The sequence below is a fragment of the Hordeum vulgare genome, chromosome 2H, assembly GCF_904849725.1.
Source record: "Hordeum vulgare subsp. vulgare chromosome 2H, MorexV3_pseudomolecules_assembly, whole genome shotgun sequence".
NCBI lineage: Eukaryota > Viridiplantae > Streptophyta > Magnoliopsida > Poales > Poaceae > Hordeum > Hordeum vulgare.
Window position 1 is genome coordinate 535,035,608 of NC_058519.1, and position 71,934 is coordinate 535,107,541.

The window sequence follows — 71,934 nt, forward strand, 5'->3', positions numbered from 1 at the left end:
GTCGTTAGGGTTTGTGGAGGCGGCGATGGGCGTCTTCAGGCCGGTAAGCGCAGCCTGAAGATTCTCAGCGGTGGCAATAGCAGGCTCACCAGTGTCTGCTGACGCCTTCCATGAGCCGTGTTGATGGCAGCACCGATGACCATCACCTCCATGACGTTGGAGACGGTGGCGACATGGTACGGGGGAAGAACCCCACAAACGGCGGAGGACCGTCGAAGACGAGTACATTGCTGGGGTACACGTCGTGTGTAGGCGTCTTAGTGATAGAGAGCCTACTGAAGCTCGCGCACAATGCCTCGACATTGAAGTCCTCGCTGAAGTAGCGAGGACCATGGTTGAGGCGTAGGTCCCTAAAGAGAATGTTGAGGTTCTCCATAGCAGCGATGACGATGCTCGGAGGCGCTTCGTCATCAGACTCCCCGCCAGAATCCGCATGGCGGACAGGGACGTCGATCATTATCGGTGTTGCCTCATCGAAGGCAGGCTCCACGGGCATGCAGATTGGTCCGGATGCGATGCATCCGGTGTCGTAGGTGCGGGGCCCCGTCCAGCGCGTAAAGCCAGCCGATGTCGTGATCGGCCCCATGGTGGGCGCCAAATGTCGGTGAATACTCACAACATAAGCCATGGGTAGGCTAAAGATGGTAGGAACCGAAGTGGCACCGGAGGGTGCTGGGGGCGAGGTTGGTACAAGCATGGAACGCACGATGTACCCAGGTTAAGGGCTCTCCGTAGAGATAATACCCCTAGTCCTGTCAGAGTGTATGATGTATGAATCGGACTACAAAGTGCTCCTGGAGCTGTATTGCGGACGAGGAAGAAGGAGCAGCCGACTCGTCTCTGCCTCTCCTATGTGGTTGGTGTGTGTGCTAAGTTGACCGACCCTCTGCATGGAGGGGGGGCGGGGGGTTTTATAGACGAACCCACCGGCCTACAATATGGATAAAGGGTACAAGAGTGGGACCCAGCTGGCAGCCTCGCCGGCTGGACAAGGGGCCCATGGGGGTCTTGTCTTGTCGCTTGAGGGGCCCGCCGGCTGCGAGGTCCCGTCTGGCTGTGGGACCCGCCGGCTAGCCAATGAGGCTCTCGTGTAAGGTTGACGCAGGACACGTATGGTACGTTCGGCGTCGTCCAGCGTGATTCGTCATGGGCAGACAGTACGGCCGCATCCACTGTTCCCACGCCGAGTGCAGTAATGGAGTGGGAGTTTGATGGGCTGACACTGTGCAGGGTGATGGATCAGAGACGGGGGAGGTCAGCGGCGTGGCTGCCGACGCTGGTACCCGCCGTGCATACTGATCCAGTACCTTTGCTGTCGTGTAGCCACCTTTAATCTTAGGGTCTCGTCATGACCTACGATCTGATGTGACTTGAGATCCCCAACTGGCTAGCTTGCTCGACTAGCCGGACTGGGCACGGCCGCCTCGTCCCTAGCCGGTTGGCTTGGCCTAGGCGGCCAGGGAGAGGTAGCCATCTCGCCTCTAGCCGGCAGGTGCTTCCTGGCCGGCCGGAGAGTTGGTCGCCTCCCCCCCCAGGGGGTAGGTGTTTCTTAGCCGGCCAGGGGACTTGGGCCTTGTAGAATTGTTTTGATCATTCCTTCTGGGTTGAAGGTAAAGGAGCAGGCTCATTGAGCCTACCCCGGGGTTATCCCCCCAACACGTGTCAATCACCTCTGCTGCATTGGACTGAAGAAGTCTGAATTTATTTCAGACCTACCTTCAGACAGGCGCTACCCTCTCCCCCAGCGCCAATCTCACTAGTGACGACGCCCTCCTCATCGATCATGTGCTCCTTCTTATCCTCTCCATCGCCCGCGAGCTTGGCCCCTTCCTCCTCGTTGGTGGCAAGCCGTCAGAGCCTGCCCAGGCGCCGGCAGCGGCTCTGCTTCGGCAGCATAGTGCTTCTGCTGCACTGCCGCACCGCACGGCACCGCCCATCGCTCTGGCAGCCTCCTCGCGACCACCTGCTCTGGTTCAACCCCGCAAAGCTCGTCGCCACTCCCCTGCAACCCCAGAGCACCATTCCTATCGCCGCAGAGCTCCGTGTTGACCGCATCGTCGCCACGTTCTTCTCGTGCATGACCAAGCCTCCTCGGGTCAAAAATGAGTTCCTCTCGGTGATTAGGTTCGTCCAGTACCACCTGATCGCCTTCCCAAGCGCGTGCATCACCGGAATTCCTTGCCGGAGTAATGGCCGAAGCCCCTCCCATGGCACCTATTTATAGAGCCCTTCCCCAGCGCTTCTGAGCTCACCCTCCTCTCTCCCGCACTCCATCTTCCCCTGCAGGAAGCAGCCGATCCAGGAAGGAGCCCTCGAGGGACCTTCTTCCCCAGCTCTGGCCGCCCAGATACACTTCGGGATCCGACCGCTCCCGTGTTGTGTAAGTCGAGGTAGGATCCCCTGAGACCTTCGGTCGCATCTAGGAGCTCCTCCCCTGCTTACCCCGTGCTCGATTTCATCGCAGAGGCCCTCGGTTGTCGATTCCGTCGTGTCACCGGAGTTGTTGCCGCTGGATATGTGTTGACGCCGTCGTGAGCCATCCACCGCCATCCAATCCACATCCATCCGTCAGGTGAGTCGACGGTGAGTGCACCCGCACCCCTAGCTCGCTCTCTCCTCCCTCCTATCATCGTCGACGATCACCGCAAGCCTCTCGCGCCGGTGAGGAGTTCAAACCCGACATATGGGCCTCCCCTGTCAGTCTCTCTCCACCTCTCCGGAACATTTTCGTCGAAGGCGTATTCAGCCGAAGTCGTTTTCCTTTCTGGGAAACGTACCCCCCCCCCTCGGGCGCTTTGGAATCTTTCCAGTCTAGCCCCTGTTTCCTTTGAAACTAATTACATAACAGTCCCTAGTTTTGTTTTGGCTATAACTTTTATTCTATAACTCCTTTTGCAGTGATTCTTTTTGCAAAATGATCCTGATAAGGTCTAGTTTATTTTAAGATTTTCTAAAAATATTTCTATACCAGTATCTAGGCAGTGTAGCTTATGTCGTTGTTTGTGTTATACCGTAGATTCCGACACCGAGATACCCGACGTCAACTGCACCGAGCTCGATCCCGACTACATGGAACGAGGGAAGCATGTTTGTTACTTTTGGTGTGTTGTTTGCTATCATGCTCATATTTATTTTTCCAACACCTTGCATATTTCATACTTGTTATACATACTCAACCGTGATATATGATGAAGGCAAGTGATGGTTATGAAAGGTTGAGGAATAGCCTAGTCACGCATAATGTGATAGGTTATGGCCTTGTCATGGATTGAGCACATTGGTGCTGGTATAAATTTGGTAAACTCCAGTATCGACCTAGATCGAGTCTTGTCCGTGTCATACTTCTTACCGTGCTACCACAGTTCCCTGGATAATGGGTTCAGTATAGTCAGTTGTAGACCTATTATCAATCACACACCATTAGAGTGACCGGTATGAAGGTATCCATGGCCCTGGAATAAATCCAGTCATCTGATCAGGGGACATGGGTGTTTCTGGTCTGGGACCGGAAGGGAGGGCATTCCCGTGAGCGCGCGATATAAATATTGTGATTCCATGCTAGTCGAGGTCGGAGCCTCCCCGTCTTATGGTTTTACCTTGGCAGCGTAGTCCGGGTGAGACCGGGCTTCGTGGAGGTAAAGTGGGTGTGTGTTGATTCTGAGTGTCCACTTCTAAAACACCGTACGCGGGATTAGTCATGTTGACTATTGAAAACCGTGGACTATGGGTAAAGAGTACACCCTTTGCAGAGTCAAAACTATTCGAGTAGTCGTGTCCCCGATCAAGGACGTTGTTTGATGAGTCAAGTGTCGGTCCTAGAGTCGGTCTTTGGAGTACAAGTGATATTAATAACAATGGTGTGGTGAATCATATGATGACGTGGTGGATGATCATATATGATTATTACTCTGGACTAACCCCTATGATTTTATTGTTGGATATCCTTGGGATGGTTCTACCTCCTGGATATTAAATATTTATTATTTATTATAAGCTCTTTATGTGGTGTCGCTGAGACGCCCGACTGTGGCATTGCTTTGTTATTTATTATAAGCCCTTTTATGTGGTGTCGATGAGACGTCCGACTGTGGCATTACTTTGTTATTTATTATAAGCCCTTTATGTGGTGTCGCTGAGACGCCCCATTGTGGCATTGTTTTCTTATTTATTATAAGGCCTTTATATGGTGTCGCTGAGACGCCCGACTGCGGCATGTTAATTTATTTATTTCTGCCCTGTATGTGGTGTTGCTCGGACGCCCGACAGTGGTATTTATTTTCTGTACGGATATCTCGGGAGGACTATCGCCTGATTTATCCACTACCATATTTACTTTCAGTACGTATATTTTTGCATATAACTTGACTATAACCATGCATAATAAAATGAACTGCATGCATCTCATCTTTTGTGCAAACTATTTGCGAGTATTTCCCAGAGTACTCACTGGCTTGTTGTTGTGGCCAGATTTGGATGAAGGAAATCTCATGGATGAAGATTACGATAGTGAGTCCGACATATAGAGGAGTCCCAGTCAGTCTTGCGATCGTGGAGTCCGCCGTTGTATTATTCCACTGCTTCCGCCAGCCCAAATAAATAGTTGAGCTTCACTCTAAGGCTTAGCGCGTAGTAGTACTTGTCATATCACATTACTCTGATGTGACGTGCCCCTTTTATTATTGCGAGCAGTAGAGTCACCCCCAGACCACTGTAACATTTCCATCTTCCCTGAGACATGGTTATGTTGTAATAATTCTGTGGAGCAACCCTTGCTCTACCTGTATAATATTAAGTACTACTGGTTTTTCTGCATCAAGTTGAGTCTTTCAGTGGGAAGTATTTTCTTCACTAAGGACGCCCATGACTGATTTCCAATTAATTTATTCATTTGGAAACTGGTCGTGACAAGGACCCTCTTCATCGAATCCGATCTCTCTAAAGTGGGAGAGACACACACCCGCTAGCCACCTTATGCAACAAGTGCATGTCGGTCGGTGGAACCTGTCTCATGTAAGACTACGTGTAAATTCGGTCCGGGACGCTTCATCCCACGATTCCGCCGAATCAAGATAAGACTAGTAATGGCAAGCAGTTGACAAAATCATCGCCCACAACTTTTGTGTTCTACTCGTGCATAGAATCTACGCATAGAACCTCGCTCGGATGCCACTATTGGGGAACGTAGTAATTTCCAAAAAAAATCGTGCGTCACACAAAGATCTATCTATGGACAAACCAGCAATGAGCAAAGGGGTAGAGCATCTTCATACCTTTGAAGATCGCTAAGCGGAAGCGTTGCTAGAACGCGGTTGATGGACTCATACTCGCAGCGATTCAGATCGTGGTGGATTGTGATCTATGCACCGAACAACGGTGCCTCCGCGTTCAACACACGTGCAGCCCGGTGACGTCTCCAACGCCTTGATCCAGCAAGGAGGGAGGAGAGGTTGAGGGAGAGTTCCGGCAGCACGACGGCGTGGTGATGGTGGAGTTGTGTGGTACTCCGACAGGGCTTCGCCAAGCACTACGGAGGGCGAGGAGGAGGATTGTGTCTCAAAACAGCCCCAAACCCTCCACTATATATAGGAGGAGAGGGAGGAGGGTGCCCACCCTTAGGGTTTCCCACCCTAAGGGGTGCGGCAGCCCTAGATGGGCAAAGGGGTGGCGGCCAAGGGTGGAGGGAGTGGCGCCATAGGGTGGGCAAGCCCACAACGCCTAGGGTTAGCCCACCTCCCCTCTTCTTACGCGTTGGGCTGCTCGTGGTGGCGCACCAGCCCACATATGGGCTGGTTCCCATCCACCTTTTGGCCCATATACCCCTTCGGGGCTGGTGGCCCTTCCCGATGGACCCCCGGAACCCTTCCGGTGGTCCCGGTACATTACCGGTGACGCCTGAAACACTTCCGGCGATCATATCCTCACTTCCTATATATGAATATTTACCTCCGGAACTCCTCGTGACGTCTGGGATATCATCTGGGACTCCGAACAACCTTCGGTAACCACGTACACTATTCCCATATAACCCTAGCGTTATCGAACCTTAAGTGTGTAGACTCTACGGGTTCAGGAAGCATGCAGACATGACCGAGACACCTCTCCGGTCAAGAACCAACAGTGGGGTCTGGATATCCATGTTGGCACCCACATGTTCCACCATGATCTCATCAGATGAACCACGATGTCGGGGATTCAATCAATCTCATATGCAATTCCCTTTGTCTACCGGTATGATACTTGCCTGAGATTCGATCGTCGGTATCCCTATACCTTGTTCAATCTCATTACCAGCAAGTCTCTTTACTCATTCTGTAACACATCATCCCGTGGCTAACTTCTTAGTCACACTGAGCTCAATATTATGATGGATTACTGAGTGGGCCCAGAGATACCTCTCCGTCACACGGAGTGATAAATCCCAGTCTCAATTCGCACAACCCAACAGTCACTTTCGAAGATACCTGTAGTGCACCTTTATAATCACCCAGTTGCGGTGTGACGCTTGGTACACCCAAAGCACTCCTATGGTATCTAGTAGTTACACAATCTCATGGTCTAAGTAAATGATACTTGACATTAGAAAAGCTTTAGCAGACGAACAATATGATCTAGTGTTATGCTTAGGATTGGGTCTTGTCCATCACATCATTCCCCAATGATGTGATCCCATTAACAATGACATCATATGTCCATGATCAGGAAACCATGATATCTATTTATCAACGAGCTAGCTAACTAGAGGCTCACTAGGGACACATTGTGATCTATATAGTCACACATGTATTACGGTTTCCGGTTAATACCATTATAGCATGAATAATAGACAGTTATCATGAACTAGGAAATATAATAATAACCACTTTATTATTGCCTCTAGGGCATATTTCCAACACCGGGTTGGCCCCGCCCAGTGCTCTGTTTTGGACCAGCACCATCAGCACTGGCCCTCCCTGTATTATGTTGAATTACTCCTCGGGTTCATGACGCCCTATGTTTTTCAGTATAAACAGGATTATTATGTTGGGCAGATATAGTACCAATGTTGGGCCTTGCCAGATGAGCTTTATCCCAAAACGAGAATCTAGGGGGTCCCCATAACAACCCCAAGCATGTTAGGAGCGCTCATTTATGGAACATAACACCGGTAGCCGAAACTGAGGCGGCAAAGCTGGAACAAAACACCAAGATAGAAAGGCCAAGCATTCCACCTTTTACCAAGTATATAGGTGCATTAAATTAAATAACATTTACATGGTGATATAACAAGGAACCCATGTTTTCACATGGAAGCAACTGCACCTGCAACTAGCAATGCTATCAAATGGTTAAGCAAGTGGTAACATAGCCAATCAGTGGTTTGCTAGGTTGTAGAAAGGTTGAAGGTTTTCATGGCAATGTTGGGAGGCTGATATTTAACAGGTGGTAGGCAGCGAGACATAATGATAGAAACGAATCAACTAGCATGGCAATGATAGTAATGGTATATAGGGAAATGGTCATCTTGCATGAGATCCCGCTTGGAGGAAGAACGACTCCGTGAAGCAGGCGAACCGACGTAGCCGAACGGATCCTCACACTCCGAAGCGGTTCGGAACTCTATCGAGACGAAGCAAACAGGAAACAAGAATCAACACACGATATTCACCACGTCACATGCACGACATAATGATCAACACATATGATGCATGATCAGTCTAATGCAAATCATGACATGACAATTCACTCGAATCAAACACTACACATTAAGTGAAGCTCAATATGCAACGAGTTGCATATTGATGAAACTCCACATATGAATTATTTAGTTCACTCTTGTTTAGGTACATGGCAATATTAAATATGGTTAAACATGGCAAGAGGTGAAGCGTAATTAAACTACTATCTATGCATTTTAAATGAGGTCGGAAACGACTTATAGCATCTCTGAAATGACCCCACACGCTAACTTTGTGATCTGTCCAGATTTGTCCTAACCGCATTTTATGTTTGTTAAACGGCAATGCAAAGTGACTCACGTGATTCTACTCGTCGTTCTAGTTCATTTACATATATGGCTTATCTCCAACGGATCTACGGATCACTAGGTACGAATTAAACCGTTTATATTCACGTCCACACGCAAACCGATTGAAACAGCACGTCTAACAGTTTTAAATATGCATGGGAGTTGGAAAATATTAATCTACGCGAAATTCTACACGATATACATATATAACTTGTCGCGATCTGACGCACGGCTTAAAATCTACGCGCGTTTGAAAATCATGCATTTTCTGAAATCCCTGGTAATATGTAAAAATCGCCTAACTAAAAAAATACTGATCTATGCCGAAACTGGATCTGGCCCGAAAATAGATGGGCGCAACTTAACTACTAGCGCCCGTGGGCGAGGGATAGGTGGGGGGAGCTCACCTCGGGCCTTGGCCCGGTCGGTGGGGAGGCCGGCTGGCCTAGCTGGAGCGGGCTGGGGCGAGGGAGCTGCTGGTGGGCCGCGGCTGGCTGAGGCTGGCGCGGGATGGGCCGGTTGGAGCGGTGGCCCACAGCGGCGGTCAATAGGGCTGCCTCCCGATCTGGATCTGACCAGATCGGATCGGGCAAGGTGACGGCGGGGCAGCGGCCAGTGGCCGGCGCGGCGGCGGCTGCTGAGGTTCCGGCGAACCGCATCGTTGTCGGAGCACCGGTGGCCGGCGGGAGGTGGCGGCGTGGCGGTGGAATGCTCGGAAGCTGCGGCTTGGGCAACTACTCGGGAAGGAGCGGGGCTAGCTCGCGGGCGGCGGCCGACCGATCCGGGCCCGGGAGGGCCTACCTCGGGCCTCGGCGGGCCTGGCGGCTGGAGTGGGGAGAGGACATGGATGAGGTGGCGGCTACGGTTTCGGGGTGGCACAGATTTCGAGGAGGGGCTGGGATTAGCTGATATAGGGCTCTATTTACAGAAAAATGGGGCTAGGTTAGGGGGTTTTGCACCGTTTTCGGGTCGTCGGATCTCGACCGGACGGTCCAAAACAGAGGGGTAGGCTAGTTGGTTTTGGAGAGGTGGTTGGGCCAAGAAGAGAGGGAAGGTTTGCGGCCCGGCAACAAAATTTTAAACACCGAAAAACGTCCCATGATAACCCGATGATGGTGCCGCTACGGTCGACCGTTCGGGTATCAAACGAACTCCGATTGCGACGAAATTCGGCAGGCGGTCTCCCTACATTAAAATAAGACCGCACGCCAAGTTTCAACACAATCCGAAAATATTTTCCTGACACTTTTAAAAACAATATTTTAACAATGCCGCGGGCGCGTGCATGTGTGGTCGGGCTCAAAACGGTCAATCGACGAAAACGGAGAGAACCGACAACTACTAACGGATGCAAGTTTTTGAAAATTGGCGGTGACGAAGTGTCGATGCAATGCGGATGATGTGCATGATGCAATGATGAATGCTACAACCAATAATTAACGTGGCGACAACGGAATAAAAGGGGAATCTTCTGGAGCGTCGGTCTCGGGCTGTCACACCGGTTCATAGTCGTGGGGAACATACCCAACACCCAATCCAACCTACATGGAAATGCTACATTTGTTGGTCTGTCGCAAGAGGGTTCCCTCAACTTACTTGGTCCAGACATAGCCCATATTATCTCACGGTCCCACATGGAATCTACTCAAATTTGAACTCGTACAATCTCTTTGATCCTAGGACGTCACCCACAAAACACGAGGCCGAAGCACCGCCGAGATGATTCATTAATTAAGTTATAGTTAAGTAGTTAACCATGGGGTTGTATGATGGAATGATAGTTGACGTTATAGCAGTTAAGAGACTACTCGTGGGTTACAAGGTGAGGGTAAGTTTGCACCTAAGTTGTCGACTACTGGGTTGTAAGGCATAAAATAATCCTATAGGAGATTCCTAGTTGAAAAATAATTACAACGCAAGAAAAGATAGGTTATGATCAAAGGTTCCACTTGCCTGATACTGATACTGATGCTTCTTCAATCTCACAATCTTGATCAAGTTACTCTTCAGTCTTCGTACAATCTATCGTAAGTAAAGAGCATTCATAAACAACCATGCAATACAATCAACAACAACAAGTGGTGTGCATGGTGTCAATGTCATTGTGCTGTGAGGTCATGTGTCGGGGTTAACTCGTAAGAGTTTGAAAAACCACATAGTGGTTGTTACTTACAACACATGTGACATAGGGGTTCACATGCAAGTTTGGAAATAGAGGTTCATCACACAAGAAGTATGTGATGCCAAGTTGTAGTTGTCAGATTCTAGCGAATGAATCTTAACAACACAGTCATCATCTATGAATCTTGGATAGCCAAGTTCATGTTCAAGTTTGAATGACATTTCACACTTGTTGACCTTTCATGATCTTGAATACACTAAGGTTTGAAAATAATAACTTGATTTGGCTTCCAATTCAATTCTGATTTCACTTAGGGTTCATCTTATTTAAATTCAAAATGAATTGGGTCCACATTTGGTTTGGTTTCACTAATTTCAATTTAATTAGGAATTATTTCACAATTTACTTAGTTGGTTCAACCTAACTCATGTACCATCTTGCTGTTCCTAAAGTCAATACAAATCCAATATGACCACTAAAGTTTGTTACTCCCTCCGTTCGAAAATACTTGTCATAGGAATGGATGTATCTAAATGTATTTTAGTTTTAGATACATCCATTTCCATTCATTTGTGTGACAAGTAATTCCGAACGAGGGGAGTATTAAATAATTCTAAACTAAAGTCAATTATAATTTAATATAAGTTCTATAGTTTATTATTTGATTTTAGTTTAACTAAAGTCAAATATAAATACCAAGACATTTACTATGGTTCAAATAGTTTGCAAAACTTATTTGAGTTTGAACTAGATTTAATTCTAGTTCATCTTTCCCTAAAGTCAAATACTAACTCCAAAACATCTACTAGTTTTAATTCATCTTACTAAACCATTATGAATTTGTTTTATTCAAATTAAACCTTGTGTTTCAATGTTATATTCAAACTAGGTTTGAATTAAATTCAAATGATATTTGAATTTCCTGAACTCAAATGATAATCCAAAAGTATGTACTGAAGTTCCATTTATAATTTCTAAACTCATTTATATCATAATGGTTTTATTAAAAAATTATTTCCATGTTAACCTAATTAGGTTTAATTCTATTTGAATTCTCACCTCTTATGTGTTTATTTTAAAATTTATTTAAATTTTAACTAAAGTGTTCTAGACATAAACTATGGGGCTATTTGGTTCTCAGCCTAAGGTTGTCATGCCTAATCTTAGTCATTCCACAACACTTTAGGCATGTGTTTGGTTCATTACCACACTTGTGGTTTGCCACACTTTTATAGGTATATGGTCCATATGTCATAGACTAATTTTTTTGCCAAATCTTGCCACACTTGTGGTGTCCATTTTGTTAGCCACACTTTTTGTGGCAGCCACACTTTGCCTAAGATTAGTTGTGGCAAAGTTAGTCATGAACCAAATAGGCCCTATATATCACTATGTTCAATTTGCAAAAAGAATTAATTAATTTGGATTTATAATTTGCAAGTTATGCTCTATTTGAATCTTAATTCATTAATTTGAATTTGAATTTTAATTCATTCTGTTTGAATTTGAATTTTAAATTATTCAGATTTCAATTTTTATTGGTCTAGGTGAAAGTACAATTCACAAGGATCATTTTGCAAAAAGAATCACTCAAATTGGACCTACATGTAAAAAAGTTGTGAAAAACGTTCTAAATCAACCGGTTGATTTTGTCGTTGTGTAAGCCGTCTCTCCTCGTTGACGCGTGTCGCTTGGGGCCCATCGCCGCTTATCTCTCGTATCGTTATCTTCACGCGCAGCTCTCATCCACACATCTTCTTTCGCTCGAGTCGTTCGTCAAGATTCACCATGAGATTTCGCCATCTCCGGTCATCACGTTGCCCCACCCACACCACTGCTACTATGGAGCGGGGAAAGAAACGACGGCAACCATCACAGTAGCATCTTCGTCCCAGCAGTTGCGTCGCGTTGCCCGTCGTGTGCTTCATCGTTGTCATAGTGCCAGACGGCGTCGTCACGTGCGTGTGGCGGTGTTGTAGTGGAGCGCTTATCGCCAGCTCCCGGTGCTGCGATGCAGCTCTCATGCGGCGGCCCGGAGCTTGGCAGCAAGGGAGCTTCACTGGTAGCTACAATGGAGCTTCATCGACGACGCCCAGAGCACCCCATCATCGTCGCAGCCGCATGTGCGCGGTAGTGTTGCAGTGGAGCTAGCTGTCGTTGGATGCTGCAACGATACGTCACGAGCGGCTGCAATGGAGCTTCACCGGTGGCGGTCAGAGCTGCGATGCAGCGCCCGGAGCTGGAATGAAGCTTCACCGGTGGCTGAACTGGAGCTTCACCGGCGAGCCCGGTGCTGCACAACAACGGGGTGGTGCTGCATTGGAGCTTCACCAATGCCCTTGAGTTGCGATGTAGTCGAGTAAGCACTGCAGTAGCAGCATCGACACCGTCGGTGGAGTGTCTATGCGATGCCGACTGGGTGTGTGCGGCTCCTGGTGCGAGCATGAGGCCCTGCGTCCCTACGGCGATGCCGCCATTGCTTGCATTCACTTTATCCAACGACTCTTGAGGAGTGCAGCGAACGGCTGGCAACCGGCTGATTTCCTCCAGAAAAAATCAGTCGGTTGATCCATAGCAACCACAAGTTATGATGATTTTAGTATCTGGAAAATTTTCTGTAAAAGTGTCATTTAATTCAATTTAACTGGAATTCGACTGGATAAACTTTAAGACAAGGTTGGATACATAATTGTTCCTGATTGGTCCTTACAGTTTCATTTTAAGTCATCTAATGTGGTGCTCTGTGCGTATGATCTGGATCTAACGGCTAGGATTAGATCTAGGGGTTAGACGGGTTATGGGATCACCGGAGTTCTTCGCCGAAGACTCGTCGGAAAATACAGCTTTGGAGGTCGTCGGGGACGGTGTTACAGGGTGATTCCGGCGCGACGGAGGATACGGACGGGCGCGGGGACGGTGGGCTTCCAGAGGGCTCCGGGAGCGCTGGGTCTAGGCTCGTCCTCCCGCTCGCGGAAGCAGGGTGGGGCGAGATGCGTTTTTTTCTTTTTCTTGTTTGTTTTTTTCAACAAATTCGATAAATGCAATCAGGATCCCGTCAGCCGAGTATGCCGACACCTCACTCAAAGAGCCATAAAAGCATCTTTAGCAGACACAGCATTCCGTTTTTTCTTTTTCTTGTTTGTTTTTTTGCAACAAATTCGATAAATGCAATCAGTATCCCGTCAGCCGACACCTCACTCAAAGAGCCATAAAAGCATCTTTAGCAGACACAGCATTCCGTCAACCTGCAAACCCACGGGCGTAAAAAAACGGGTTTGCCGGTCCATTTTTTACTGCAGCAGAAAAGACACCGCATTGCCGAACTGTAAAACAGAATTCTGTTTTGCAATTCGGCAATACGGTGTCTGTTCTGCCGCAGCCAAAAATGAACCTGCAAACCGCAAAAAACAGAATTACACAAATAAAAAGAAATTTCGACAATTAACATGAAAAGTTTGAAAATTCAACATAGTTCTCACATACAAATAGCAAATAATATAGTTTTAAGCATCCCGTTTTGGTCGGTGCCGTGGATGGCATCGAGTGACACAGCCTCCCAAGCCCGGGTCAACACTTCATCCTCCAATTGGGTATAGCCCTTCTTCCTCTTGTTATACCCTGTCGTGGATTGCGATGCCTCCAAGACCTCCCCTCCAATCTCCTGCAGCTCCTCCTCCTCCTCTTCTTCTTCGCCGCCACCGTGTACCCCACCATCCATGTCGTTGTATCCATAGTCCCCAAGCAGTGCATCCTCAATGTTCACTGTGTTTTCCTCGAGGATAGTCGCGTACTCGGACCTAGAAAAGAGACGGCGAATTCTTGAGCGAAAAACCCCAACGGCGGCAAAGAAGAAGACGCAATTTGGTCGGACGTACCTTTCGGGAATTCCGTCGAACACCGGTGGTACGACGGCGATGGCAGTCGTAGAACTCGTCGGGGCCTTGTTGGCCGGAGGCGCCCACTTGTGTTTGAGCACGACCTTCTTCTTTGCTGCCTCCGCCGCCTCGGTTTCGCCAATATTGTCGGCGTCCCTATACCGAGCGGGAGGGCGAGCTTTAGGGTGACCGGCCCCCTTGGTGGCGGCAACGGTGGCGGCGGGAACGGGCGTGCCTCCCTGCACGATGATGTTGTCGAGGCGCTTGCGAGGAACGACGTTGGAGGAGGCTTCCGGCGCGGCCCGGAGATGGCCGGCGGGGAGATCCACCGCGGCTCCGTCCGTCATTGATTTGGCTACCTCTACTTCCAAGGTGACGAGCGCGGGGTCGGGGGTGTCCATGGCCACGCTGGAGGGCCGCCGGGAGCTCGGCCGAAGCGGGGAGGTGAAGATCCTCGACGACGGGGGAAGAGGAAAGGTGAACTGTCGCGGTGAAATGTCCCTCCCGCCAAATCGATCTAGAATAGAGGTCGCCGACGGATGGACCGCGCAAAACACGATTTTGACAATTCCACGGGGTAAAACTGCCGCACCCCTCAAATTTTTTTGCAGCGGGATCTAGTCTGCGTATGTTTTCGGCCCGAAACGGCAAGACGATGGTTATTTTACAGTTTTCGCGAAAATGCGGGATCTGCTAAAGACGCTCTAACGCCCGTGAAACCAGCAATGGCCTTACGCTGACGATCTGAATTGTGCGCCAACATCTCATAGTTTCATCAGGCACTCAATTGTTCCTTTTTTTCTGTACTGTGGTAAGGGCGTAAGCCGCACCAGTGCAAAATCTTACCAAATCTGCGAGTGAGCGCGTGACAACAGAAAGTTTTCTGCAAAGTTAAACAATGCCACACACACATGCTGCGGAATACGAAGTAGTCTGCAATTAACCTCATTTTCATGGCAATCTGTCAACACGACCATCCTACTATGTCTTGATCAGCTTCTTGACTATGCTTTTAAGAGCTGGAGCGCTTGCACTGCACTTCTGATCGGTGAAGCATGACCTCCCCTCCTCCGCCGCCTTGCAGAGCTGCGGATCCATGGGCACCTTCCCGAGGAAAGGGACCCCCGTCTCATGGCACATTTTCTCGGCGCCACCCCTGCTGCTATCAAACACCTCGCTGCATGTAATGAGCGATAGAAGTTCGGGCGCCTTGTCCTTGATGTAGTCCAGTGCCCACTCGGTGGCGTCTGTCTCGCCACTCTCACTTGGCTTCACAAATTTCATATCTGAAAGTGACTGCCTCAGGCCACTCATGTTCTCCACGACACCCAGGACACGAACGCTAACCTTCTTGCAGAAGTTTATCTCCTTCCTCACGTCAATCAGAGAAACTTGCTGAGGAGTGGTGACGATGATGGCACCATCGATTCCTGCAATCTGGAGGTACTGCACGATTGAAATATGTTCGTCTGAGGTTCCTGGAGGAGCATCCACCACAAGGTAGTCAATATCTCCCCAATCAACATCCTTCAGAAACTGCTTGATGAGTCCGTTCTTGCGAGGACCTCTCCATATGACAGCATCATCTGGGTTCGGCAGCATGAAGCCAATTGACATGACACCAAGGTTGGACTCAACATACACTGGTGACCAGCCAACATTGCTTTGATGAATATCCTGGCCTTCAAGGCCTAACATTTTTGGGATGCTAGGTCCGCATATGTCTATGTCAAGAAGGCCGACCTGATAGTCCATCTCAGCAAGGGCAAATGAGAGCTGGGCTGAAAAGGTACTCTTCCCGACACCACCCTTGCCAGACAACACCAGTATCTTATGTTTGACCGTATTCATTCGCTCAATGATGGCAAGCAGGTCTGAAAATGAAATGACTCAAGTTAGCATTGTATCGTCAAGAATAAATATACTAGAGATGAAAGAACAATAAGATATGATGCATGCCCACGTAATAAAAACAGTCACGAGTAATGTGGCTTGTGCGTGCTTGTGGAACCTTAGATTAGAAGTTCTTATAGCTAGGCCAAAAAATAACAGCTGACATCATCAGTAATAGCACCGGCACACATACACAATTAACTGAATTTGTGTGCATGTATGATAATTTAAATGCAGCAGTAGGTTCTTCAAGTACCTTTTCCAGACATAGCACTCCTTCATGTGATCAAAATCAGTTGGATTGACTAACCGGCACAAGATGTAACAAGAACACCCTCATCCGGTATATAAAGGGTACCTGAGAGTCAATCAACCAACTGTAGAATCTTTCAGGCATCTCATATTTTCTAATGCATATCAAACCCCGGCCCTATGTATGTACCATCTTAACTTCTTCGACATCATGGAATACATGGTCACTCCCTCCGTCCCAAAATAACTGTCTCAACTTTATACTAGAGCTAGTATAAAGTTGTACTAAGCTTAAGACACTTATTTTGAGACGGAGGGAGTACTAAAATAACTTATCCGCAGAGAAAGCGTGCAAATTCGCTCACATGGTGAGTTCGTGACAACCAAATTGTAACATCTTCTGCACACGACCTCAACACAATGCAAACGCAATCCCAAAGCAATACTCACACAAGTGCAGGCCATACGCTCTCTGCTAAGCTCATACTACTCAGCTGCAACAAAAAAAACTGACCAACAACAAGCATCGGCGCAACATTCTACTCCCACTGTACCTAAATAATTGTAGTTGGAGAGAACTAACTACAATTATTTAGGTAGAGGAAGTAGCAAACAAGCCACACTGACATCGCGTGGCCAATCGCACAAAGATCAGACTGGGGAAACGGCGGAGAAGTACCTGGGTCGGGGCCCTTGGGCACGGTGGCGCAGATCTGCTGGTTGGGGCATCCGGCGCAGGACTCCGCCTTCCCGGCCGCCTTCGACTGCGTCCCGGGGCAATCTGCGGCGGCGAAACACAGAGGATTCATCAGAAACGAGTCTAAAACCCTCGGACACAGTAAACCCTCGCAAGCGAATGGCTGGCATTACGCTCGTTAGCGTTCGCCGGGACGTCGCCGTCGCCGTCGCCGCCGTTCGCCATTGCTGCCGATCGCTTCCCCGTTCCCACCTTTTCGCGCTACCGCGGCGGCTGCTCGTGCGACTGTTGGATAATCCCACCTGATTCGTAATTTTGGATGGACGCTTTTACCCCTGGACCGATGGTGGAAGGCTGGTTGTGTTCGACCCAGACCGAGACCTTTCGCTCGTCCCGTCCCGTCCCGAACCCAGACGGAACCAGGTCCATCCCCAAGCGGAGACCTAGCCATGGCAGCTTCTCCGCAGGCGGCGGCCGCCGGCCGCCACGCGCTGAGCCACGGAGCCGCGCCGCCACGGCCGAGGCTTCGCTCGGCTCTACCGGCCTCGTCGCTCGCGCTCCCGCAGCGCGCAGGTGAGTGAGCGACCCACCTCCGCCACTGTTCGCCCCGCTGCTCTATGTTTTCTTCCACCTTCAGTGCCAATCTTAACTCTCACGCTCCTCCAGAGCTTCAGAGCATCGTGAACGGCGACATGAATGCTGCTCGCTCCCAAATGCCGAAATTATCTGGGAAATGCTCGCGGAAGTCTCTATGCATGCGGTTTAGTTTCAGGTTGTTTTCGGATTATTGTAGCTCACTGATTATCATTCCTAATTTGATCGCAATCGATTCACTATGTAACCTCTGTACATGCTGGAGTCGGAGTACAGGGCTCATACAGTATCTCCCAACTACTAGATGAAACAATGGAACCAGATTGCAGTCTGTCATTTCATTTTCAGTTACCTAGAGTTTGCTTCGTTGTCGAAGCAACATAAGCTTTGCACCTGTCGAAATGTTTACTTGCCCCAAGCATGTCTGCTTCCTGAAGCCAGGCAAGGAATAAGCCCTTGGTGGTTGCTTGCGAAATTCCTCCATGCTTTATCCAACAAGTGAGGCAATCTCTTCATATAAGAGAAGCACAACACAAACTCTGTCATGTGTTACACGCCAATTCATAGGTTTACCATTCTTGTGGAGCACTTCCTTTGTATGCTTTCTCAACTCTTCCGTACTAGTAGTACTTATCCAAACTGCATCGCAATGTTGTCTAACCATTGAGCAGTTTCTTATTTGTTCAGGTCGCTCCTGCCGATTCCAACGGCCTTTTGCTCTACATCGCGTGTGCGGTTAACTCCATCTGCATCCTTGCCGTCAAGACGAAACTTTGAAGGCTATATTCCTCGTAGCTGCTCGCGTTCATCGTTGCAGATATACACCCGGTCATCACTGCTATCTCTTTCGCCACCTTCAGCCCTCATGGTGTCGGCCCAGCTTCCCCCGGCTGATGTAGCCCAGCGGTCAGAGGAGTGGTTTGCTCTGCGCAAGGATAAGCTCACCACAAGCACCTTCAGCACCGCTTTGGGTTTCTGGGCTGGCAACAGGCGGTCGGAGCTGTGGAGTGAGAAGGTCTTCGGACCAACAAATATCAAGTTGGCGGATGCAGCCATGGCTGCCATGGCCTGGGGAACCAATCATGAAAGCATGGCCGTGGAGCAGTACACGAGGATCACAGGACGGTCAGTGGGTTCCCTTGGCTTCGCAGTGCACACTGAGGCTAAATTGGGGTGGCTAGGAGCTTCACCTGACGGCGTTCTCGGGTGTGACCCTGACGGCGGGATCCTGGAAGTCAAGTGCCCGTACAACAAGGGTAAGCCCGAGCTTGCTCTGCCATGGCGTATCGTGCCATACTACTACATGCCGCAGGTGCAGGGGCTGATGGAGATCATGGGCCGAGACTGGGTGGACCTCTACTGCTGGACACCCAACGGGAGCAGCCTGTTCCGAGTGCCTCGGGACCGTGCATACTGGGAGCTCATTCACGACGTCCTGCGCGAGTTCTGGTGGGGCAACGTGATGCCCTCCCGGGAGCTGGTGCTGCTGGGCAAGGAGGCCGAGGCAAGATCTTTCGAGCCGCAGCCCAAGCACCGGCTGACAAACCTAGTGATAGTTAAGAGCAGGAAACTAGCTTCTGAAGCCAAGTTGTTGTGTAGGGATGTTGGTGGGCATGTAGAATTCTTCCCATAAGTGTAGTTCTGCCGGTGGTTGTACACTGTATTCTGTTTATTCGTTAAATGAAATCAATGAATTACTCCCGAACCATCGCATTCGCTGTCGCTTGTTTTCGAATGGTTTAAAGCTGTGTGAGATCCTAGGGGATGTGCCCTAGGATCAGTCCACATGTTCTTCAGATTTACTTAAACTAGTGAAACTAGAAAGCAGGTAGCAGTGAATCAGGTGGGGGTCAGCCAAAGAAAGGTGCATACACAATTTGCCTCTTACATATGGAATGAAGCCATGGCACATCTTTGTCTATAGCTACCCTAATGATGTAACCCGCGCGGTAACCGGCAATCTTGCCATGTCTCAAATGGAATGCGAGTGTTGCATTTCATCACAAAAGAAAAAATACAGTCATCGAAGGACCATTTCTGTCCAGAGTGGTCAATAAGAAACCAACAGGGTTCACATAGGGAAGCAAGGAACAGGACGGAACTAGTGTTCCGGGGGTAGACAGAGCGGATCACTCAAGGTACCACCAGATATCAGTCTTCTTCTCAGACTGATGAACTCTGGTTCCCTGGCAGCATGGGCTTCCTTGCTTGATTCTTGTTGCCGCTGCTATGGTTTTCCCTTGTACGCAAGGTAAGAAAAGGCAGAGCAACGCGACAGGTGCTGCTTGCTTCCGGGGCATGTATTCCTGCCGGATGACAATATGGGTTGCTACTCTCGAAAGCTAGAATCAACCTACTGCTGGCCGCTCCTCAGCTCTAACGAATCCCTGCTTTGCATTGCCTGCGGGACAAGCAAGAGAGGTAGGCGGAGTGCCAATGGAACTCGCCTCACATTTGTTGCATGAAGGCTCACATCACAGGCAAGCAGGCTACGTAACCTCATTGCCGCTACCTTTAATGACATCAGAAAGGTAGGAAGAACAGGCGGCAGGTTTTATCATAACAGGGCATGATAACAGATTCACAGTAAACTCCCAACTAAATGCAACAGATGCAAGAGGATGCTTAAGCAGCGACCAAACTGAAGATATTTAGTTAGAAGTCATTGATTTATTTCTATGATGAAAAGAGTTACCAAGTCGAACGACGCGACATCTCCGGTACAAACTATTACAATGTCACGCATATACAGATATATATATAGATAATGTCGAGGCAAAGGAAAAAGTTCGTCTTCAATCTTCTTCACAGGAAGATGCAGCATCAAGCAACACACCGACACCATTGTCACGCTGTACCTATACACCCTTGAACTGCATATTCCAGGAAGAAAACATCCCTGGAACAAGATAATAGGAAAGGAAATGAGTGTCTCCTCATCACCAAACAACTAAACGTTACCAAAAGTACAGCGCCACCCACCTCATTGCCGCTGGTGAGGCTGCAATAGCCCTTTATTTCTGCTGGAATTAGTAACTTCTTTTTTTGTTTTTCTTGCAAGCAAATGTACCGTCTGTCAAACGACCACACACCTTCATGAATAGCAAACTATTCTCTTTTTTTTTTGTTTTTTCCCTTCATCAATAGTGCTAAGATGGATGAAAGGTTGGACATCATTGACTGCTGCTCCTCCTCCGTGGTCAAGGAGAAGGTATTCTTCCACTGGATAAAGTGGAGACCAGATCCTTTTCCACACTAAGAGATGGTGAAGCTGGATCGCCTCGACACTTGTAGCAAAGGTATACCAGATCAAATTTCTCTTCAAACTTCTCATTGCGTTCTAAGCACCTTCCACACTGCCGGCATCTCTTGATGCAAACCTCACATGCTCTACACTTGCCAGATCTCTCGTCATTGCACCCCACTTCAGGGCAGTCGAAAACAAGTTTGTAGCTTCGACAAATAGGGCACATCTCAATATCAAGAGCATATCCATCATTGCAATCTAATAAAAGATGATTAGAATGACGGAACCGCGGAGCCCGGTTGTGCAACTCCTGCCTCTTGTCGATGCGCAACAAGGATAATAACTCCTCGTAATCCTCTTTTGGCAAATTGAAGTTTTTGTCAATTCTGAGGCTCTTAATACCCGACACTGCTTTCATATTAAATGACTTGAGATTGGCAATAAGGCCATCCAAAGTTAATCGCGGGCAGCGCGCAATACTCAACTGTGTAACAAAAAGGAGCAAGTTAGAATCAATAACAAAATGAAAAGATGTCTATTAAATTAAAAACATATGACTAAAAAGATATGCAGCATAACAAGAGTTCCCCCTAAAATTGATAGGACAAGTTCTTCATCATGCTGTTCCAACTTTAAACTATTGTGAGAAAGTAAAAAACGTATACTAATTTTTTAACTAGTTTGCCCTCGAGACAACGATCTAGCAGATTTACAGAAACGTGAATAGCATTAGCTAAAAGCGAAACCTAACTTCATTTTTTGTTGGTGCTATATGAAAACTAGGGAAATCATATTTAGAAAGCCATAGTGAAACCTTATCACAGAGAATAACTAGAGAAAGCCATGGTGAATATTCATCGCAGAAAATACTACCCAGATAGCAAGAGCAAGAAAAACATGGTATGCTCCATATAACATCTGCACTCAACTACCCAGAGTATCCTAAGGTACTGGCCCTAGCTCCATCAGAGGGAGTTGTGTCCGTACACCACCACCACCTAGGTAAGAGTCATATTCAGCACGAATTTAGGTGCCTATTCTATTTTTCCTATCAGAGTATGCTAAGATAGGAAGTACATCGGTGCAATTATGAACATATACAGATTAATTTGCTGCCAAATATGATCCCAGGCCTTTGAGGAATTGAATTATTCTTAGAAATACTTGCAAAAAGGATTGTGAGCATACTAACCTTTGTTAACTTCAGATTGCTTTGAAGAACAACATTCAAACCATTGTCGGTGATATTTATGCAGTCATTTATATTTAGACACTCGAAACCCTCTGGAATCTTCTGTGTCAGGCGTAGAAGATCAGGATCAGATATCTTTCCGCTCAATACCGGTTCAATGTGCAAACAATTCACGAAGCAGACACTGCGGATAGCCGCATGCAAAGACTTGCACACCATCTCTGTAGCTAGGATCTCACGAAGCCCAAGATAGCGAAGAGCATACGTCATCCCGTCATGTGGGGCACTTCCCACGGCATCATCTCCATCACGGCACACCAATGCAGCATTGCCAGGAGTAGATGGATCCTCTCCAGGTACAATTGGGCATGAGCAGGACGCAAGGGGAGGCAATCCTTGAGAGCAGTTGGCGCCTCCGGCATCACAAAGGCCTCCAAAACCAGAGGGAGCATACTTCATCTCGTCATGTGGGGCACTTCCCACGTCATCATCTCCATCATCAGGGCACCCCAATGCAGCATTGCCAGAAGTGGATGGATCATCTCCAGGTACAATTGAGCGTGAGCAGGACGCAAGGGGGGGCAATCCTTGAGAGCAGTTGGCGCCTCCTCCGGCATCATAAAGGCCTCCAAACCCAGAGGGAGCATACATCATCTCGTCATGTGGGACACTTCCCACGACATCATCTCCATCATCAGGGCACCCCAATGCAGCATTGCCAGAAGTGGATTGATCCTCTGTGGGTACAACTGAGCGCGAGCAGGACGCAAGGGCGGGCAATCCTTGAGAGCAGTTGGCGCCTCGGGCATCATAAAGGCCTCCAAACCCAGAGGGGCCCTCAAAAGCACGACTGCAGCCAGCTGGGAGGTAAGATGGCTCCCGGGAGAGCGCCATAGCGTGTTCCAGGTCCATGTAAAAACTCAAGTCAGCAGGACGAACGGACCTGCCACCGTCACTGCTTCCAAAACGCCCTGGACCAGACATGACCGTGCGGTCAAGGCAACTGGCGAGGGCGGCAGTGAGCGTGTGCCCCAAGTTCATCCCGAAGGGATCCACGGGCAATAGATCTGCAGGGTCCCGTTCGAAATCATCCCGGCGCCTGGAGTTGACCCCTGGGGACGAGAGGGGCGATGCCTCCTCCGACCAGCATCCACACCCTCGCATCAGGGCAGAGCACTCGTCGCTGACCAAGAAGGAGCAGGACGGATAATTCAGCGCCATGAGCTCCAAATTCCAGTGCACTCTCCTCCTCCTCCACCACCTCCTGGCTCTCTTCTTCTTTTTTTTGGTGTTTTTTCTATGGAATATGCACATACACGGAGAACTAGAGAAGACGCAACCCTAGATCCCCCTCTCCCCCCAACAAGAGAACCCTCTATTCCTGATCCGGGCCAATCAAAAAATATCCCTAGGACCAAAAACTTCACGGAGCAATCTCGGATCCCAAATCAATCCAACAACAACAGCAGCAGGGAGACCAGGGGCAGGGGCAGGGGGTCAATAAAAAGACGACAATCTGTCTACCTTCCGCCCGAATCGGACTCAGACCCCGAGCCGGAGCAGCGGCAGCGGCCCCATCAATCAAGAGGAAACGCAATCCGGGGAGAATCCGGGCCCAAATCAGAGCAATAAACAACCGACCACGGGAGCGGAATCCACACCGGCGCCGGCGGTAGCCGAGATCCGCGAGCCGACGGGGCGGGAGGGGATTGGCGGCTCTGCAGAGGACGCGGGGGTTGGACACCTGCGAATGCGGCGGCGGTGGGGTGGGGTGGATGACTCGACTGGGATTGTTGGAGCGGCGACGGGTGGTGGGGGGAGGACGGGTGGTGGCGGTGAAACCTTGATGGGAGGGTGGGGGTGGTGGTGGTTCCGCGAAAATCTCCAAGGCTCCTTCTCCTTCTCCCGCTTGGCCTTCCGCGCGGCGCGAGGGAGGGGGAGCCAACGGGAGGAGGAGAGGGGTTGGAGAGGAGGGAGGGCGCGCGCGTAGTGGCCTGCCTGCCTGCCTGCCTGCTCTGGGGGTGGGGGCGGCCGGCCCGATCCCCTTTTCTACTTCCGTCCGGGGCGGGCGGCTCTCCCCGCTCTCTCTCTCTCTCGTTTGTTGCGTTCCGCTGTGGGTTTTCCTCTTCTCCTCTCCTCTCCGGGGCGTGCGCGGGCGGGGGATCTCTTTTTCCTGGGAATATTTTCTTCCCGGGTTTTCCCGTGCGCCTCCGCCTTTCCTCTGCACCGGCCGTGCGATTTTCGCGCCAGTTGGACTGTTGGAGCGAGACGCGCGCGTGTGACCGTGTCCGTGCGGTTGTGGATCCTGGATGGACGGCTCGTTGGTTTTGGAAAGGAATTTATCGCCTCCTTTACTGCGGCTGATCTGGATCTTCCGAATTGATCGATTTCCTTCTGGAATTGGATTAGGGCCGTAGGATTTGCTTAGGTCAATATAGTAGTACTTCTGTGTACTTGCATAACGGAACGGGAACGGGAACGGGAACGGGAACGATCACGCTTGCTCCTGTCCATGCGTGCCTGACAAAGGTACATAGTTTTTTTCTCCTTCAACACAATGGGGGAGGAGGAGCATGATCCTGCCTGAATGCATTTTGCTCGAAGGAATGTTTTTTTTGTGGGTCTGCTCGAAGAAATTTTACACACACGTTTTTGTTTTGTTTTTAACGACGGTTTTGTTTTTAACAACATGCGCACTCATAAACATACACATGCATCCATCTCTAAAAACGCACGCACACTTTAATTCTATGAGCATCTCCATGATACCAAGCTGACATCACATTCTGAGATTGAGAGAATCATCACATGTGACCACATGGTCGATGGAAACGTCTTCAACCGCACATCAAACATCTTCGGAAAGGCTGAAATAAATCTTGAAAAATGAAAGTATTAATGATAGGTCTATAACTTGAACCCTAATGGAGTTGTTCCATCACAAATAACTTAAACGTCTAAGTTAGGCTCAGTCATACACGTTTTGTTAGGCATCTCCAACGATGTCTTCTAAAACAAACGCATTATCCGCCCGCAAACAGCATTCACACGCATCCACGTATAGAATAAGGCAGTCAGTCATCTAATCATGTTCATGAGATACGTGTCAAATCCGAACGGCAGAGTTAGGCCAGACATAGAGGATATCCTCATGGGTAGTGTGGACATTATTAGGGTCCAAATAAAATTGAGTCAAGCGGACCTCCGCATGTTACATGGACTTTCATAAAACATTTAAGGGTCTTCGTTGAATAACAAAAATGGTCCAAGCACTGTTATCTCGACCTATATGGACACATCGAGGGTCAGCATTAAAGATGCCCTCACACGAGTTTGGTTCGTCTTCTCTTACAAGTTTAACTTTGGAAGAGGAGGATGGTTGTTCCGCCATAACCAATGTTATCTAGATGGCACTTGATTCTGCTCATATTTATTTGTATGCATTCATTCTCTTGATTACTCGGAAATGTTAGACTTAGATCATCCGACCAAGGAAACTTGAGTAGCCATCCTTTGCTCCTCTTCGTGTGTGTGTGTAACAAACATAGTTTTTCCCGGACTCAAGGGGGAGAGGGGTGATCACCACATGAATGCATTACTCAAAGGAGTTTCACATACGCATTTTTTTCCTCTTCACTGACAAGTTTTTCTCATGCACAAACTTGAAAGTGAAGGATGCTTGTTTCGCCATAACCCATGTCTTCTTGGCACTAAATGTTGCTTATATTTCTCAATTGGTCTTTATTCTAGAGATTTTGTGAATGCTGAGCTTAGCTCATCCCATCAAGGAAAAAGAATAACAAACAAAGTTAGTATGAGCATTACAACGACATATGTTAAGGTGGAAGTGATAACCCGCAATTATAAGGGATCGTTTGTAGCCTTTTTTATATGTAAAAATGTCGAATCCAAGGATCTAAAGATAGAACTAATGTTCTCTCAAGTTTTATCACCACCGATCCAACTCTAGGCACAACAATGTTCACTTTATCTAGTACAAGAAATAAACTATTTTACGGGAATAAATTTAGAGGTACTTTGTAGGTGTAATAGATAGGTTTGCAAGATAATAAAGAACAAGTAAATACAAATTGAGGGTTGTTTAAATAAGGAAAACGTTCTCCTGCCGCCGGCGGATCTCACAGAAAGCATCCACCGCCTTGTACGTCTGCCACGTGTCATGCTAGGTGCAACCTTATCTTTTTAGTCGTTGCCTTCTTATCCATTCATTGCTACATGATCTCTGTTGGAAATTATTCCAGCAACATGACCTCAGTTGCGAAAATTTCCCTCAGAAGTTTGTAACATGACCAGCAAAAAAGGCGTCAGTAAACGATTCCGCAACATGACATTTGTTGCAAAAAAAATAGCAACTTGACCTCTTTTGCAAAAAAAATCTAAATATGTTTCTGCAACATGATCCGTGTTGCAAAAAATTCGGCAACACAATCTCTATTGCAAATGTTTCTGCAACAAGATTTGTGTTATGGATGTTTCCGCAACACCACTGTTGTTGCAAAAACAAAGGACCACGTGCAGTCGCTAGATTACGTCAAATCTGACGGCGTGTCGGGAACGGCCGGCCTGGCGTAGTGTTTCTGAAACAAAACGGTTGCTGCAAGAACCTGTTATTCGTTAGACAGGCTTGGGTTGTTGGACCGAACGGCTCGCAGAACACATATCCGACGGCTAGTAGTGCGGTGGATGTTTCTAACGCATCCACCGGCAAACGTGTAGCAGTCCCCTTTAAATAAAGGTTATTTAAGTTAGTTGTTTAGTAGAATGCTTTTTTGTAGAATGATGAGAGAGGTTGTCCATAGGCAATTGAATATAACATGATGGATACTTGTCATATGCAATAAGGGAGAGGCATACGCTAACATATTTTTCATACTTGGATCACATACACTTAGGATTGGAACTCTAGCAAGCATCCGTAGCTACTAAAGATCATTAAGGTAAAATCCAACCATAGCATTAAGTAACAAGTCATGTTTACTCTAATACGCAACAGCCCCCTTACTCGAGGGTAAGTTTTTATCACTCTCGCCACCCCACTATAAGTGAATCATGGATGTATTGCAACACCATATAGCAGTAATCTCACACACTTGCGCGACACGGGGGGCACCATAGGACAACACCATATCAACATACAACCCATACCAATCACACCATGCCACAATTAACCCGTAGTACAAAAAGGATCTCTCAAACATCATAGGATAGTCACACATCATTGGGTAATAATATATAGCATTAAGCACCATGTTTAAGTAGAGGTTACACCGAGGAAAAGAGGTTACACCGCTGCATAGAGGGGGAGAGAGTCGGTGATGACGGCGGCGAAGTTGAGCCCCCCCCCTTCTTATTCTTCTTGCTTGACCTCCCCCTAGATGGGAGGAGAGTTTTCCTTGTGGTCCATGGCTACCATGGCTCCCGAAGGGAAAGGATCCCCTCCGAGATTGGACATATCTCTCCATTTCTCTTCTATTTCGCGTTCCAGTTTTCTCGCATTTCACTGTTTCTTATATTTTCGGAGACCCGTAACTTTGATTGGGCTGAAATTTTGAGGGGATTTTTATCCGGATATCATCTTCTTTGTAGCCGAACGACACCTTCAAGCAACCTCTGAGGTGGCCACAAGCTCAATGGCGCCCCCATCGAGCTTGTGGGTCCCTCGGACGTCGTGTGGCATTAATTCTTTATCCCAAAAGTCACATATATTCCAAAATAAATCTCCGTAAAGTTTATAGTATTTGGATTTCATTTGATATGGATTTTTTTGTGAAAAAAAACATGCAAAAAACACGAACTGTCATTCGGCACTGGATCAATATGTTAGTCCAAGAAAAATATATAAATTGTTGCCAAAAGTATATAAATTTGTAAAATAATGGCACGAAACGTTAAAAAATTATAGATATGACGGAGACGTATGAGAAAGCAACCTATTAAGGTAGGTACGATTGAAATGTTGATCTAACCAATATAGTTTGGTTGCATGGTGTGTTTTAATTGTTTCATCACAAGTGGCACATAGTAATTACTAACTAATGAAATTGCATGTTGCATGTTGATCTAACTAATGCAATTTCATAACACAATAGTTAGTAATACCCAAGTGTAACTACTACACGAGAGATATTTGGTTTTGGTATGACACCCTATGCAACTGGATGGAGAGGGTATTTAGAATCAATGAACTAGTCATCGGAATGGGGGAGGGGGAGGGTGATCCCCATACGAATGCATTACTCAAAGGATTTTCATGTACGTGCTTCGTTCCTCTTCTCTTACAGGTTTTTTCGTACACAAACTTGATAGTGGAGGATGCTTGTTTCACCATAACCCATGTTTTCTTGGCACTCAATTTTGCTTATATTTATCCACTCTTCTTTATTTCCAAAGATTTTAGGAATGTTGAACTTAGATCATCTCATCAAGAAAATGAATAACAAACAAAGTCGGTATGAGCATTACAATGACAGATGTAAGGTGTAAGCAATGTTGTTATGGCCGGTATGACTGAAATGTTGATCTGACCAATACATGCATGGAGTGTTTTAGCCGCTGTATCGCGACCTACACATGGTAATTGCTAATTAATACAAATGCATTGAGCAATAATTAATATATCAACATTGCCCGCCCTTATATCCATGAGTAACTACTTCACCATAGATATCTGGTTTTGCTAAGGCATCATATGCAACCAGACGGATAGAGTATTTAGAATGAATTAACTAGTTGTCGCGCGTCTCGTAGTTGACTCACACGCCATACCATAAAAATAAGAGCGCCAAAAAAGTGTGATCACATGTGAAACCTACGACTTGAACCCGAATGTGCAGGCTCTACCATGAAACATATAGTCATCTGAGTTATGCTTAGTTCGCAAACCACAATGTATAAGAAAGAAAGATCGAGAATGAAATACAATTGAAAACAATTAAACATGCAAACCATAAATGTGAATGAGAGTAGCCAGTGATTATATATGGTTGAGATCACCTCCAAACAAGTCAATGGTTGGGAATGTCCGGGATCATGAAAGTGAAAGGTACACATCAAACAACAAAATATTAGGATTTGTTTATACCACCGCTGCAAAGTGAGAGTTGAAACTTAGAGCATCTAGAACCGAACCTATATCCACCCCCAAATGCCTGGGCGGGGTGCATGTTCATTGACCGGGCGCATAATTGCCACCGAACTAAACATAGTAAATCCAGTCCAACCCCCCAAACTGACCGAGAACCCCAATATCCAACCATATCGGGGGTGGATATGGGACGCCTGGATGCGCCCACCATGTCAGTTTCGACCCAATGTGGCCCACTCAACCCCACATATATTCAACTCTATTCGCATTTCATACGAAATCATAGCCGCATTCCACTCCCCTCCGCCCAAGCCACCTTCTCGCGATTTTAAGCCTTATGTGACATGGTTGGTAGTGGATCTGAGTCCATAACCTCCCAATCTAGGGACCAGGATCTCATCCCACGCAGCCCCGGGGAGGAAATAGTTGTCCACATTACGCTTCGCCACTCATGGGAGGAGTTTTCCCGACTGTGGTGGGACACCATACGGCGGGAATCCATTGTGTTCGCCTATGTGATGCATGGATCCGGCGTGAGGCGCATCACCATTGCCTCGCTGGAAGCGGTGCGATTCATCTGGCATCAAAACATTATGGCGGATGTGCAACCCCTCCGCTACCCCGCTGGCATGTTGTTGCCTACTATGTGGCTTTATTCTTGTAGACTTGATTGGGTCTCGAAGCACGTAGTTTTGTAGGACAACGGTAAATTTCCCTCGAGTGGATGACCTAATCTTTATCAATCCACGAGAGGTGTAGGACGAAACAACTCCGCAATCAAATATAATAAATCTCTTGTGTCCCCAACATACCCAATACAATTGTAAATTCTATAGGTGCACTAGTTTGATGAAGAAATGGTAAAAATAACAAGGTAGATAGTAATAAAAGTGAGGACAAACAGTATTGCAAAGCTTAGAAACAAGGCTTAGGGTTCATAAATTCACTAGTGCAATCTCTCAATAGTACTAACATAATTGAATCATATGACAATCCCTCGATATGCGACAAAGAATCACTCCAAAGTTACTACCAGAGAATGTAGGACGAAAACGTGTATCAACCTCTATGCCTAGATTACCCTAGTGTTACCACGGAAATCCACATGTTGATCACCAAAACATATATCAAGTGACTCAATAGAATATCCCATTGTCACCATGGGTATCCATATGCAAGACATACATCAAGTGATCTGAAATCCAAATTATTCAATCCGATAACAATGAAACCTCAGAGGGCAAGGCTCAATTCATCACAACAAAGATAGAAGGGCAATAACACTATATGATCTAACTATATTAACAAAGCTCATGGTACATCAAGATTGGGTCCTATCGAGATCATGAGAGAGAGAGAGAGAGATCAAACACATAGCTACTGGTACATACCCTCAGCCCTGGGGGTGAACTACTCCTTCCTCGTTAGGGAGGCAACGGGGATGATGAAGATGGCCTTCGGTGATGACTTCCACCCTCCACCGGGTGCCGGAAAAGTGCCCCGCATGAGATCGCTTTGAATTAGAGTCTTGCGGCTCATATAGATTAACTTTCGGGGGTTTTAGAATATATAGGATTTTTTAACGTTGGAATCACACTCACGGGAGTCCCAAGGGTCCCGCAAGCTCACGTGGCATGTCGTGGTGTTCAGGCACCCCCCTTGAGTTCGTGGGGCCCCTGGGCACATTTTGGTCCTTCCTCGAAGCTTCATGGATCCCTTGTCTATAAAAAAATCACCATATATCTTCGTCACATTTGGACTTTGTTTGGTATGATTTTTCCGCGAAACAAAGAAATAGACAAAAAAAGGAACCAACAATGGACACTAAGTTAATAAGTTAATCCATAAAATTATATAAAAATGCACAAAAACCATATTTTTTTATAAACATAACATGAATACTTTATAAATTATAGATATGCTGCAGACGTATCACGTGTCGAGTCACAGGTGCACAATCACTTCACGTGTGACGCAAAATATGGCATGGCATGCCTCTGCATGTGAGGCGCGGGTGTGGGAGACCATGATACGTCTATGATGTCTACTACACAACTTTATTCTTGTAGACGTTGTTGGGCCTCCAAGTATAGAGTTTTGTAGGACAACAACAAATTCCTCTCAAGTGGATGACTTAAGGTTTATCAATTCGTGGGAGGTGTTGGATGAAGATGGTCTCTCTCAAATAGCACTACAACCAAATACAGTAAATCTATTGTGTTCCCAACACACCCAATACACTCGTAAGTTGTATAGAAGCACTAGTTCGGCGAAGAGATCGTGATAAAAGTGTAGTATGGATAGTAGAAATAGGTTTTTTATCTAAAAATATAAAAATAGCAAGGTGATACGTCCCAAACGTATCTATAATTTATGTTTGTTCCATGATATTTTGGTTGACATTGTTATATGTTTTGCTACACTTTCTACCTTTTTGCACATATTTGGACTAACCTACTAACTCAGTGCACCCAGTGTCAGTTTTTGTCTGCTGATGTCTTTTTTGCACGGACTTTTACCCCAGTTACAGAGCCCCAAAAATTCCGAGAAAAATATATAAAAATCAGCGTGACGGAAGCTTCATGAGGCATCAAGTGGGGCCAAAGGGGAGCCAGGGCTCGCCCAGACGGACACCCTACACGGGCCACCCCTAGCTACGCCACTAGGCCGCCAGGGTGGGGCCCACCTTCTCTGGTGCCCTCCTTCGGCCTATATTTACCTCTGCGATAAAAAAACCTATCAGGAGATCCAGAATAGCGAATTTCTCCATCGTTCCGCCGCTGCAGCGCTTTCGAGATTGGGAGTGCGAGAAGACCTCTTCCCGGCACCCTGCCGGAGGGAGGATTGACCTCCGGGAGCTTCTCCACCACCATGGACGCTTCCCGGACGTGCCGTGGGTAGTCCTCCTTGGACCATGGGTCCATGACCACTAGGTATCTGATGTCTTCTCTCCAATCTTGTGTTTCAATGCTTAGCCCTTGTGAGCTTCCCTACATGATCAAGGCATCTATGTAATTTACCTGTTGTTGCTATGCTTGGTTTGTTGGGATCCGATGGATTATGAGATTATGTTCAGATTGTAATGAGTTATATATTTGGTTCTCCTTTTATATTATGTTCTTGAGTAACTCATGCATGTTCTTCATTGCTTTTTATTGCTTTGGCCGAGTAGTAGATTGTAACTCCAAGAGGGAGCGTTATGCATGATTGTGGGTTCATGCCCCCTGATGCCTAGCTTGAGTGACAGAAACATGAGACTAGGGGATGTGCTGTTGCCACCAGGGAGAAAACAACGGTGCTTGTGACCACGGTTGCAAGGATTGTTTACCTTACGCAAAGTCCGTTAATGCAATTGTTTGTTGCTTTGACTTTACACTTTGGGTGGGGATCACAACTTAATACCAGCGAGATGTTCTGGATAGATATCTCAAGGTGGATGATTAAAGAGTAGATGGTGATAGATAAACGGTCTACTTGTCTTGGCGTACTGCCCATTACTTTTGAGCTTCTAACTTTCTAGTAGCATGATTAGCATTGCGGTGCGTTTATAATTCTACCAATTGCCGAGCTATAATTTGTTTACCCAGCATAGTTGTTTATCGTCTTTTGGGAGAGAGACATCACTAGTGAACATCATGGGACTCTGGTCCATATTACCACCATTGTTTATGCCTCCATCATTTACTGCTTTTATTTACTTTTCTGTTGCAATAACTATCACTATTCCCGCTTGTGTTTTGATCCTTTGCAAACTACAAGGCCGGAGAGATTGACAACCTCTCTGAACTCGTTGGGAGCAAAGTTATTTGTTGTGTGTGCATGTCCACGTCTTCTGCTAGCGCCAGAGCAGCGGACACATACTTGTTGATCCTCGGAGTCCTCCTGGTTCGATAAACCTTATAGTCCCTGTGTAAGGGAAATCTGCTGCTAACTACATCTCTACCTTCCACTTGGGGTAACCAATGAGGGGCGATAAGTATATCCATCAACTCGTCATCAAGCAAATTTCTCGCGCCGTTGCCGGGGACTCCAGTCTTCAAGATAGGGGAGTTGCACACTATCCTTTACCTTTGCTTTTAGTCTCGTTAGTTTGCTTTCTAGTTTTTTCTTTAGAGTATTATACCAAAAACCACAAAAAAACAGTTGCTTTATTCTTGCTTGTTGTTGTTGCTATGGGTTCCACTGAGAACACCAAGTTGTGTGACTTCACTAGTCACAACAACAATGACTTTCTCTGCACTCCTATTGCTGCTCCCGCCATTGAGGCGACCTCCTATGAGATTAAACCTGCTTTATTGAACCTTGTTATGAAAGATCAATTCTCCGGTGTTGGAGATGATGATGCCTTGCACTTGAATAAATTTGTTGAGCTTTGTGATATGCAAAAGTACAAAGAAGTAGACGGTGATATTGTTAAACTTAAGCCTTTTCCTTTCTCCTTGAGAGGAGGATCTAAAGTGCGGCTTAAATCTTTGCCTAGGAATAGCATAGATTCTTGGGATAAGTGCAAAGATGCTTTTATTGGGAAGTATTACCCGACTGCTAAGATTATCCAGTTATGAAGTAACATTATGAATTTTAGGCAACTGGATAATGAACACGTTGCCTAAGCTTGGGAACGTATGAAATCTCTTGTTAATAATTTCCCTACACATGGTTTGACTACGTGGATGGTTATCCAAACTTTCTATGCAAGATTGAACTTTACCTCGCTGAATGTGTTGGACTCAGCCGCGGGAGGAACCTTTATGTCAACCACACTTGGTGCTGCCACGAAACTATTGGACGAGATGATGACAAATTATTCTCAATGGCACACCGAGAGAGCTGCAACAGGTAGGAAGGTAAACTCTGTTGAGGAGATCTCCTCCCTTAATGATAAGGTTGACATGATCATGACTTTACTTACTAAGCAAGCTCTTATTGATCCTCATGATGTTCCTTTAAATTCTTTGGTTGCTCAAGAAAGAGAGCAAGTTGATGTTAATTTTATCTCTCGGAACAAATTTAATAATAATGCCTATAGGAGTAATTTTGGTAGTAATCCTAGACCGTTTCCATCCAACAACTATGGGAACAACAACACTTATCCTAGCACTAAAAACTCAACTTCTGAATTAGAGAGCATGCTTAAAGACTTTATCACTTCTCAAAAATCCTTCAACAAGAGTGTAGAAGAGAAATTAGAAAAATTATATAGTCTCTCTTTGAAGATAGACAACATATCTCATGATGTAGATATGCTTAAAATTAGAACTTCCCCCCTTGTGGAAAGGAAGACCACACCCATGAATGCTATCCAAGTCCAAATTAATGAGAACATTAGAATGCTAGCCAAACTTAGGGATAGATGGGCTAGAGAAAAAGAAGAGGAAGATAGGATTAATATCCTTCCTACACACACTACCCTTGCTACTATACATGTTGTTGAGGATCTCAAAACTATTAGCACCCATCACATCCCTAGTCTCAATGGACCTATTAATGGTGATGCTAATACCTCAACTTTAGGACAAGAAGGTCCTTTGAACTTAGATACTACCAAAATAATGAGCTTAGATGACATCACCACCACTTTAATTAATGGTAATAATCTTTATTTTGATAATTTTTGTCTTTTCGAAGTTATCGCTTTTTTGCAAAGAATGGCTAAAGGCCCTATCACTAGTACACTCAATATTGCCTTCACCGAGCATATTACCAATGCTCTTATCAAAGCTAGGGAGGAGAAGCTCAAGCTAGAGACTTCTATTCCTAGAAAACTAGAAGATGCTTCGGATCCTATGGTCAAGATTAAATTGAATAATTTCTCTTGCTTTGCTTTACGTGATGTTGGAGCTAGTGCCTCCGTTATGCCCAAAAGAATGTATGATATGCTTGATTTGAAACCTTTTGATCAATGTTATTTTGGTGTTCGTCTTGTTGATTCTTCCATAAATAAACCTTTAGGGAGAATTGATGATGTTCTTATTGTTGTCAATGATAATTATGTTCCCATTGATTTTCTTATTATGGACATTGAGTGTGATCCCTCATGTCCAATTATTTTGGGACGTCATTTTCTCCGCACCGTTGGTGCTATCATTGACATCAAAGAAGGGACCATTAGATTTCTATTTCCCCTTAAAAAGGGAATGTAACACTTCACTCGAAATAAGACTAAGTTACCTTATGAGTCCGTTACTCGGGCAAGTTATTCTTTTGGAGTTGATAATACTTGATCTTTTTGCATCATGCCTAGCTCAAAGGTATAAAAGAAAGTGCTTGTTGGGAGGCAACCCAATTTGTTTTTTACTTTTAGTTTTAGTGGTCTTAATGCTTGTTACTACTGTAGCAACATCATTATATCTTTATTTTCAAGCTTTGTGCCAAGTTTTAGCCTCCGATTGCAAGAAAGTTCAAAAGTTGTGACATGTTGTCCAGAAACAGATTCTGTCTGCTTGACGGAAAAATTCACACAAAATCACGAGATCATCTTTTTGATCTGAATTGTTTTGTCAGTATGATCTATATAATTCTCTTTCTGGTGTCTATTCTGAGTTTTTTGATTTGAGTTGCAGAAGTGCCCCGAAAAAATTATTTACTACTTGTTGTTCTGTTTTTCCAGATTCTGCCCTGTTTTGCGTTTTCATTGTTTTGCAAATCTTAAGCTTGTTTTTTCTTTGCAAAAACCTTTTTTCAATCTTGAGAAATAGTATCTCTTCATGAAAATCTTTATTTCCAGTAGAGAATAAATTATTTTATTATGGGAACTAACCACTCTAATCAGCTTATGATGAGTTTCGTATGAAGGGAGTTTTCAAGTATTCGATGGAAGATGATGAAAGAAAATCCAGGAGTGCCAAGCGCTCAAGCTTGGGGATGCCCCCATGCACCCCAAGTAATATTCAAGTATACTCAAGCGTCTAATCTTGGGGATGCCCCCGTGCATCCCCTTCTCCACCAACAATCATCATTTCGTCCTTCGCCATGCTATATCTTTATCACTTCATATGTTATGTGCTATGCTTGGAGCGTCCCGTTCTTTACTTTTTTAGTTTTCTTTAGTTTTTATTGCTATTCATAACAAGTTGGAACCTAGCCTCTTTGTTTGGGAGAGAAACACGCTCCACTCCACCCTAGAACACAACATGGGTTTTCATGCTTCTTTTTTTGTGTTCTCTATCTTTTCATAGCCGCTGTCAAACTTAGCTCTTAGTTTTCATGCTTTATCTTTTTAAGAACTTTTATTTAGGTTTTTTTTGGAACTCTCTTGATTTATCATGCTTATTTTGTTTATAAAGTTGGCTTGTTGGACTGAGTTGTGTGTCTTGCATGAGTAGGTAATTGAGGTTGCTATTTAAGTATAGTAGTAACTTGCAATAGTTTTGAGGTATTGATTTGAGTAATGTTTGGACTATTGGTGTCAAGAGCTTGAGCCTATTAGTGACAGGTGTCGTATTTTGGTAAATCCGTGTGTATTTTCAAAAACTAAAAAATTAGTTGAGAACTCTAGCTACTAGATGGATCGCTAACCTCTGGAGGGGTTGGAATATATAGAGTACCCTCACGTTATCATGGGTCGAGGATGCGCAAGGATAACCAAACCCCCAAACACTCCTCCTCGGGGTAATTGTATCTTTGTGAATCTCCTCACTAGATAAAGAGTTATCGATAATAAGTGCATGAGTTCTTCGGACTAATACGAGTATTCGATTGTTGGCACTTCCACCATCCATATTTTGCTAGCCTCTTCGGTACCGTGCATTGCCCTTTATCACCTTGAGAGTTGGTGCAAACTTCATCGGTGCATCAAAACCCTTGCATGATACGCCCTCTCATCATAAGCCTCATTATATCTTTCCTCAAAAGAGCCACCATACCTACCTACTAAGGCATTTCCATAGCCTTTCCGAGATACATTGCCATGCAACATCCACCATCTCATGACATGATCTTCATGTCATACATGCTTTTGCTTGATCGAGGAGCCGCATGCTAGTTGGGCCTTGCCCTTATTATTGCTACATGACACGCTAGTTTTGTTGAAAATATGCCCTAGAGGCAATACTAAATTAGTTATTATTATATTTCTTTGTTCATGATAATCGTTTATTATCCATGCTATAATTGTATTGATTGGAAACACAAATACATGTGTGGATGCACAGAAAAAACATTGTCCCTAGTAAGCCTCTAGTTGACTAGCTTGTTGATCAAAGATGGTCAAGGTTTCCTGACCATAGACAAGTGTTGTCACTTGATAACGGGATCACATCATTAGGAGAATCATGTGATGGACTAGACCCAAACTATGAACGTAGCATATTGATCGTGTCATTTTATTGCTATTGTTTTCTGCGTGTCAAGTATTTATTCCTATGACCATGAGATCATATACCTCACTGGCACCGGAGGAATACCTTGTGTGTATCAAACGTCGCAACGTAACTGGGTGACTATAAAAGTGCTCTACATGTATCTTCGAAGGTGTCCGTTGAGTTAGTATGGATCAAGACTGGGATTTGTCACTCTCTGTGACGGAGAGGTATCTCGGGGCCCACTCGGTAATACAAAATCACACACAAGCCTTGCAAGCAATGTGACTAAGTGTAAGTCACGGGGTCTTGTATTACGGAACGAGTAAAGAGACTTGCCTGTAACGAGATTGAAATAGGTATGCGGATACTCACGATCGAATCTCGGGCAAGTAACATACCGAAGGACAAAGTGAATGACATATGGGATTATATGAATCCTTGGCACAGAGGTTCAACCGATAAGATGTTCGTAGAATATGTAGGATCCAATATGGGCATCCAAGTCCCGCTATTGGATATTGACCGAGGAGTATCTCGGGTCATGTCTACATACTTCTCGAACCCGCAGGGTCTGCACACTTAAGGTTCGATGATGTTTTAGTATAGTTTAGTTAGATGTGTTGGTGACCGAAGGTTGTTCGGAGTCCCGGATGAGATCATGGACGTCACGAGGGTTTCCGGAATGGTCGAAAATGAAGATTGATATATAGGAAGTTGGTGTTTGGATTCCGGAAAGTTTTTGGGCATTGCTCGCAGTGTACCGGGAGTGACGAATGGGTTTCGGGGGCCCACTGGGTGGGTCCACCACGCCCCAAGGGGTCCACATGGGTTTATTGGATGTACAATATGGTATAATGGGCTGACAAAGTCATCCAAGGAAAGCCCATGAGGAAGAAGTGGAAAATCCAAAAGAGGTGGGAAAATAAGGAATGAGTCCTAATCCAAGTGGGATTGGAGAAGGACTCCTCCCTTCCCCAAGTCGGCCGACCCAAGGAGGCCTCCTTGGCCGGAGCGCCTAGGGCTTTGCCTCACCCCTTGGCTCTTCCTATATATACTATAGGTTTAGGGCTGATTTGAGATAACTTTGCGACGTGCAACTCAAACCTACACCTCGTAGTTCTTCCTCTAGATTAGATTTCTGCAGAGCTCGGGCGGAGCCCTGCAGGAATAGATCATCACCAACACCGGCGTGCCGTCATGCTGCCGGAGAACTCATCTACTTATCCATATCTCTTGCTAGATCAAGAAGGCTGAGATCGTCATTGCGCTGTACGTGTGCTGAACGCGGATGTGTCTTCGTTCGGCGCTAGATCGGAACGGATCGCGAGACGGTTCATGGGACGGATCGTGGGACTGTTCGAGGGACGTGAAGACGTTTCACTACATCAACCGCGTTTCTTAACGCTTCCCACTGTGCGATCTACAATGGTACGTAGATCTAATCACCACTCGTAGATGGACATCACCATGATAGGTTTTCGTGTGCGTAGGAATTTTTTTGTTTCCCATGCAACCTTCCCCAACAATGGTATCAGAGCTAGGTTCATGCGTAGATGTTATCTCGAGTAGAACACAAAAGGTTTTGTGGATGGTGATGTTCGATTTGCTGCCCTCCTTAGTCTTTTCTCGATTCAGCGATATTGTTGGATTGAAGCGGCCCGGACCGACATAACTCGTACTCTTACGAGAGATTGGTTTCATTGATTGACATGCAACCTCGTTGCATAAAGATGATTGGCGGGTGCCTGTTTCTTCAACTTTAGTTGAATTGGTTTTGACCGAGGCAGTCCTTGGAGAGGTTAAATAGAAATTTGCACATCTCTGTTGTTGTTTTTACATAAGTAAGATGCGGTCATACTAGATACCCATAGCAGCCACGTAAAACATGCAACAACAAATTAGAGGACGTCTAACTTGTTTTTGTAGGGTATGCTTTTGATATGATATGGCCAATGATGTGATGTTGTATATTGGATGTATGAGATGATCATGTTGTAATAGTTAATATCGACTTGCACGTCGATGCTACGGCAACCGACAGGAGCCATAGGGTTGTCTGTAAACTAACGTTTGTGTTTGCAGATGCGTTTACTATATTGCTAGGTCGTAGCTTTAGTAGTAATAGCATAGATAGCATGACAACCTCGATGGCGACACGTTGATGGAGATCATGATGATGGAGGTCATGGTGTGGCGCCGGTGACAAGAAGATCATGCCGGTGCTTGAGTGATGGAGATCACGAAGCACAAGATGATGGCCATATCATGTCACTTATGAATTGCATGTGATGTTAATCCTTTTATGCACCTTATTTTTCTTAGTACGACGGTAGCATTATAAGGTGATCTCTCACCAAAATTTCAAGACGAAACTGTGTTCTCCCCGATTGTGCACCGTTGCGACAGTTCGTCATTTCGAGACACCACGTGATGATCGGGTGTGATAGACTCAACGTTCACATACAACGGGTGCAAAACAGTTGCACACGTGGAACACTCGAGTTAAACTTGACGAGCCTAGCATGTGCAGACATGGCCTCGGAACACATGAGACCGAAAGGTCGAGCATGAATCGTATAGTTGATATGATTAGCATAGAGGTGCTTACCACTGAAACTATTATCAACTCACGTGATGATCGGATTTGAGTTAGTGAATTTGGATCATGTGCCACTCAAATGACTAGAGAGATGTACTTTTTGAGTGGGAGTTTATCAGTAATTTCATTAATTAAACTCTAATTATCATGAACATAGTCAAAAGGTCTTTGCGAATTATGATGTAGCTTGCGCTATAGCTCTACTTTTTTTATACGTTCCTAGAGAAAATTTAGTTGAAAGATGATAGTAGCAACTTTGCGGTCTGAGTCCGTAAAACTGAGGATTGTCCTCATTGCTGCGCAGAAGTCTTATGTGCTTAAAGCACCACTCGGTGTGCTACACCTCGAGCGTCGTCTGTGGATGTTGCGAACGTCTTACATACACGTTTTGATGACCACGTGATAGTTCAGTGAGTAATACTTAATGGCTTAGAAGCAAGGCGCCGAAGACGTTTTGAAACGTCACGGAACATAAAAGATGTTCTCAGAGATGAAATTGAAATTTCATGCCCGTGCCCTTGTTGAGAGGTATGAGAGTTCCGACAAGATTCTTTGTCTACAAAGTGAAGGAGAAAAGCTCAATCATTGAGCATGTTCTGAGATTGTCTGAGTACAACAATCGCTTGAATCAAGTGGGAGTTAATCTTCCAGATGAGATAGTGATGGTTCTCCAAAGTCACTGCCACTAAGCTACTAGAGCTTCATGATGAACTATAACATATCAAGGATAGATATGATGAGCCTTGAGCAATTCGCAATGTTTGACACTGCGAAAGTAGAAAACAAAAAGGAGCATCAATTGTTGATGGTTAGTAAAACCACTAGTTTCAAGAAGGGCAAGGGCTAGAAGGGATACTTCATGAAACGACAAACTAGTTGCTGCTTAATGAAGAAACCTAAGATTGAACCCAAACCCTAGACTAAGTGCTTCTGTTATGAGGGGAACGGTCACTAAGGCGAAGCTACCCTATATACTTGGTAGATGAGAAGGTTGGCTAAGTCAACAGAAGTATATTTGATATACATGATATTGTTGTGTACTTTACTAGTACTCCTAGTAGCACGAGGGTATTAGATACCGGTTCGATTGCTAAGTGATTAGTAACTCGAAATAAAAGCTATGGAATAAACGGAGACTAGCTAAAGGCGAGGTGACGATAAGTGTTGGAAGTGTTTCCAAGGTTGATGTGATCAAACAATTGCACGCTCCCTCTACCATCGGGATTGGTGTTAAACCTCAATAATTGTTATTTGGTGTTTGCGTTGAGCATGAACATGATTGGATCGTGTTTATTGCAATACGATTATTCATTTAAAGAGAATAATGGTTATTCTATTTGCTTGAATAATTACCTTAAATGGTTTATTGAATCTCGATCGTAGTGTTAGACATGTTCATAATATTAGTGCCAAAAGATACAAAGTAATAATGATAGTACCACTTACTTGTGGCACTGCCGCTTGAGTCATGTTGGTGTAAAATGCATGAAGAAGCTCCATGCCGATGGATCTTTGTACTCGCTCATTTTTGAACGTTTGAGACATGCAAACCATACCTATTGGTATAAACGCATGAAGAAACTCCATGCAGATGGATCGTTTGGACTCACTTGATTTTGAATCACTTGAGACATGCAAAATGACACCACATGAAACAAGAAAGTAACTTGTTGGATGCAATACATTTTTTATGTGTGCAGTCCAATGAGTGTTGAGGCACGCAGTGGATATCGTTATGTTCTTACTTCACTGACGACTTGAGTAGATATAGGAGTATTTGCTTGATGAGTTACAAGTCTGAAATATTGAAAGGTTCAAAGCTATTTCAGAGTGAAGATCGTCATGACAAGAGGATAAACTGTCTACGATATGATCATAGATATGAATATCTGAGTTGCGAGTTTTGGTACACAGTTGAGACAATGTGGAAATTGTTTTGCAATTCATGCCACCCGGAACACCATAGTGTGATGGTGTGTCCGAACATCATAGCCACGCCCTATTTGATATGGTGCATACTATGATGTCTCTTATCGAATTACCACTATCGTTTATGAGTTATGCATTAGAGACAACCGCATTCACTTTAAATAGGGCACCACATATTTCCGTTTAGATGACACAATATGAACTATGGTTTGGAGAAACCTAACCTGTCATTTCTTGAAACTTTGGGGTTGCGACGCTTATATGAAAAGTTTCAGTCTGATAAGCTCGAACCCAAAGCGGATAAATGCATCTTCATAGGATATCCAAAACAGTTATGGTACATCTCCTATCTCAGATCTGGAAGCAGAGTGATTGTTTCTAGAAATGGGTCCTTTCTCGAGGAAAGGTTTCTCTCGAAAGAGTTGAGTGGGAGGGTGGTGGAATTTGATGAGGTTAGTGAACCGTCACTTCGACAAGTGTGTAGCAGGACGCAGGAAGTTGTTCCTGTGGCGCCTACACCAATTGAAGTGGAAACTGATGATGGTGATCATTGAGCTTCGGATCAAGTTAGTACAAACCTCATAGGTCGACAAGGTCGCGTACTACTACAGAGTGGTATAGTAACCTTGTCTTGGAGGTCATGTTGTTGAACAACAATGAATATACGAGCTATGGAGAAGCGAAGGTGGGCCCGGATTCCGACAAATGGTTGGAGGCCTGATACACCTCCGTCGTATCTACTTTTCCGAACTCTTTTGCCCTTGTTTTGGACTCTAATTTGCATGATTTGAATGGAACTAACTCGGACTAACGCTGTTTTCAGCAGAATTGCCATGGTGTTCTTTTTGTGCAGAAATAAAAGTTCTCAAAATGACCTGAAAGTTTACGAGGATTTTTTAGGGAATATATGAAAAATACTTGCGCAAAGATCCATCGGAGGAGGTGAGCCAGTGGGCCACAAGCCCAAGAGGTGCGACCCCCCTGGCCGCGCCTACCAGGCTTGTGGGGCCCACGTTGCTCCACCGCCTCCAACCTCAGCTCTATTTAGTCCGTCTCGCCCGGAAAAAATCGAGGAGAAGAGTTCATCGCATTTTACGATACGAAGGCGTCGCCACCTCCTCTTCTTCATCTAGAGGGCAGATCTGGAGTCCGTTTTGGGCTCCGGAGAGGGGAAATTGCCGCCATCGTCATCATCAACCTTCCTTCATCGCCAATTCCATGATGCTCTTCACCGTTCGTGAGTAATATCATCGTAGGCTTGCTGGACAGTGATGAGTTGGATGAGATCTATCATGTAATCGAGTTAGTTTTGACGGGGATTGATCCCTAGTATCCACTATGTTCTGAGATTGATGTTGCTACTACTTTGCCATGCTTAATGCTTGTCACTAGGGCCCGAGTGCCAATGATTTTAGATCTGAACCTATTATGTTGTCGCCAATATATGTGTGTTTTAGATCCTATCTTGCAAGTTGTAGTCACCTACTATGTGTTATGACCCGGCAACCCCGGAGTGACAATAGCCGGAACCACTCCCGGAGATGACCATAGTATGAGGAGTTCATGTATTCACCAAGTGTTAATGTGTTGGTCCAGTTCTTTATTAAAAGGAGAACCTTAATATCCCGTAGTTTCCATTAGGACCCCGCTGCCACGGGAGGGATGGACAATGGATGTCATGCAAGTTCTTTTCCCTAAGCACGTATGACTACATACGGAATACATGCCTATATTAGATTGACGAACTGGAGCTAGTTACTTATCTCTCCATGTTATAACTGTTGCATGATGAATCACATCCGGCATAATCATCCATCACCGATCCAATGCCTACGAGTCTTTTACTACTGGTCCTTGCTACGTTACTTTGCCGCTACTACCGTTACTTTGCTGCTACTGGTTACTGTTGCTACTGCTGCTATCACCCTACTTTGCTACAGATACTTTGCTGCAGATACTAAATCTTTCAGGTGTGGTTTAATTGACAACTCAGCTGCTAATACTTGAGAATATTCTTTCGCTTCCCCTTGAGTCGAATCAATAAATTTGGGTTGAATACTCTACCCTCGAAAACTGTTACGATCCCCTATACTTGTGGGTTATCAAGACATTTTTCTGGCGCCGTTGTCGGGGAGGCACAGCTATATTCTCTGAGTCACTTGGGATTTCCGTCTGTTGGTCACTATGAGGAAGCCGATAGATCCAAGAACTAAAGTCTTGCCCTCAACTACCAGGACAGGTAAGGAACTGCCATCTAGCTCTGCACTTGATTCACCTTCAGTTATGAGTAAGTTTGCGACATCACCTCCTGCTAGAAATCTTGATATGTCGCATGTGCTTGATGATGCTACTTCTGCTGCCCATGATGCTTATGATGATGCTATGCTTGATACTGCTTTGCCTGATGATGCTATGCCTGATACTGCTTTGCCACTAGGTGCATCCCTTGATGCACAAATTGCTAGAGTTGCTGCTAGATGTGATGATACTTCTGAAACTGCTGATACTATTGAAGTAGAACCTGCTATTATGCCTGAAATGCTTGTTATGCCTGAGCATTATGTTATGGAGGGAGAGATAGCTGAGGATTTTCTTGCGTGTAAGGATAGCTATGCTGTTGAGAAATTGCTGCGCAAGTGGAAAGAAAAATCTCTGAAAGCTAGGATGAAATACGACCCGAAGTTTGCTACTTCGCCTATCTTTGTGACCGATAAGGATTATGAATTCTCTGTCGACCCTGAGTTAATCACTCTAGTCGAATCTGTTCCTTTTCGCGGTTATGAGTCTGAAATGGTTGTAGCCCATCTTACCAAACTGCATGATATAGCCACCCTATTCACTAGTGAGGAAAAGATCCGCCACTACTATATCCTCAAGCTGTTTCCTTTCTCGCTAAAGGTGATGTTAAGACTTGGTTCACTCCTCTTGCTCCTGGTTGTGTGCGTAGCCTCCAGGATATGGTCTACTACTTCTCTGAAAAATATTTCCCTGCCCATAAGAAGTAAGCTGCCTTGCAGGAAATATACAACTTTGCTCAAGCTGAAGAAGAGAGTCTCCCACAAGCTTGGGGGAGGCTCGTCCAGCTACTGAATGCTTTGCCTGATCACCCTCTTGAGAAGAATGAAATACTTGGTATCTTCTATAATGGACTTACCGATGCTTCCAAAGACCACCTAGATAGTTGTGCCGGTTGTGCTTTTAGGGAACGAGCCGTAGAACAAGCTGAGATACTATTGAATAACATCTTGTGCAATGAGAATGCTTGGACAATTCCCGAACCACCTCCTAAGCCAACTCCAAAGAAAAGAGGTATTCTATTCCTCATTCCTGAAGATATGCAAGAAGCTAAGAAATCTATGCGAGAGAAAGGCATTAAATCTGAAGATGTCAAAAACCTACCACCTATCAAAGAGATCCATGGTCTTGATAACCCGATACAGGTAGTAGAAGTAAATTCTTTGCGTAGGTTTGACGAGAGTAATATTCCTTTTGATAAACCTGCTAGCCTATGCCTGGATGAATTTGATAACTTTGTTGCCAAACAACAGAGTTTCAATGATTATGTTAGCAGACAATTGGAACAGAATGCTCGTATGCTTAGTCATTTAAGTGCTTGTGTGGACATAAACGTCAATGATCTTAAGCTTTTGAGTAAACATGCCTCTATGGTTACTACTCAGGTAGAACTAGTACTTAAAGCTCAAAATGACTTGCTCAATGAGTTGAATGACAATCATGTCAGAGTCGTCACTAGAGGCGGTAGAATGACCCAGGAACCTTTGTATCCTGAGGGTCATCCGAAGAGAACTGAGCAAGATTCTCAAGGAGTTAGCACTGATGCACCTAGTCATCCTAGGAAGAAGAAGAAAGATGATAGGAACCTGCACGCTAGCAACCCTGTTGCTGCTACACCTGAGAGTCCAAACGATGTCTTTGTCTCTGATGCTGAAACACAATCTGGTGATGAACATGAGCCTAATGATGATATCAATAGTGATGTTCATAAAGATGCTCAACCTAGCAATGAAAAGGATGTGGAGATTGAACCTGATCTTGATAACACACAGCCTAAGAATAGAAGATACGATAAGAATGACTTCACTGCTAGGAAGCATGGTAAAGAAAGGGAACCATGGGTTCAGAAACCGATGCCCTTTCCTCCCAAACCATCCAAGAAAAAGGATGATGAAGATTTTGAGCGCTTCGTTGAAATGATCAGACCTGTCTTTCTGCAAATATGTTTGACAGATATGCTCAAAATGTCTCGGTATGCTAAGTACATGAAAGATATTGTGACTAATAAAAGGAGGATACCTGAGGTTTAGATTTCCACCATGCTTGCTAATTATACCTTCAAGGGTGGAACTCCTAAGAAACTAGGTGATCCCGGTGTGCCCACTATACCTTGCGCCATTAAAGGCAACTACGTTAGAACTACGTTATGCGATCTTGGAGCCGGTGTTAGTGTTATGCCTCTCTCTCTTTATCGTAGACTTGAACTGGATAAGTTGACACCCACTGAAATCTCTCTGCAAATGGCCGACAAATCAACTGCTTTTCCTATCAGCATTTGCAAGGATGTCCCTGTTGTGGTTGCTAACGTCACTATCTTAACAGACTTTGTTATTCTGGATATTCCCGAGGACGATGCCATGGTGGTCATCCTCGGAAGACCCTTTTTAAACACCACAGGGGCTGTTATAGATTGCAACAAAGGCAATGTCACTTTCCATGTCAAAGGTAATGAGCATACAATGCACTTTCCAAAGAAACAATATCGAGTACATTGCATCAATGCTATCGAAAAAACTTCATCGATTCTTATTGGGAGCTTTGAATGCCCTATTCCTCCTGTTAAGATGAAGTATGATTTGCTTGTTGGGGAGATACACATCCCCATTGAGGTGACCTAGTGACTATTCGAAAATTCTCCGTTCTCTTTTGCGATTCGAAAAAGTTTGTCAAGGAGACTTGATCACCCTCATTGACGGATTTCTTCCGATGACCATGAGATGGATGAATCGAGGAGTCACAAACCTCTGTTCCAAAGCTTTCATTTTCGGTTGCTTAGAAGAAAAATGATAGATTTAGTTTAGTTTTCCCTGTTTTGTGCTTTTAGCGTCTAGGGGAAAAGTACCCCGAAAATAAAAGTTCTCCGAACGTCCTAAAAATCAAGTATGATTTTTTTCTGGATTTTTTGAAAAATACTGGGACGAAGAGCTAGTCTAGGGGTTGCACTAGTGGGCCACAAGCCCAGGAGGCGCGGGCACCCCCTGGCCGCGCCTACCTGGCTTGTGGGGCCCACGTGCACCCCCTCCACTCATTCTAGCTCTCATCCGCTTCACCTACCTCCAGAAAAAATTGTTTTGCAGCTCAAACCCGTGTTCTTGCTCCTCTTGCTGGGATTTTCGATCTCTTTGCTCAAAGCACCATTCTCCGAACTGTTTTGGGAAATTACTCCTTGGTAAGTGACTCCTCCGTTGGTCCAATTAGTTTTTGCTCTAGTGCCTTATACTTCGTGTATTTTTGCTGCCTTGGTGACCCTGTTCTTGAGCTTTGCATGCTAATTTTAGCTTGTCCCAAGTAGTTTTGATGTGTAATATGGCCTCTAGGCACTTGTGGGAGTAGTTGCTACGAGTTTTGTTGAGCCTTATTCACCTTTCCTTAGAATCACTAAAAATTTCAGAGATAGGAAAAGGGAAAAGATGAGGAGGTTCTTAAGAGGCTCGTAAAGCCGTGACCCCCAAGATGATGGGAGTGAGAAGAAGCCCAAGTATCCGGTCCCTCAAGTCGCAGAAGTTCGAGCGTGCGAGTGGCCAAGCGATGTGTTCTTACGCGCCGCCGGACTTTATGAGGACTTTTACCGCTTGGTGGAGAACGCATGCCTTACTGCCTTCGTTGAAGATAAGTGTCCGCAATACCTCCTCCTCACTAATATCTTCGTACAAAGCTTTACCTTCTATCCGAGGAAGAATCCTCCTATGGTTGAGTTCAAACTTTATGATATCCCCCAGCGCATGTCACTCCGGGATTTTTGCAATGTTTGCAAATTGCCTTTTGTTGGGGATATTCATGAACCTCATCCACGGGACTTGGAAGCTTTCATCGATACAATTGTTGTAGGAGAGGAGAGAGGAGTGTCTTGTGCTAGAGCTGCTAGCATTCATTTTCCCGTGCTTCGGTACTTCTCACTATTTGTGAGAAAATATTTGATTGGACGTGGGAAAGCTGGGTCCCTTAGCTCCCTAAATCTCGCGGTCTTGCGCGAAGCCCTTTATAACGATAAAACTTATAGCTTGGGTGCTATAGTAGCTCAACGGTTGAACATGAACCGTTCTAAAGGTGTTGTCTATGGAGGTATCTATGCTACCCGTCTATTAGACTGGACGAGGAAGAAAAGATTTTTCTTCCCGAGAGATATCTAGATTATGATAGCATGGTTTGCCATGACTTTCTTGATAGAGATATAAATAGAAGGATGATTTATAACCTGGTATTTAGTCAGGGTACTCGTGAGACTATTACTTTGCCTACCCCTTCTTTGTTCAATCTTCATGCAGGCAGGTACATTATTATGCCCTCGGACATCTACGCATATTGGGGCTTAGCCCAACCACAGGTGCCCGTGCCCGAGCCACCAGTCGAGTACCACACGCCAGTTTATCAGTGGGAGCCAGAGGAGCTCACACAGCAGTGGCATCTTCAGTCCACTCCGGAGTACCCCGGAGCTGGTTATTTCCCTCCTTGGGAGTAGACCAACTTAGGCCAAAAGCCTAAGCTTGGGGGATACGTGTTTCTCACCGACTTTACATTCTTGCTTATGCTTTCACTTTGTTCGTCGGTGTTCACACTTTGCCACTGTATCATCCATGCTAGTTTATTTTCCTTTTCTCGTTTTCTTTTCGTGTGTCTGTCTAGTTTGAGAAAACCCAAAAATATTTTCTTGTTCTTCTTTTTCTTGTTGGGAGCTTTCCCGCGTAAATAGTTTTCTTTTTCTTTGGGTCAAGGTAGAAGATAATGGTTATAATGTTTAGTGGCTCTTGCATGCATACCTGTTTAGCTGTCATAGAGCCATATTACTTTGTATTCTCCTTTGTGTTTGCTTGCAGATTCCAGCATTAGTCCAATGCACAAGCACTCTTATTATTGTTCACATCGTTCGGTCGTGCAAGTGAAAGGCAATAATGACTATATATGATGAAGTGACTGAGCCTGGAAAAGCTGGTATGAACTCGATCTATTTTGTTTTTGTAAATATGACTAGCTCACTGTTCCTAGTTCAACATTGTTGTGAGAGAAACATGTTTGCAATGACAACTTAGAGATCATAGTTGCTGATGCCATGCTTAATTAGCTAGGAGCTTATAATGGTTTGCCTTGGTTGCCAACATGAATTTTGAGATGACTATGATGTAGTATGATAGGATGGTATCCTCCTTTGAATGATTCAAGTGGCTTGACTTGGCGCATGTTCACGCATGTAGTTGAAACAAAATCAACATAGCCTCTATGATATTCATGTTCATGGTGATTTATGTCCTACTCATGCTTGCACTCAATGTTAGTTAATCTCAATGCATTTTGATGACTGTTATCGCTCTCTAGTTGGTCGCTTCCCAGTCTTTTGCTAGCCTTCACTTGTACTAAGCGGGAATACTGCTTGTGCATCCACTTCCATAAACCCAAAGTTGTTCCATATGATTCCACAATACCTACCTATGTGCGGTATCTACCTGCCGTTCCAAGTAAATTTGCATGTGTCACTCTCTAAACCTTCAAGAAATAATCTGTTTTGCATGCCCGAACCGCTCATGTGGTGACAGAGGGCTATTAGTATCTTCCATGCTAGGTGTGTTATCCTAAATATGTGTTTATTTACTATCATTCACGAGAAAGGGGCCGGTAATTGGAATTCCCAGTTCCATGCTCAAATCGAAAAGATAATTGGAAACAAAACTCCCCCAGGATTGATGTTGGTATGGACGGTACCCGAGGATTCGGCTAGTTGGAGTGTGATTGATTGGTGGTGGGGGAGTAAAAACTTTACTTTTCTATTTGGGAACCGCCTATAGCATGTGTAGCGTGAAAGATGTTGAGAACTCTTAGTCATTGCATTGACAATGAAAGCATGCCACCCAAAATTATTATCTCTGTATTCAAAGATTGAGCTCTCGCACCTCTGCAAATCAATGCTTCCCTCTGTGAAGGGCCTGTCTATTTATGTTCCTGTTGAGTCATCCTCCTCTTACAAAAGCACCAATTAGAGAGCACCTGTGTCATTTTTATGCTTTGCTTTTAACTGTGTTGAGTATGACTGTGACTGGATCTTCTTTGCCATGAATTACAATGTTTAGTCAGTCCTTGGTCTTTGAAGGTGCTCTGCATTTATGTTTTGCGGTTTCAGAAAGAGCTAGTGAGATACCATCTATTCGTACTGCTTCATGATTGTTTTGATTGAAGTGTTGACGTTCAAGACTTATTATTATTTGCTCGCTCGTTGATTATGCCATTGATATGAGTTTACCGTGAGACCTAGATGTCATTTGCTTATGTGGTTTGCTTGTGATCTTGCTGAAACTCTGGATATGAGTTAGACATAGTTGCAACAACAAGATCAAACAAAGTTCCTCAAAGTTTTTCTTTTGTCTCTTTCAGTTTGTCAACTGAATTGCTTGAGGACAAGCAAGGCCTTAAGCTTGGGGGAGTTGATACGCATCCGTCGTATCTACTTTTCCGAACTCTTTTGCCCTTGTTTTGGACTCTAACTTGCATGATTTGAATGGAACTAACCCGGACTAACGCTGTTTTGAGCAGAATTGCCATGGTGTTGTTTTTGTGCAGAAATAAAAGTTCTCGTAATGACCTGAAAGTTTACGAGGAATTTTTATGGAATATATGAAAAATACCCGCGCAAAGATCCACCGGAGGAGGTGAGCCAGTGGGCCACAAGCCCAGGAGGTGCGGCCACCCCCCTGGCCGCGACTACCAGGCTTGTGGGGCCCACGTTGCTCCACCGCCTCCAACCTCAGCACTATTTAGTCCGTCTCGCCCGGAAAAAAATCGAGGAGAAGAGTTCATCGCGTTTTACGATACGGAGGCGTCGCCACCTCCTGTTTTTCATCTGGAGGGCAGATCTGGAGTCCGTTTTGGGCTCCGGAGAGGGGAAATCGTCGCCATCGTCATCATCAACCTTCCTTCATCACCAATTCCATGATGCTCTTCACCGTTCGTGAGTAATCTCATAGTAGGCTAGTTGGACGGTGATGAGTTAGATGAGATCTATCATGTAATCGAGTTTGTTTTGACGGGGATTGATCCCTAATATCCACTATGTTCTGAGATTGATGTTGCTGCTACTTTGCCATGCTTAATGTTTGTCACTAGGGCCCGAGTGCCATGATTTAAGATCTGAACCTATTATGTTGTCGCGAATATATGTGTGTTTTAGATCCTATCCTGCAAGTTGTAGTCACCTACTATGTGTTATGACCCGGAAACCCCGGAGTGACAATAGCCGAAACCACTTCCAGAAATGACCATAGTATGAGGAGTTCGTGTATTCACCAAGTGTTAATGTGTTGGTCCGGTTCTTTATTAAAAGGAGAACCTTAATATACCGTAGTTTCCATTAGGACCCCGCTGCCACGGGAGGGATGGACAATAGATGTCATGCAAGTTCTTTTCCCTAAGCACGTAAGACTACATACGGAATACATGCCTACATTAGATTGACGAACTGGAGCTAGTTACTTATCTCTCCGTGTTATAACTGTGGCATGATGAATCACATCTGGCATAATCATCCATCACCGATCCAATGCCTACGAGTCTTTTACTACTGGTCCTTGCTACGTTACTTTGCCGCTACTGCCGTTACTTTGCTGCTACTGGTTACTGTTGCTACTGCTGCTATCACCCTACTTTGCTACTGATACTTTGCTGCAGATACTAAATCTTTCAGGTGTGGTTGAATTGACAACTCAGCTGCTAATACTTGAGAATATTCTTTCGCTTCCCCTTGAGTCGAATCAACAAATTCGGGTTGAATACTCTACCCTCGAAAACTGTTACGATCCCCTATACTTGTGGGTTATCAAGGCCATGAAATCCGAGAGAGGATCCATGTATGAAAACAAAGTGTAGACTTTGGAAGAACTACTTGATTGTCGTAGGACTGTTAATTAAAGATGGATATTTAAAAGGAAGACACACAATGATGGTGAAAAGTCACCATTAAGAAAAGCTCGACTTATCGCAAAGATGTTTCCGACAAGTTCAAAGAGTTGACTATGATGAGACTTTCTCACCCGTAGCGATGCTAAAAATCTGTTGGAATTATGTTAGCAATTGCTGCATTGTTTGTGAAATATTGCACATAGGATGTCAAAACATTATTTCCTCGACAGTTTCCTTGAGGAAAGGTTGTATGTGATACAACGAGAAGGTTTTGTCAATCCTAAAGATGCTAACAATTATGCAAGCTCCAGCGATCCTTCTATGGACTAGTGCAAGCATCTCAGAGTTGGAATATACGCTTTGATGAGATGATCAAAGCTTTTGGGTTTGTACAAGGTTTATGAGAAACTTGTATTTCCAAAGAAGTGAGTGGGAGCACTATAGAATTTCTGATAAGTATATGTGGTTGACATATTGTAGATCGGAAGTAATGTAGAATTTCTGTGAAGCATAAAGGGTTGTTTGAAAGGAGTTTTTCAAAGGAAAACCTGGATGGAGCAAATTGAACATTGAGCATCTAGATCTATAGAGATAGATCAAAACGCTTAATATAACTTTCAATGAAATGCATGCCTTGACAAGTTTTTGAAGGAGTTCAAAATAGATCAGCAAAGAAGGAGTTCTTGGTTGTGTTGTAAGGTGTGAATTTGAGTAGGACTCAAATCCCGACCACGTTCAGAAGAAAGAGAAAGGACGAAGGTCGTACCCTATGCCTTAGCCGTAGACTCTAAAGTATGCCATGCTGTGTGCCGCACCTGATGAGTGCCTTTGCGATGAGTCTGTCAAGGGGTACAAAGAGTGATCCAGGACTGAATCACTAAACAGCAGTCAAAGTTATCCTTAGTAACTAATGGACTAAGGAATTTTTCTCGATTATGGAGCTGGTTGAAGAGTTCGTCGTAAAGGGTTGCGCCGATGCAAGCTTTGACACTGATCCGAATAACTCTGAGTAGTGAAACAGATTCGTATAGTAGAGTAGATATTTGGAGTATTTCCGAATAGCACGTAGTAGCAGCATCCATAAGATGACATAAAGATTTGTAAAGCACACACGGATCTGAAAGATTCATAACCGTTGACTAAAACCTCTCTCACGAGCAAGACGTGATCAAACCCCAGAACTTAAAGGGTGTTGGATTCGTTAAAATCACATGGTGATGTGAAGTAGATTATTGACTCTAGTGCAAGTGGAAGACTGTTGCAAATATGCCCTAGAGGCAATAATAAATTAGTTATTATTATATTTCTTTGTTCATGATAATCGTTTATTATCCATGCCATAATTGTATTGATTGGAAACACAAATACATGTGTCGATGCATAGACAAAACATTGTCCCTAGTAAGCCTCTAGTTGACTAGCTTGTTGATCAAAGATGGTCAAGGTTTCCTGACCATAGACAAGTGTTGTCACTTGATAACGGGATCACATCATTAGGAGAATCATGTGATGGACTAGACCAAACTATGTACGTAGCATATTGATCGTGTCATTTTATTGCTATTGTTTTTTGCGTGTCAAGTATTTATTCCTATGACCATGAGATCATATAACTCACTAGCACCGGAGGAATACCTTGTGTGTATCAAACGTCGCAACGTAACTGGGTGACTATAAAGGTGCTCTATAGGTATCTCCTTTGAGTTAGTATGGATCAAGACTGGGATTTGTCACTCCGTGTGACGGAGAGGTATCTCGGGGCCCACTCGGTAATACAACATCACACACAAGCCTTGCAAGCAATGTGACTAAGTGTAAGTCACGGGATCTTGTATTGCAGAACGAGTAAAGAGACTTGCCGGTAACGAGATTGAAATAGGTATGCGTATACTCATGGTCGAATCTCGGGCAAGTAACATACCGAAGGACAAAGGGAATGACATACGGGATTATATGAATCCTTGGCACAGAGGTTCAACCGATAAGATGTTCATAGAATATGTAGGATCCAATATGGGCATCCAGGTCCCGCTATTGGATATTGACCGCGAGTATCTCGGGTCATGTCTACATATTTCTCGAACCCGCAGGGTCTTTACACTTAAGGTTCAATGATGTTTTAGTATAGTTGAGTTATATGTGTTGGTGACCGAAGGTTGTTCGGAGTCCCGGATGAGATCATGGACGTCACGAGGGTTTCCGAAATGGTCCGGAAACGAAGATTGATATATAGGAAGTTGGTGTTTGGATTCCGGAAAGTGTTTGGGCATTGCCGGCAGTGTACCGGGAGTGACGAATGGGTTCTGGGGGCCCACTGGGTGGGCCCACCACGCCCCAAGGGATCGACGTGGGTTTATTGGATGTACAATAAGGTATAATGGGCTGACAAAGTCATCCAAGGAAAGCCCATGAGGAAGAAGTGGAAAATCCAAAAGAGGTGGAAAATAAAGGAATGAGTCCTAATCCAAGTGGGATTGGAGAAGGACTCCTCCCTTCCCCAAGTCGGCCGACCCAAGGAGGCCTCCTTGGCCGGAGCGCCTAGGGCTTTGCCTCACCCCTTGGCTCCTCCTATATATACTAGAGGTTTAGGGCTGATTTGAGACAACTTTGCGACGTGCAACTCAAACCTACACCTCGTAGTTCTTCCTCTAGATTAGATTTCTGCGGAGCTCGGGCGGAGCCCTGCAGGAATAAATCATCACTAACACCGGCGCATCGTCATGCTGCCGGAGAACTCATCTACTTCTCTGTCTCTCTTGCTGGATCTAGAAGGCCGAGATCGTCATGGAGTTGTACGTGTGCTGAACGTGGAGGTGCCGTCCGTTCGGCGCTAGATCGGAACAGATCGTGGGACGGATCGCGAGACGGTTCGTGGGACGAATCGTGGGACAGTTTGAGAGACGTGAAGTCGTTCCACTACATCAACCGCGTTTCTTAATGCTTCCCGCTGTGCGATCTACAAGGGTACGTAGATCTAATCTCGACTCGTAGATGGACATCACCATGATAGGTCTTCGTGTGCATAGGAATTTTTTTGTTTCCCATGCAAACTTCCCCAACAGGTTTCATTGCATATCCTGCTACACTCGCAAAGGCATACATTTGCATACATCATGATAGTTTACATTTGTCTTTATGTTGATTACTTCTTATAAAGTGTAAAGATCTTCTTTTTATTCTTGTAAAATATAGGGTGTTGCCCTTAAGTGAGGAAAAGATCCAAAGAGGACAAATTAAAAGATCCCAAAAGAGGACACATGAAAAGATCCCAAAATGACAAATGAGCGATAAATAGAAAGAGCCAAAGAGGGCACAAAGAAAGGAAATAAAAAGAGAGAAGGGGGCAACACTACTATTACTTTTGAAAGATCCACACTCGTACTCCGTCGTTATATTTGTACTCCATAGAGATTATCATTCATGCATAACTATGTGGGGACCCTTACACTATAGAACTTGGCTTGTATATTCCAATGATGAGCCTCCTCAAATGATCTCTAGGTCTTCATGAGCGAGCAAGTTGGATGCACCCCACTAGTTCCAATGGAGAGATTACCTTAGCTCATATGTGCATCCTTTGCATGGCAATCCCTACTCCTCACATCATATCTATCATTTGGCTTTCTCTCACCTATGGTTGTCCTCATTGATGTGAGACTTTCACACCTTTTTGTCTTCCTTCCCCATCATTTTTCTCTTTGCCATCCTAAGTGCCAACATATCTTGCTTGCTCTCATCCATTGCATGAGTGCTCAAAGTCGAAAGGGAGAGGATCATTTTGACTTTTGCCTGACTAGTGGTCTGGGGATGAGTCAAAATAAGATTTCGAAGGAGACCAAGTGTGAAGTTTTAGTAGATTTAGTTTTCAATTAAACTACAAAATATTTTCTATGCTCTAAACCCATCTCCACTTCTTGCACGCAAACACCATTTGGATACATTCGAGTCACGGACAGCGAGAGCTCTTGCACCTTTATGTTCTTACTTTGCTAATTTCAATACTAAATATAGACTCTTGCTTGTTATTGTCTTGACTTGAATTGCACATCTTACTTGCTTTACTTTGAAGATCTTATATGTGTGTTAGCATGTCACCACGAAAATTATTTGTGTTATCGTTTACCTACTCGAGGACGAGCAGGAGTTAAGCTTGGGGATGTTGATACGTCCGAGATGTATCTATAATTTCTGTTCGGTCCATGGTATTTTGGGTGAAATTGTTATATGTTTTGCTACACTTTGATACCATTTTACACATATTTGGACTAACCTCCTAACTCAGTGCACCCAGTGCTAGTTTCTGTCTACTGATGTCTTTTTTTCAAGGACTTTTACCCCAGTTTACAAAGCCCCAAAAATTCCGAGAAAAATATATAAAAATCAGCGTGACGGAAGCTTCATGAGGCATCAAGTGGGGCCAGAGGGGAGCGAGGGCTCGCCCAGGCGGCCACCCTACATGGGCCACACCCTGGCCGCGCCACTAGGCTGCGTGGGTGGGGCCCACCTCCTTTGGTGCCCTCCTTCGGTCTATATTTACCTCTTGAATAAAAAACCCTATCAGGAGATCTAGAATCGCGAATTTCTCCACCGTTCCGTCGCCGCAGCGCTTCTGAGATCGGGAGCGCCACAAGACCTCTTCCCGGCACCCTGCCGGAGGGAGGATTGACCTCCGGGAGCTTCTCCACCACCATGGACGCTTCCCGAACATGCCGTGAGTAGTCCTCCTTGGACCATGAGTCCATGACCAGTAGCTATGTGATGTCTTCTCTCCAATCTTGTGCTTCAATGCTTAGTCCTTGTGAGCTGCCCTACATGATCAAGGCATCTATGTAATTTACCTACTGTTGCTATGCTTGGTTTGCTGGGATCCAATGGATTATGAGATTATGTTCACATTGTGATGAGTTATATATTTTGTTCTCCTTTTATATTATGTTCTTGAGTAATTCATGCATGTTCTCCGTTGCTTTTTATTGCTTTGGCCGAGTAGTAGATTGTAACTCCAAGAGGGAGCGTTATGCATGATTGTGGGTTCATGCCCCCTGATGTCTAGCTTGAGTGACAGAAACATGAGACTAGGGGATGTGTTGTTGCCACCAGGGAGAAAACAACGGTGCTTGTGACCACGGTTGCAAGGATTGTTTACCTTATGCAAAGTTCGTTAATGTAGTTGTTTGTCGCTTTGAGTTTACACTTTGGGTGGGGCTCGCAACTTAATACCAGCGAGATGTTCTGGATAGATATCTCAAGGTGGATGATTAGAGAGTAGATGCTGATGGATAAACGGTCTACTTGTCTTGGCGTACTGCCCATTACTTTTGAGTCTCTAACTTTCTAGTAGCATGATTAGCATTGTGGTGCGTTTATAATTCTGTCAATTGCCCAGCTGTAATTTGTTTACCCAACATAGTTGTGTATCGTCTTTTGGGAGAGGGTCACCACTAGTGAAAATCATGGGACTCTGGTCCATATTACCACCATTGTTTACACTTCCATCATTTACTACTTTTATTTACTTTTCCGTTGCAATCACTATCACTATTCGTGCTTGTATTTTGATACTTTGCAAACTACAAGGCCGGAGAGATTGACAACCTCTCTGAACTCATTGGGAGCAAAGTTATTTGTTGTGTGTGCAGGTCCACGTCTTCTGCTAGCGACACAGCATCGAACACCTACTTGTTGATCCTCGGAGTCCTCCTGGTTTGATAAACCTTACAATCCCCGTGTAAGGGAAATCTACTACTGACTACATCTCCACCTTCCACTTGGGGTAACCAACGAGGGGCGAGAAGTATATTCATCAACTCGTCATCACAAGGTAACAAGTAATAAAAGTGAGCATAAATGGTATTGCAATGCCTGGAAATAAGGCCTAGGGTTCATACTTTCACCAGTGTAATGTCTCAATAATCCTAACATAATAGAGTCATATCATCACCCCTTATTGTGCGACGAAGAATCACTCCGAAGTTCCAATCTAGCAGAGAACACAAGAAGAAATTGTTGTAGCTAGTATAACCACCACAAAGTTATTCTTTCTGATCCACAAACAACCAAAGAGTTCATACTAGAATAACACCTATGATACATATCAACCAACCCGAAAGTCACGTGGGTACTCCAATGTCACCACAAGCATCCGTAGGTTAATTACTCAACATGGATCAAATACTTTCAGATTTATCATATTCAATCCAAAACAAAGAGCTTCAAAGAGTACCCCCAAGATTTCTATTGGATAAAGTAGGACAAGAACGTGTATCAACCCATATCATAGATTACCCCATTGTCACCACGGGAATACGCAAGATGAGTACCAAAACATATATCAAGTGAATCAATAGAACACCCCATTGTCACCAGGATATCCCCATGCAAGACATACATCAAGTGATATCAAATCCAAAATTCAATCTCACATAACAAAACCTCAAAGGAAAAGATTCAATTCATCACAACAAGATAGCAAGGTAAGAACGTCGTATGATCCAACTATATTAACGAAGTTCTTGATACATCAAGATTGTGACATCTCAAGAACACACGGCACACACACACACAGATCAAACACATAGCTATTGGTACATACCCACGACCTCGATGGTGATCTTCTCCCTCTTCGTCATAGAGACCATCGAGATGATGAAGATGGCATGTGGCGATGATTGCCCCCTCCGACGGGGTGCCGGAAAGGGTTCCAGATGATATTTCTTCTATACATAGACTTGCGGTGGTGGAGCGAAAGTTATAGGTTAACTTTCGGGGCGGGTTCTCAATGATATGTCTCCAACGTATCTATATTTTTTTATGGTTTCATGCTATTATCTTGTCAAACTTTGGATGTTTTGTATGCCTTTTATATCTTTTTTGGGACTAACCTATTAACTGAGTGCCAAGTCCCAGTTCCTGCTTTTTCCGTGTTTTTTACCCTTTTCAGAGGAGGATTTTAAACAGAGTCCAAACGGAATAAACCTTCCGAAAAGATTTTTTCCGAAACAGAAGACGATCGGGAGACTTGAGAACCAAAGCAGAGGGTCACCATGGACCCCACAAGCCCTCATGGCACCGCTAGGGGGTCCCGCGCCTCCCAGGCTTGTGGGATCCCTGGGCCTCCTCTGCCCTAGCTCCTTCGCCTATATATTCCCTAAAATCCCAGAAAAAATCAAGAGAGCCACCAAAATACTTTTCCGCCGCTGCAAGCTTCTGTCTCCGCAAGATCCCATCTGGGGCACGTTCTGGAGCCCTGCCGTAGGGGGGATTCGGATACGGAGGGCTTCTTCATCAACACCATGACCTCTCCGATGATGCGTGAGTAGTTCACCATAGACCTTCGGGTCCATAGCTAGTAGCTAGATGGCTTCTTCTCTCTATTGGATCTTCAATACAAAGTTCTCCATGATCTTCATGGAGATCTATCCGATGTAATCTTCTTTTGTGGTGTGTTTGTCGAGATTCGATGAATTGTGGATTTATGATCAGATTACCTATGAATCTTATTTGAGTTTCTTCTGATCTCTTTTATGTATGATTTCATATCCTTGTAATTCTCTTCGAGTTGTGGGTTTTGTTTGGCCAACTTGATCTATGATTCTTGCAATGGGAGAAGTGCTTGGTTTTGGGTTCATACCGTGCGGTGACCTCACCCAGTGACAGAAGGGGTAGCGAGGCACACAACGTGTTGTTGCCATCAAGGGTAAAAATATGAGGTTTTCATCATTGGTTTGAGTTTATCCCTCTACATCATGTCATCTTTCTTAAGGCGTTACTCTGTTTGTCATGAACTCAATACACTAGATGCATTCTGGATAGCGGTCGATGTGTGGAGTAATAGTAGTAGATGCAGAAAGTATCGGTCTACTTGTCTCGGATGTGATGCCTATATGTATGATCAGTGCCTTAGATATCGTCATGACTTTGCGCGGTTCTATCAGTTACTCGACAGTAATTTGTTCACCCACCGTAATATTTGCTATTTTGAGAGAAGCCTCTAGTGAACACTATGGCCCCCGGGTCTACTTCACATCATATTTTCAGCCTTACACTTTTACTTCGTTGCACTTTCCGCCTTCAGATCTCACTTTGCAATCAATCTTGAAGGGATTGACAACCCCTTTATAGCGTTGGGTGCAAGCTCTTTTTTGTTTGCGCACGTACTCCGGACTTGACGTGATTCTCCTACTGGATTGATACCTTGGTTCTCAAACTGAGGGAAATACTTACTGCTCCTGTGCTGCATCACCCTTTCCTCTTCAAGGGAAAAACCAGCGCAAGCCAAGTCTCCGTCAACGTGCCAATTTCTCGCGCTGTTGTTTGTTGCCCTAGGAGAAGAATTTCTGGCGCCGTTGCCAGGAGGATCAAGTCAAGAACTCATCCATGTAACTGTCGCAAACTCATCTCTTCCATTTACTGTTTTGCCTCTCATTTTCCTCTCCCACACTTCTGAAAAACAAAAATTTACAAAAATATTTGCCTTTTTCGTTGCCTTTTTCGTTTTTCTTTTTCGTTTGCCCTTTTCTTCGTTTGCCTTTTTCGTTTGCCTTTTTCCATTCGCCCTTTTCTCTCGCTTGATTTCTGTTCACTTGTGTGCTTGCTTGCTTGCTGAAGTCACCATGACTGAAAATACCAAACTTTGTGACTTCTCGAATACTAATAATAATGATTTTATTAGTACTCCGATTGCTCCCACCACTAGTGCGGAATCATACGAAATCAATGCTGCTTTGCCGAATCTTGTTATGAAAGAGCAATTCTCCGGCCTTCCTAGTGAAGATGCCGCATCCCATCTTAATACCTTCATTGAGCTTTGCGATATGCAAAAGAAGAAAGATGTGGATAATGTTGTCATTAAAGTGAAGCCTTTTCCGTTCTCGTTGCGAGATCGAGCAAAAACTTGGTTTTGTCTTTGCCCAAAAATAGTATTGATTCTTGGAACAAGTGCAAAGATGCTTATATATCCAAGTATTTTCCGTCGGCTAAGATTATCTCTCTCTGTAATGATATCATGAATTTTAAGCAACTTGATCATGAACATGTTGCACAATCTTGGGAGAGAATGAAATTGATGATTAGAAATTGTCCCGCTCATGGCTTGAGTCTTTGGATGATTATACAAATCTTTTACGCTGGCTTGAATTTCACTTCTAGAAATATCTTGGACTCCGCCTGAGGTGGAACGTTCATGCAAATCACGTTAGGAGAAGCCACAATATTCCTAGACAATATCATGACGAACTACTCTCAGTGGCACACTAAAAGGTCACCTACTAGTAAAAAGGTACACGCTATAGAAGAAATTAACTCGTTAAGTGCTAAGATGGATGAGTTAAGGAATTTGGTTGCTAGTAGAAGTGCTCCTTTAGATCCTAATGATATGCCCTTGTCTTCCTTGATTAAGAGTAGCAACGCTAGCTTGGACGTTAAATTTGTTGGTAGGAATAATTTTGGCAACAACAATGCTTTTAGAGGAAACTATGTTCCTAGGCCTTTTCCTAGAAACCCCTCTAATAACTTTGGCAACTCCTACAACAATACTCATGGAAATTACAATAGATTACCCTATGATCTAGAGAGTAATATCAAAGAGTTTATCAACTTGCAAAAGATTTTCAATGCATCCATAGAGGAAAAACTACTCAAAATTGACGATTTGGCTAGGAGCGTTGATAGAATGTGTAGTGATATTGATGCTTTGAAAGTTAGATGTGCTCCTCCCAAGATCAATATGGATGAAACTTTGAAAGCTATGCATGTTTCCATGAGTGAGAGCAAAGAAAGAACCGCTCAAATTCGCGCTAGACAGGAATGACTTAAAAAGGCGTGTTCTCGTGATAAGAATAACGAAGATCTTAAAGTGCTTGGTGTGACTCCCATTGAATCTTTGTTTTCTTGTGTCAAACCTAATGATGATGGGTCTGGATATGAATCCACTTTGGTTGAAAAACGCCCCAATGATTCAGAGTCCATCTATCTTGATGCTAAAAGCATTGAAAGTGGAGTAGAAGATATTAAAACCTTCAGTAGTAATGAAATTACTACTTTGGATTTCAAGGAATTAAATTATGATAGTTGCTCCTTGATTGAATGCATTTCCTTGATGCAATCCATGCTAAACTCTCCACACGCTTGTAGCCAAAACAAGGCCTTTACCGATCATATCATCGAAGCTATGATAAAATCTCTTGAAGAGAAACTTGAATTGGAAGTTTCTATCCCTAGAAAGCTTCATGATGAGTGGGAACCTACTATCAAAATCAAAATCAAAAACTATGAATGCAATGCTTTGTGTGATTTGGGTGCTAGTGTTTCCGCGATACCAAAGTCTTTATGTGATGTTCTGGGTTTTAATGAGATTGAGGAGTGTTCTCTTAATTTGCATCTTGCGGATTCTACTGTCAAGAAACCCATGGGAAGGATCAATGATGTTCTTATTATTGCAAATAGGAACTATGTACCCATGGATTTCATTGTGCTTGACATTGATTGCAATCCTACATGCCCTATCATTCTTGGTAGACCTTTCCTAAGGACTATCGGTGCTATCATCGATATGAAGGAAGGGAATATTAGATTTCAATTTCCTTTAAAGAAGGGCATGGAGCACTTTCCTAGAAAGGAAATAGGATTGCCTTATGAATCCGTGATGAGGGCTACTTATGGTTTGAGCACCAAAGACGACGATACATGATTCTATCGCTTTATGCCTAACTAAGGGCGTTAAACAATAGCGCTTGTTGGGAGGCAACCCAATAAATTTATATTTTTCTTTCTGTTTTGTTGCTTCCACACCATCATAATTCTGTTATGATAGTGTCTTTTGTTTTTCTTTTTGTGTTTGAGCCAAGCAAAACCTTTATGACTAGTCTTGGTGATGGTTGTTTGATCCTGCTGGAAAAAGACAGAAACTTTTCGCTCACGAGATTATTTTTCATTTTTATTCAGAAAGAGATTTTGAGTTGATTCTTTTTGCCGCTGGTTTATATGCCTTTTTCCCAGGCAGTCGTAATTGGTCAGAATTTTTGACGTACCATAAGTATACGAAGTATACACATTTCTACATACTGGTCTGTTTTTGACAGATTCTGTTTTTGTTGAGTTGGTTGCTTGTTTTGATGAAACCATGGATAGTATCGGGGGCAATATCCATGGAAAAGTGAGAATAAAGTAACCTAACACCAATATAAATATAAATCAAGATTTCTACAGTACCTAAAGAGGTGGTAGTTTGTTTTCTTGTGCTAATGATATCACGAGTTTTTGTTTAAGTTTTGTGTTGTGAAGTTTTCGAGTTTTGGGTGATGTTCTCATGGACAAAGGGATAAAGAGTGGAATGAGATCAAGCTTGGGGATTCCTACGGAATCCCAAGCCAAATTCAAGGACACCAAAAAGCCTAAGCTTGGGGATGCCCCGGGAAGGCATCCCCTCTTTCGTCTTCAATCCATCGGTAACATTACTTGGAGCTATATTTTTATTCACCACATGATATGTGTTTTGCTTGGAGCGTCTTGTATCGTAGGATTATTTTCTTTTTGTTGTGTCACAATCATCCTTGTTGCACACCTTTTGAGAGAGACACACACTCATCGTGGTTTTGCTAGAATGCTCATCGTGCTTCACTTATATCTTTTGAGCTAGATAATTTTGCTCTATGTGCTTCACTTAGATCTTTTAGAGCACGGCGGTTCGTGACTTGTGTAAACGACTAAGATGCGGTCCTTTCCGATTTAGGGAACGAGGCCCCAAAATGGAAAGAAGCGCATCTAAGCGTTTCACATACATAATAAAAGAATGACAAATAGGGAATCATTTGCCATCTCATAGAATATCAGAGTTTACATCACACTTTTATTCAGGCAAGGTAGTTCCGCTACGGACTACATAACATGAGAAAAATCTATGCTATCTCGCATGCTTGCCCACGATCACGACCATGCCTCAGTCTTCTGGATAGTTCACGTACACGCGGTCGTTCTCCTCATCGTACTGCCACGCCAGCTGTGTGCTATCGGGATCACCTGTGCAGGCGTACCTGTACCTGTTGGGGGTGTTGAAGTAATCTGTGAGCCACATGGACTCAGCAATCTATGACCTCGATACCGAAACTAGTCAAGTTATTAGGTGAGGAAAGTTCAGTGTTCTAGGTTGCAGCATCCTAAGCATTTATGGTGGCTAACTTACGATGAACAGATATAGATGTGGTGGTCTATACGAGCGGTCGAAGTCTAGCTGATCACTAAGTGATCGTGAACACCTACTTACGTCAACCATAACCCCACCATGTTCCCGATCGAAGGGAGGTCTTCGAAGGGGACAGTCACGGTTACGCACACAGTTGACAATTTTATTACATTAAGTTCAAGTTATCTATAACCGGATGTTAACACATATTCCAAGTTGCCACATCACCGTGGGCACGGCTTTCCGAAAGATTAAACCCTGCAGGGATGCTCCAACTAGTCCATCACAAACGGTCACGGGCCGCAAAGTAATGCTCTATCACGAATCTCTTGATCTCGTCGGATTCCTTAGAGGAAAACCTCAACTCTGGGGAGAACCAAAGCTTCACCGGGATTCCTATACACAAGATATATCGCTAAGGTAAGACAAGACTAGCAGGACCTCCCGTCGTGTCGACGACCCTGATAAGAGCCGCGTATCTCAGTCTCAGCACACGACGTATGAACTAGACGTCGGGATGGCTAAACCTCTGGGTGACCAGGGGGACCCGGACATCGCTCAGGTGGGACCAACACTCATGAGGAGCACTGGCCCGGGTTGTTGATTAAATCCTCGGGGTAGCTATTCGCTATGCGAATTATTATTACGTGATTAGCAGATTAAAACCAATGTTGGGTCCTGCCGGACAAGTCTTAACACTACACGATTTATCAAGGGGGTCCCCATAACAACCCCAAACGTGTTAGGAGCGATCAGTTATGGAATCAAACACCGGTAGCCGGAAACTATGGCGGCAATAACAGAACAAAACACTCGGCAAGAGGATAGGCCTTTCGTCATTTACCAAGTATATAGGTGCATTAATTAAATAACAGATTAAACATAATGATATCAAAACTCATGCTATCACATGAGACAATTGCACCTGCATCTAGCAACGCTAACATTAGAAGCTGAGCAAGCCTACTTAGCCATTCAATATTAGCAAGGAGGGGAAAGTGTTTGGGTTTCATGGCAATATCAGGAGGCAATTATTTCAGTGGTAGACAGCGAGCATATGACGAAGGAAACATGAATCTAGGCATAACAAAGCTAGAGACGGTATCAAGGTCATGGTCATCTTGCCTGTGATGTCTTCAGCTTGGAACTGCTCTTGTTCGTCCTGCACATACTCTCCCGAATCCACGTACTCGCTCTTCGATCCCGGTGCTACCCAACATAAAAATAGCATCCAATGAACAACAACACCACATGATGCAACAAGCACATGATGCATGAGATGAGAATGATCATGCATCTCTATTCTAATCACTTGCATATGCATGAGAAGAAAATACAAACTTCTGGATAGAACTTCCCCCTAAGCTATCTTGACATGCATGAAGATGACATGAACAGATGCATCACGCGAAAACAATGCAAAAACATATAAAGAATGTTATGAACGGAGCTACGGATCAACCGGAAACAACGAAACAAGAAATGGAGTCCTACGGATCAAAACTACCACAAGCACTCTCCAATGGCATACTTCTGGTATTCCCAGGTTGCCAAATGATCAAACAAACAAACATAGATGGGGTGGTGCAAAGAAACTCACCTCACCATCAACTATGCACTCACAAGCATCAAAACAACAAAACTATGCATTCTGTCCTAAACAACATCATAGCAGTTTGAGAGCAACATGCAAAGCACCTACAACCACCCAAATGTGCCAAATAAGATATGTGGAAAAAGCTATTCAAAATCTCTACAAGCATGAGCAAAAAGATAATACAAAGGAGTTATAGACAGAAAGATCTACAACTGCTAACTTGGTCAAAAATATCAGTTTTCAGGGACTTAGTGAAAATCTCAGATTCTCACCAGCCGTTTATGCTCTGAAGCATTTTGACATCCCCCAAAGCAATATCTACAGGAATTCAAATGGAATGAAAATTAACAGAGAGCTAGACAAACACAAAAGCTACAACTCTCTAGTTGATTGCAAGGGTTGATTCCCAACAGATGAACTTTTGCAACCACAACTACAAGGAAAGAAAATAACAGCAGTCTCTCAGACTTAGTGAAAATCTCAGATTTTCACTAAACTGACAATTTCAGCCACATGCCTACTTTGACAAAGCACAACTTGCACATATAAACTCCTAAGCATAAAACAAAACCACCATGCTGTCGAGGGGTTCACCCACTACTGCCACAACAAGGAATCATCCTCTTGGGCTCATCACATCTCATGGAACCAAGCTCTAAACATAGAACAAAACAGAAAAATGACATTCACAGAAAGTGTTCCAAAGGGAAATCTGATTTCACCAATGGATTCCTGGGATGATTCTACCCCAAAAACATATATAATACCTAGGTACTTGCATAGAACAAATAGGCACAAACTTGAAAGGAAAAACTACATGGAATCACAAAGATGCAAATAGTGCTATATCACATGTGTTGCACACTAGTTCATCAGCTACACATGCACTTGCACACACTCACAACTCCAATGGTGACATGAGGGTTTAGACCTCATGTATGTGTGCCATAGCACATCACCATTCACACACACATGCCTCAAGCATACACACACTCACATACATTCACTCACATCACTATCACTATCTCACACACATACAAGCTTGCACACAAGTGCTCCTAAGGCAAAGCCATGCCTTAGGCATGTGGGTGTCACACACACACATGCACCACAAGGACACATACACACACCACATGTAAGTTGCACCACATGATCACCTACACACACACACATGCACCACAAGGACTCGTACACACACCACATGTAAGTTGCACCACATGATCACCTACACACACACACAAGCACATGGGTGCTTGCACCACACAAGCACACACCTCACATATATCAACTACACAAACCTACTAGCAAAATAAACAAAGTGGAAACCTACTGGATGTGAGGTATAGCACCTACACATGCTAGCAAATCATAGAGATGCAAACCCACACATGCTTGCATCTACACATCAACACATGAAGCTTGCTCACACATACACATGGTCCACTAATCCCTAAACATGCTTACTACTAAAACAAAGGAAAAACTACTGGTTGTGAGGCAAAAATCCCCACACATGCTGTTTATGCACATCACAGCAACAAACTAACAAGCAAAGGTAAAACAGCAAAAAGGAATAACAGAAAAAGGGGCTTGGGGGAATCGAACCCCAAACTTGCTGGTAAACACACAGAACCACACACCACTGCGCTACTGCTCAGTCACTCGACAGAACAGATGAAGGAAGCAAGATATGCATTCCCCCTGCGCTACTGTGCCACAAGAAATAGATAGCAAAAGGGGGTGGCGATGCGGGACTCGAACCCATGACGCGCTAGCAGCAAAATCGCCGTGCTGCCACTCTGCTCTCTGCAGTTCTTGGCCTAACAGGGGTATCTTACTAGGTAAACACACACAAGGTCCGCCCTTGCTCTGCTTCCGCAAAGAGGCGCCGGCGACGAGCTCATCGGAGCCGATCGCTTCTCACACCTCACATACACTGCGGGGGAGGATTTGCAACTACGCCTCGAAGACGGAACTACTCGCGCGTCTATGCCCACATGCACAAGCTACGCAACCGAACGCAAGCAACAACAACGCTACACCTGCGGGTGCAACTCCGGCAAGCCTCGAGCAGGGGCTCGGTCATCGCTATCCGGGGAGGAAGGGGGAAGGAGGACGCACGCTGCTCACCTAGCTATGAAGGGCAAGGCCTCGTCGAGGGAGAAAGCTACCGTCGATGATCGCTGCGGGAGGTGGCCGTAGAGGAAGTAGCCGAAGCAGAGAAGGTGCCGGTGTCGAGGGAGGGGCGTCGGAAGCAGCTTCCCGTGAGATTCCAACGGGAATGGAACCCCGCCGTGCTCTGCTCGTGCTTGGACCACTCGGGGAAGAAGGGCTGCATTGGATCGTCGGCGCCGAACTTACCAGGAGGAGGCCATGGCGTCGAGATGCTTGGGATCGCCCCCGGCGGCGCAGAGAGAGAGAGGGGGGGAGGAAAATGGGGAACCCTAGGGCTGCACTGGACGGCGGGCGGCTTATATCATCCTCGGGGAACGAGCTGGAGCCGTAGGATCGAAGCAAGGGCGATCGGTGGTGGAGGCTGGTTCGTACAGTGGTGACGCCAACGAGAGATAGGGGACGGTCGTCGAGCTGGGCTGGATAACGAGGGGAGGGAGTTGATGGGCCAGCGACGAGGGAGTAGAGGCCCATGCTGGCGCCATATTAGGAATGAAACCCCCTGGGTTTTCTATTTAAAGATAAATACCAACAAAAGAATTAACTCCCTAGGTAATCTATGGCTCCAAAAATAAAAATAAAAATGCCCCTGGTCATAAGGAATTATGACCTATTTAAACAAAAATGAAAAGGGAATTTTTGGAGCATTTTAATATTTACAAAACAGAACTAAATAACCTGTTTTGTGAATATTTACCGCACTTAAACAAAGATTCAAAACACTTTAAACCTAGCATCACATCCACCACAATTCACTCTAAAATATGAACATTTTGAATCAGGGATGGAGCAAGTGAAACTTGAGCTTTGAGAAAAATGGAGAGGGGGGGGGGGGTTGAAACCTATTTGAAAACTAGCAAGGTTGCACCACACTTTCAAACACCACGACACATCACTTCACATAGCACATCACACCACATACCACATCCATGGATCAACAACAACAACAATCCAATGAGGGCATGGATGAATGGATGCATGAATACAAAGGGAAACAAGACATGCACATGAAATACCACATGGAATATAACTCTCATTTCAATGACATGATGGACCCACATACAAGAAGGTTCCAAATAAGGCAAGTTACACTCTGGGGCATTACAACTTGGTAGTTGGTTTGTGCTATGAAAGTAGTCCCAAAAGTGATAGGTACCCAAAGAGGATACAATAACTTCCATCTTCATGTGCATTGAGTAGAAAGAGAAGTTTTGATTCCTCTCAACTAGTTTTGAGACGTGGATTTGGTAATATTAAGAGTTATGTTAGTAGGGTGTTGTGAATCTAGAAATACTTGTGTTGAAGTTAGTGATTCCCGTAACATGCATGTATGGTGAACCGCTATGTTAGGAAGTCGGAGCATAATTGATCTATTGATTGTCATCCTTTGTGTTGCGGTCGGGATCGCACGATGCTTAACACCTACCAACCCTTCCCCTAGGAGTATGTGTTTAGCACTTTGTTTCGATTACTAATAAAAACTTTCGCAACAAGTATGTGAGTTCTTCATGACTAATGTGAGTCCATGGTATAGATGCACTTTCACCTTCCACCATTGCTAGCCTCTCTAGTACTGCGCAATTTTCACCGGTGCACAAACCCACCATATGCCTTCCTCAAAACAGCCACCACACCTACCTACTATGGCATTTTGATAGCCATTCCGAGATATATTGCCATGCAACTCCCACCGTTCCGTGTCATGACTCGTGCCGTCACTCTCATATTGCCATTGCATGATCGTAAGATAGCTAGCGAGATGTTTCAACGTCATACGCCAAGCTAGATCGTTGCACATCCCGGTACACTACCGGAGGCATTTCATATAGAGTCATCACTGCTCTAAGTATTGACTTGTGAGTAAGTAAAAGTGTGATGATCATCATTATTAGAGCATTGTCCCATGTGAGGAAATAAAAAAAAAGAGGCCAAAGATGCCCACCAAAAAAAAATGAAAAGAGGCCAAAGATCCCAAACAAACAAAAAAAGAGAAAAAGAGAGAAGGGACAATGCTACTATCTTTTTCCACACTTGTGCTTCATAATAGCACCATGGTCTTCATGATTGAGAGCCTCTCGTTTTGACACCACCATATTCTAGTGGGAATCTTTATTATATAACTTGGCTTGTATATTCCATTGACGGGCTTCCTCAAAATGCCCTAGGTCTTCGTGAGCAAGCAAGTTGGATGCACACCCACTAGTTCTCCTTTTGAGCTTTCACATACTTATAGCTCTAGTGCATCCTTTGTATGGCAATCCCTACTCATTACATTGATATACATTAATGAGCATCTCCGTAACCCTTTGATGCGCCGAGTCAATGTGACCATCTCCTCCTTTTTTGTCTCACAACCACCACCACACTCTATTCCACCTATAGTGATATATCCATGGCTCACACTCATGTATTGCTTGATAGTTTTAAAAGGTTTGAGAAAGTAAGAGTGTGAAAACAATTACTTGGCCAATACCGGGGTTGTGCATGATTTAAATTAGTTGTGTGGGGATGATGGAGCATAGCCAGACTATATTATTTTGTAGGGATATCTTTCTTTGGCCTTGTTATTTCGAAAGTTCATGATTACCTTGCTAGTTTGCTTGAAGTATTATTGTTTTGATGTCAATATCAAACTATTGTTTTGAATCTTACGGATCTGAACATTCATGTCACATGAAAGAAGTTACAAAGGACAACTATGCTAGGTAGCATTCCACATCAAACGTATCTATAATTTTTGATGGTTTCATGCTATTATCTTGTCAAACTTTGGATGTTTTGTATGCCTTTTATATCTTTTTTGGGACTAACCTATTAACTCAGTGCCAAGTGCGAGTTCCTGTTTTTTCAGTGTTTTGACCCTTTTCAGAGCAGGATTTTAAACGGAGTCCAAACGAACTTCCGAAAAGATTTTTCCGACATAGAAGACAATCGGGAGACTTGAGAACCAAGGCAGAGGGTCACCAGGGATCCCACCAGCCCTCATGGCGCGGCCAGGGGGGTCCCGTGCCTCCCAGGCTTGTGGGCTCCCTGGGCTTCCTCTTCCCTAGCTCCTTCGCCTATATATTCCCTAAAATCCCAGAAAAAATCAAGAGATCCACGAAAATACTTTTTCGCCGCCGCAAGCTTTTGTCTCCGCAAGATCCCATCTGGGGCACGTTCTGGTGCCCTACCGGAGGGGGATTCAGATACGGAGGGCTTCTTCATCAACACCATGACCTCTCCGATGATGCGTGAGTAGTTCACCATAGACCTTCGGGTCCATAGCTAGTAGCTAGGTGGCTTCTTCTCTCTCTTGGATCTTCAATACAAAGTTCTCCATGATATTCATGGAGATCTATCTATTGGAAATATGCCCTAGAGGCAATAATAATTAGTTATTATCATATTTCTTAGTTCATGATAATCGTTTATTATCCATGCTATAATTGTATTGATTGGAAACACAATACTTGTGTGGATACATAGACAAAACACTGTCCCTAGTAAGCCTCTAGTTGACTAGCTCGTTGATCAAAGATGGTCAAGGTTTCCTGGCCATAGGCAAGTGTTGTTACTTGATAACGGGATCACATCATTAGGAGAATCATGTGATGGACTAGACCCAAACTAAGAGACGTAGCATGTTGATCGTGTCATTTTGTTGCTATTGTTTTCTCGTGTCAAGTATTTGTTCCTATGACCATGAGATCATATAACTCACTGACACCGGAAGAATGCTTTGTGTGTATCAAACATCGCAACGTAACTGGGTGACTATAAAGATGCTCTACAGGTATCTCCGAAGGTGTTAGTTGAGTTAGTATGGATCGAGACTGGGATTTGTCACTCCGTGTGACGGAGAGGTATCTCGGGGCCCACTCGGTAATACAACATCACACACAAGCCTTGCAAGCAATGTGACTTAGTGTAAGTTGCGGGATCTTGTATTACGGAACGAGTAAAGAGACTTGCCGGTAAACGAGATTGAAATAGGTATGCGGATACTGACGATCCAATCT

General features: G+C 44.6%; 3 protein-coding genes across 10 annotated transcripts; 1 reads left to right on the forward strand and 2 right to left on the reverse strand.

Moving 5' to 3' along the window:
* Nucleotides 1-14,772: 14,772 nt before the first annotated feature.
* On the reverse strand, nt 14,773-17,141 carry LOC123427054 (cytosolic Fe-S cluster assembly factor NBP35-like). Of its 3 annotated transcripts, none has more exons than XM_045110996.1 (3): nt 17,018-17,141; nt 16,827-16,928; nt 14,773-15,876 (listed from the first exon to the last, which is right to left on the reverse strand). In XM_045110996.1, exons 1-3 carry the CDS (start codon nt 17,067-17,069, stop codon nt 14,984-14,986), a joined length of 1,047 nt encoding a protein of 348 aa, XP_044966931.1. In that variant the 5' UTR covers nt 17,070-17,141; the 3' UTR covers nt 14,773-14,983. The 3 variants fall into 3 exon arrangements, with proteins under 3 accessions (XP_044966931.1, XP_044966932.1, XP_044966933.1); XM_045110997.1 differs by lacking the exon at nt 17,018-17,141 and adding an exon at nt 16,152-16,272 and having other exon boundaries at nt 16,827-16,916; XM_045110998.1 differs by lacking the exon at nt 17,018-17,141 and adding an exon at nt 16,152-16,253 and having other exon boundaries at nt 16,827-16,898.
* A 68-nt stretch (nt 17,142-17,209) lies between these two features.
* Nucleotides 17,210-19,143, forward strand: LOC123427053. Of its 4 annotated transcripts, none has more exons than XM_045110992.1 (3): nt 17,260-17,417; nt 17,511-17,616; nt 18,126-19,143. In XM_045110992.1, the coding sequence occupies exons 1-3, from the start codon at nt 17,294-17,296 to the stop codon at nt 19,069-19,071; spliced, it is 1,176 nt and encodes a 391-aa protein (XP_044966927.1). In that variant the 5' UTR covers nt 17,260-17,293; the 3' UTR covers nt 19,072-19,143. The 4 variants fall into 4 exon arrangements, with proteins under 4 accessions (XP_044966928.1, XP_044966927.1, XP_044966929.1 ...); XM_045110994.1 differs by having other exon boundaries at nt 17,330-17,417; nt 18,110-19,143; XM_045110993.1 differs by lacking the exon at nt 17,511-17,616 and having other exon boundaries at nt 17,210-17,417; nt 18,110-19,143.
* Nucleotides 19,144-20,088: 945 nt separating this feature from the next.
* On the reverse strand, nt 20,089-23,998 carry LOC123427052. Of its 3 annotated transcripts, XR_006622357.1 has the most exons (4): nt 22,678-23,998; nt 21,878-22,482; nt 20,421-21,169; nt 20,089-20,337 (listed from the first exon to the last, which is right to left on the reverse strand). XR_006622357.1 is itself a non-coding variant. In XM_045110991.1 (2 exons), the coding sequence occupies exons 1-2, from the start codon at nt 23,189-23,191 to the stop codon at nt 20,639-20,641; spliced, it is 1,845 nt and encodes a 614-aa protein (XP_044966926.1). In that variant the 5' UTR covers nt 23,192-23,998; the 3' UTR covers nt 20,089-20,638. The 3 variants fall into 3 exon arrangements, 1 of the variants encoding a protein (XP_044966926.1); XR_006622356.1 differs by having other exon boundaries at nt 21,878-23,998; XM_045110991.1 differs by having other exon boundaries at nt 20,089-21,169; nt 21,878-23,998.
* Between the last annotated feature and the right edge of the window lie 47,936 nt (nt 23,999-71,934).

Excerpts from the sequence above, each read along its gene's own strand:
- LOC123427054 (XM_045110996.1), bottom strand. The coding sequence starts at position 17,069 with ATGGCGAACGGCGGCGACGGCGACGGCGACGTCCCGGCGAACGCTAAC. Across the intron at positions 16,929-17,017 it reads CCCGGCGAACGCTAACGAGC|ATTGCCCCGGGACGCAGTCG; the intron begins GTAATGCCAGCC and ends TCGCCGCCGCAG. Across the intron at positions 15,877-16,826 it reads GCCCAAGGGCCCCGACCCAG|ACCTGCTTGCCATCATTGAG; the intron begins GTACTTCTCCGC and ends TTTCATTTTCAG.
- LOC123427053 (XM_045110992.1), top strand. The coding sequence starts at position 17,294 with ATGGCAGCTTCTCCGCAGGCGGCGGCCGCCGGCCGCCACGCGCTGAGC. Across the intron at positions 17,418-17,510 it reads CGCGCTCCCGCAGCGCGCAG|AGCTTCAGAGCATCGTGAAC; the intron begins GTGAGTGAGCGA and ends ACGCTCCTCCAG. Across the intron at positions 17,617-18,125 it reads TGCATGCGGTTTAGTTTCAG|GTCGCTCCTGCCGATTCCAA; the intron begins GTTGTTTTCGGA and ends TTATTTGTTCAG.
- LOC123427052 (XM_045110991.1), bottom strand. The coding sequence starts at position 23,191 with ATGTGCATATTCCATAGAAAAAACACCAAAAAAAAGAAGAAGAGAGCC. Across the intron at positions 21,170-21,877 it reads GCAATCTGAAGTTAACAAAG|TTGAGTATTGCGCGCTGCCC; the intron begins GTTAGTATGCTC and ends TTTGTTACACAG.